This window comes from Meriones unguiculatus, chromosome X, assembly GCF_030254825.1.
Source record: "Meriones unguiculatus strain TT.TT164.6M chromosome X, Bangor_MerUng_6.1, whole genome shotgun sequence".
Lineage (NCBI taxonomy): Eukaryota > Metazoa > Chordata > Mammalia > Rodentia > Muridae > Meriones > Meriones unguiculatus.
In genome coordinates this window covers 111,467,568-111,539,656 of record NC_083369.1, presented here as the reverse complement: position 1 = coordinate 111,539,656, position 72,089 = coordinate 111,467,568, and the positions used below count along the sequence as shown (strand labels likewise).

The 72,089-nt window shown below is 38.9% G+C and overlaps 1 pseudogene; it reads right to left on the bottom strand.

The window, feature by feature from the left end:
* Window positions 1-35,228: 35,228 nt before the first annotated feature.
* On the bottom strand, window positions 35,229-56,063 carry LOC110542888 (dnaJ homolog subfamily A member 1-like; annotated as a pseudogene).
* Window positions 56,064-72,089: the final 16,026 nt, after the last annotated feature.

Genomic DNA, 72,089 nt, shown 5'->3' with positions numbered 1-72,089 from the left:
TAGCTTCCTGAGTTCTTTGTATATACTGGGTATTAGCCCTTTGTCAGATATAGGGTAGGTGAAGATCCTTTCCCAGTCTATACTGTGTAATTAACTAAAATCTGTACACCTAAAGTAGCTAAACAAGAAAGAGAACCCTGAGTAAGATGATCATTCCTCACTCAGAAAGGCAAAGGGGACCGACATCAGAAGAGGTATAAAACAAGGAACAGGACAGGAGCCTACCACAGAGGTTCACTGAAAGACACTAGGTAGCATGGTATAAAAGCAGATTCTGAGTCTCATAGTTAAACTTGGGACAGAGTGAAGGAAATCGCATGAAAGATGGGAGAGACAGAAAGACCTGTAGGGTATAGGAACTCAAGAAGGAGAGCAACAGAACTATGAAATCTGGGTCCATGTGTCTTTTCTGAGACTGATACTCCAACCAAGAACCATGCATGGAGATAATGTAAAACTCCTGCACAGATGTAGCTCATAGCAGCTCAATCTCCAAGTGGGTTCCCTAGTAAGGGGAACAGGGGATGTGTCTGACATGAATTCAGTGGCTGGCTCTTTGATCACCTTCCCATGGGGCATGCAGCCTTACCAGGCTACAGAGGAAGACAATGTAGCCAGTCCTTATGAGACCTGATAGGCTAGGGTCAGAAAGAAGCGGAGGAGGACCTCCCCTATCAGTGGAATGGAGAAGGGTATGTGAGGAGATGAGAGAAGGAGGGTGGGATTAGGAGGAATAACGGAGGGAGTTACAGCTGGACATAATGTGAAGAAATAAAAAAGGAAAAAAATTAAATTCTCAGATAAATGGATGGGCTTGGGGGGGGAGAGAAGCCCACTTCGACTTTAGTTTTGTGCATCTTGGAATTGTACAATGCAAACACTTCGTATCCCAACTGTGGACCCCTCTCTCGTCTCTTCCCAATCCTTCTGCCCCCTCTTCTCCTCCTATGCTCCTCTCCTAGTCCACTGATAGGGGAGGTCCTCCTTTCCTTTTATCTGACCCTAGCCTATCAAGTCTCATCAGTACTGGCTACATTGTCTTCTTCCTCTCTGGCCTGGTAAGGCTGCATGTCCCACTGGGAGTTGATCAGAAAGCTTGCCACTAAGTTAATGCTAGAGACAACTTCTGCTCTTTTTACCAGGAACCCACTTAGAGGCTGAGTCTATGTGCTACATCTGAGCATGGGCTTTAGGTTCTCTCCATGTATGGTCCTTTGTTGGTGTTATTAGCCTCTTCAGGACTGCCAGGTCCCAGTGCATTAATTTGTTTGTTGGTGTCTAATTTTTTGAGTTCTTTCTATAGTCTGGATATTGGTCCTCTATCATATTAAAGGTTAATGAAGTTAATTTTCCAGTCTTTATGCTGTTGTTTTGTTCTGCTGACAGTGTCCTTTGCTTTATAGAAGCTATTCAGTTGCATGAGGTCCCATTTATTAATTGTAGATCTTAGAGCCTGAGCTGTTGCTGTTCTGTTCAGGAAACTGTCTCCTGTGCCAGTGAGTTTGAGACTCTTCCACACTTTTACACAATGGAATACCACTCAGATATTAAATACAAGGAAATCATGAAATTTGTAGGCAAATGGAAGGAACTAGAAGAGATCATCATCAATAAGGTCACCCAGAAACAGAAAGACAGGCATGGTATATATTCACCAATAAGTATATATTAGTCACTTAGTACAGGGCAGCCATCTACAGAAATAAAGAAGCTAAACACTACGAAGGACCCTAGGGAGGATGCTTAAATTTCATTCAGAATTGAAAACAGGATAGACACCAGAAACACTGGAAGGGAGGAAACAGGATGGGACTATACTATAGAGAGTCCTATGAAAGGATTCACCCAACAGGGGTTGGAAGCAGATGCTGAGACTCAAGACCAAACTTTGGGCAGAGCACAGGGAGTCTTATGGAAGAAGAAAATGGTGGGAATAGAGGGACATTGAGGGGACAGTAACCCCACAAGGAGACCAACAAAGCTAAAAGACCTGAGCCCAAGGCTTCCTGCAGAGACTGATGTAACAGGCAAGGAGAGAACCTAGATCCCCTGATCAGATGTGGCTGATTGGCAGCTCACTCTCCATGTGGAACTCTGAGTGAGGGGAACAGAGGTTGTCTCTATCATGAACTCAGTTGAGTTTTCTCTGATCACTTGCCTCTGATGTTGCAACCTTCCCAGGCCATGGAGGAAGAGGATCCAAGCTGCCTTGATGAGACTTAACAAGGTATGGACATATGGCAATAGCGGAGAATGTCTCCTTTCAGTGGACTAGGGGAAAGTGATGAGGGGAAGAGGGAGGAAGGGTGAGACTGGGGGAGTTGAGGGATAGGACTTCAATCTGGATAAATAATTAATAACTTGTGAAGACAAAATTAAAATTAAAAAAATATCTAGTTATTATAGTACATTAACCACAAATAATTGCATGAAAGTTAATTGCATTAACTCCATCACTGGTTCTTTAGTGCACAGATTTACTGTGTTAGTAAATATGCACCATGACTAGTTAATAGTTCTATTACTCTATTTGAAGTCTTTCATCTATGATTGATTTCTGAGCATCTGCTATTCAAAAAACAAGGCCTGTGATTGTGTCACCTCTGTCTCCCCCAGTGAGAAATCCATGTGGCATTACAAAAGGAATAAATAAAATAAGGAATTAACCAACAAAACGCAACAATGAATTGTGCTAACTCTTAAAAGTTAAATCTAAATGGAATAAATATAGCTGTAAAGGAAATATATCTGTCAATGGCAACATTGATACCATCAGCCCTCAAGAGGCCCTAGATACGAAACCAAAGGATATTAGTGAAACTAAACTCAAAAATATCACGAATGTGAAGGTCCAACCATAGATGTCACTGGTAAAGATGTTTGTTGCCAAGCCTGATGACCTGAGTTCAATTCCCAGAACCTACATGGTAAAAGAAGAGAACTGACTCCTACATATTGCCCTCCAATCTTTACATATGTGTTATGTCATTGATATGTGTACATGCGTGTCCACACAAAAATAGACAAATGAATAACTTTGAATTTTTGAAAATATTAGAAACCAATTCACATTAAATAAGGTATATGACAGGCCATCAATGGAAAGCACAAAAATGGCCAAGCCATATTGAAAACCATATGTCAAGGCAAAAACTTCGAACTCTTATTCTAGAACCCCTGCACAGACTGTAGCCCATGGCAGTTTAGTGTCCACCTGGGTTACATAGTAATGGGAACAGGGACTGCCTCTGACATAATCTGATTGGCCTGCTCTTTGATCACCTCCCCCTGAGGGGGGAGCAGCCTTACCAGGCCACAGAGGAAGACAATGCAGCCACTCCTGATGAGACCTAACAGACTAGGATCAGAAGGAAGGAAAAGAGGACCTCCCCTATCAGTGGACTTGGGAAGGGGCATGCTTGAAAAAGGCGGAGGGAGGGTGGGATAGGGAAGGGAGGATGGAGGGGCTTATGGGGGGATACAAAGTGAATAAAGTGTAATTAATAAAATTAAATTAAATTTAAAAAAGAAAAAAAAAGAAATTTAGATACCAAAAGCTACAGAAATTCTTAATTTAATATAGAGATAAAAAACAAATAATTCAGAAGTTAACAGAAGGTTGGTTTACAGTTTATAAATTTGGTTACTTGGAGGCATCTAGTGTATACTTAATGTGAGTACAAATGTTTTCCTCGGAATAAATACACAGAACTGAACTAAAAGTCCCTTAGAGTAAGTATAACCTAAATGAATCTTTTCAATTCATACTGAAAGAATAAAAGCTAAAAATAAATTGTTTCATCCTATGAGAGTCTTACGAAAATATCTCCTCTTTCCTTGGAAAGTAATATTTTTGAAAATTCACCAGATAGATTTATATATAATCATTAATATCTTTATAGTACATTGTCTTAATTTTTAACTTCATTTTCATTTTTGTAATACCTTTCTGGTGTTCTATTCTGTATCCTTTATCTCCTAAAGCCTTAATATTGACAGTGGGAAACTAGTGCTGAAAATGACAATTCTAGTCTTATTTTCATGATGAGTGGGTTAAGTCACAAGGCAAAATATTTTGTGGTCATTGACAATGTTGAATTTTGTATTTAGGCAAAATTTTTTATAGTGTAAGTATTTTTCATAGTACAAAATTCTGGCTTACAAAGATCACACATTATGTCTGTTTTTCCATTATTGTTCTTGTATTTTCACCTTCAAAAACAGAAAGCCCATCTCTAAATTAAGAGGTCTATTAAATTACTTCTCCAGGGATGAGGCTTCTGATAGGTTATCCAATAGCAAGTGGTCATAGCTTAATATATGTATTTAAAAGCAACACCAATCAAAACAACCCTGTGATTTCACCTTACACCCATCAGAATGGCTATGATCAAAAACTCAAGTGACAACGCATGCTGGAGAGGATGTGGAGAAAGGGGAACCCTCCTCCATTGTTCCTGAGAATGTAAACTTGTACAAACACTTTGGAAATCAATCTGGTACTTTCTCAGACAATTAGGAATAGTGTTCTCTCAAGATAGAGCTATACCACTCCTAGGTATATATCCAAAATATGCTCAAGTGTACAAGGACATTTGCTCAACCATGTTTTTAGCAGCTTTGTTTGTAATTGCCAGAATCTGAAAACAACCCAGGTGTCCCTCAAAGGAGGAATAGATGCAGAAATTGTGGTACATTTGCACAATGGAATACCATTCAGCAATTAAAAACAAGGAAATCATGAAATTTGCAAGAAAATGGTGGGAACTAGAAGATCATCTTGAGTGAGGTATCCCAGAAGCAAAAAGACAAACACAGTATATACTCACTTTTAAGTGGATACTACGCATATAATATAGGATAAACCTCCAAAATCTGTACACATAAAGAAGCTAAGCAAGAAGGACAATGTGTAAGATGACCAATCTATACTTAGAAAGACAAATAGGATGGACATTGGAAAAAGGAGAAAACGGGAAACAGGACAGGAGCCTACCACAGAGGGCCTCTCAAAGACTCTTCACAGCAGTGTATCAAAAAAGATGCTGAAACTCAATCAGGGAATATTGTGAAAGAAGGGGGAGATAGTAAAACTTGGAGGGGACAGGAGCTCCACAAATAGAGCAACAAACCAAAAGATCTGGGCACAGAAGTCTTTTGTGAGACTGATACTCCAACCAAGGACCATGCATGGAGATAACCTAGAACCCATACACAGATGTAGCCATGGCAGCTCAGTGTCCAAGTGGGTACCCTAGTAAGGGAAACAGGGACTGTCTCTGACATGAACTCATTGACTGGTTCTTTGATTACCTCCCCATGGAAGAGGAGTAGCCTTACCAAGCCACAGAGGAAGACAATGCAGCTAATCCTCATGAGATCTGATAAGCTAGGGTCAGATGGAAAAGAAGGAAGACCTTCCTTATCACTGGATTTGGAGAGGGGAAGGGGAGGTGGTGAGGGAGGGAGGGTGGGATTGGGAGGGAATGATGGAGGGGGCTACAGCTGGGATACAAAGTGAGCAAACTGTAATTAATATAAAAACAAAAAACAAAAAAGAAGCAACATGAGCTTGTCCCTGGATGTATTAATTCTGTTATGCCAAGAAATATCAAAGTATGCATCTTTCTGCTTCTGGGATAGCTCACTCAGGATGATCTTTTTCAGATCCCACCATTTACCTGCAAATTTCATGATTTCCTTGTTTTTTTATTGCTGAGTAATATACCATTGTGTAGACATACCACAATTTGTGCATCCATTCCTCCACTGAGGGGCATCTGTGCTGTTTCCAGCTTCTGGCTCACTCATATAGACATATAATATAGGATAAACCTACTAAAATCTGTACACCTAAAGAAACTAATCAAGAGGGAGGACTCTTGCTAAAATGCTCAATTCCTATCCAGAAAGGCAAAGAGGCTGGACATCAGAAGAAGGAGAATAGAGGGAACAATTCAGGAACCTGACACAGAGGACCTCTGAAAAGCTCTGCCCTACAGACTATCAATGTAGATGCTGAGACTTATGGGCAACCTTTGGGCAGAGTTCAGGGAATTTTAGGAAAGAAGTGGGAAACCGTAAGATCTGGAGAGGACAGGAACTCCACAAGGAGAGCAACAGAACCAAAAGTCTGAGCACAGGGGTCTTTCCTGAGACTGCTATTTCAACCAAGGACTATGCATGGAGATAACCTAAGACCCCTGCACAAATGTAGCCCATGGCAGTTCAGTATCCAAGTGGGTTCCATTATGATAGGAACAGGGACTGTCTCTGACATGAACTCATTGGATCTTTATTCTTTAGCTTACTTACCACCTTTCTCTTAGGAAGAACTGACTTTCACAGTGATAGAATTCACACTGTGACAATTCACACAGGGCCTGTTCTTTCCTGTCTAAGCCCCCTCCATAATTCCCTCCCAATCCCACACTCCCTCTCATTTTCTCCCATGCCCCTCTCTAAGTCCACTGATAGGGGAGGTCCTCCTCCCCTTCCATCTGACCCTAGCCTTGTACAACCACATTGGATATATATGCCTAGGAGTGGTATAGCTGGATCTTGAGGAAGAACAATTCCTAATTGTCTGAGAAAGTGCCAGATTGAGTTCCAAAGTGGTTGGACAAGTTTACATTCCCACCTGCAATGGAGGAAGTTTCCTCTTTCTCCACAACCTCTCCAGCATGTGTTGTCACTTGAGTTTTTTATCTTAGTCATTCTGATGGGTGTAAGGTGAAATCTCAGGGTTGTTTTGATTTGTATTTTCCCTATTACTTATGTCGTTGAACATTTCTTTAAGGTTTCTCTGCCATTCGAAATTCCTCTATGGAGAACTGGATCAATGGAATACAATAGAAGACACTAAAATAAATCCACACACTTACAGATACTTGATTTTTGACAAAGAAGCCAAAAGCATACAATGGAACAAAGAGAGCATCTCCACCAAATGATGCTGGTCTAACTGGATGTCTATATGTAGAAAAATGCAAATTGATCTTATTTTTCACCCTGCACAAAACTAAAGTCCAAATGGATCAAAGACCTCAACATAAAACCAGATACACTAAATATGCTAGAAGAATAAGTGAGGAAGAGCCTTGAACTCATTGACACAGGAGACAACTTTCTGAACAGAACACCAACTGCACAGGCTTTAAGATCAACATTCAAGAAATAGGACCTCATGAAACTGAAAAACTTATGTAATGCAATGGACACTGTCATCAGAACAAAACTACAGCTTACAGACTGGGAAAGGATCTTCAGCAACCCTATATCTGACAGAGATCTAATATCCAGAATATATAAAGAACTAAAGAAGTTAAAAAGCAACAAATCAAGTAATCCAATCAAAAAATGGGGTACGGACCTAAACAGAGAATTCTCTATTTATCTTGAAATTCACTTTTCCATTTCTTTCATTGCTTTGTTTTTAGATTTGGAGTATGAAAAGCCCCATAAAAGTAGTCTCTTACAAAAGGGTGCTAGGTGCTCCAAAGTCTCTCACTCTTTGCACATTGTCCAGTTGTGGGTGAAAAGGACTGTGTGATGCACAGATCTATGGGTATAGTAAGAAAAACATGATTAAAATGTTTTAAAAAATTTTACATTAATGTTTAAAACATCAACATGTATAAGCAGAACAAATGAAGGCTGTTCTCTGGAAATATGTGCTGAATGGAGTGTTAGAGAGTGCTGTTCAGAGACAGAGCTAAGTGTGTGGCACAACTTACTTAGGTGAGAGGAGGGCAGAGAGGCTTCCAAGAAATAAATGAAAGGAGCTGGGAAGGAAAATGGTTATGAAATCATCTTTCCACTAATGACCCTACGAATAATTGCAAACATATATTTTGTCTATTCTTTTGAGTAGACTGGATAGTAAGCTTCAAATAAAAGGGTTAAGGAGAAAGGACCGTAAATCTACTGTTCTGGGCTCAAGTTCCAAGCATTGTAACTAGCTCAAGGACCTTTGAGCATGACATTACCCCTTCTGTGGTCTTATTCTCTCATCTAAAATGAAGGGAGGTTGTTTCCTCTGTTGCTATCTAAGTGTTCTGTTGCAGTGACGAGGGCACAGGACTAACCAGCCACAGAAGCACTGTATGCTGATCTACATTTTAAAGATCACATTTTTTTTTAGGTAGCTTGACTTTGAGGTGAGTGATGGTGCATAGGTTTGCCCTAGGTCTATTAGCTTTTCTAATCTGCCAGTGTACCTACCAACCAACTGATTGATTTTTTCTTCCTTGAAGTTTTGTGAAGAATGTTTTAAGGGTAAGTGTCATCGTTTACCAAACATTCCTTATTGAAACTTATTAATTCCAAAATGGTTTCAGCAACCGCTTAAATTCTTCTATTAATTAAAATATTGATTTTACTTTTTCTAGAGACATGACACGTGGTTCTATCTAAGAGTTTAAAATTACACTTTCTCAATTAGAGCTCTCTTTATTAATTAAAAACTACTTAAACTAAGTTACATGGGAAGGATTTATGTGCCTAAACTGCTTTTCTTTTTCCCTTTTTTGGTTCCTACTTTGGTTTTTTAGTATAAGGAATGAACATATTGAGTAATTACTATGGGTAATGGATTGGACTAGATGTTTTCCCATACATTAATCATCACAAAACATTTTTTACTGTGATTTAGATGGACTTTCTAAAAGGAGTCTCATCACTATTTTACAGATAATAAAGTTGAGTGTCACTGACTTATTCAAAGTCATATGCCAATTTTGTTTTTCTTTTCCAATCCTGTTTACCCTGGTGTGCCAAACTGCCACCATCAACCCCATACAGTATCTTTTACATTTCACAAAAAAGAAATTGGAAACTCAGACAGATAAGGAATTTTCTCTGGATATATGATTGGAATGGTACTTGAGCTTAAGCTCAGCTTTAATTTGATTATAATATGAAGCTGGTTTGGTATGTAAATAATTTACATTGAGGGAAAAGAGAAGGGGACTTTTCAAGTTTATCTTCAGCATTCCAGCAGACGTCAATATTGAGTAAATTATAAATCCTGTCAAAATACAGGTGGTGATTGATTATATACTTAGTGCTCAAATTATGCTCTTTTGCAGTCTTGGAAGGAAAACCAAGCTTGATCTCTAAAGAGTTGCCTCTTTTGTAATTTCAAATGTACAGAACAGAATCAAATGGCTTTCCACAGTCTTTGGTGAAGGTGAAGCATATTAACTATGGTTTAGTTACCACAAATTTGGAAAGATCTAGTCTCTTACATATTCCACAACCCTCCTGGATTTCTGACTTACAGCTCTAAAACCTCTAAACACATGAGGATACTCATTTGAACACATGTTTGAGGGTAGAATCTTAGTGTGGTGTCTTTGCGAACAGAGACTACAGGAAGAGAGACTGCTCATGTGTATGTCTCGAGCCTAAACTTCTCCTTTTCTCATAAACATGTATCTATTCTCCATAAGCCATGGTTTTTGTACTTTAGAAAATGTTTCTAACCTGGCTCTGTGGCGCAATGGATAACGCATTGGATTTCTAGAAAATGTTTCTAAGGGTAAATTCTATCTAAATTAAGCTCAAGTTGAACTTAAGATTTAGATCAAGGATATTTTAAAGAATCATTATGTTTTGAAATTATTAAAAAATGTATGTTCGTATGAAGTTGAGGATTGCTCCTTCAAGGTCTATAAAGAATAGTGTTAGAATTTTGAATTTTGATGGGAATTGAATTGAATCTGTAGATTGCTTTTGGTAAGGTAACCATTTTTGCTATGTTAATCCTTCTGAACCATGAGCATGGGAGATCTTTCTAGCTTCTGATACCATCGTCTATTTCTTTCTTCAGAGACTTAAAGTTCTTGTCAAACAGGTCTTTGATTTGCTTGCTTAGTGTTACAGCAAGATATTTTATATTATTTGTGGCTATTGTGAAGGGTGTAGTTTCCCTACTTTCTTTCTCAGCCCATTTGTCCTTTTTATACAGAGGGCTACTGATTTTGTTGGTTAAATTTGTATTTAGCCATTTTGCTGAAGGTGTTTGTCAAATATGAGTTCTCTGGTAGAATTTTGGGGGCCACTTATGTATACTGTCAGATTATCTGAAAATAGTGATACTTTGATTTATTTCCTTTTAATTTGTATCCACTTGATTTCCATTGTTTGTCTTATTGTTCTACCTAGAACTTCAAAGCACTGTATTGAATAGCTATAGAGACAGTGTGCAGCCTTGTCTTGTCCCTGAATTTAGTGGAATTGCTTTAAGTTTCTTTCTGTTTAATTTCATGTTGGTTATTGGCTTACAGTTTATTGGCTTTATTGTATTTAGGTATGTGCCTTGTTTCCCTGCAAGACTTAATAAAAAAGCTAGGATTGTCTATCAGGTTTCATTAGGACTGGACTGGGGGAGGGGCATAAGAGAAAAAGAGGGTGGAATTGGGAGGGGATGGAGGAGGAGGCTACAACTGGGATACAAAGTGAATAAACTGTAATTAATAAAATAATAAAAACCTAGAATAGCTAAAACATTTTTTAAATTCTTTATTAATTACACTTAATTCACTTTGCATCCCCCCTGTGGTTCCCTCCCTCCTCCCATGCCAATCCCTCCCTTCCTCCATCCTCTGCATGCATGCCTCTCCCCAAGTCCACTGATAGGGGAGGTCTTCTTTTCCTTCCTTCTGATCCTAGTCAATTAGGTCTCATCAGGAATGGCTGCAGTGAAACTTTTTTTTGCAGTGAAACTTTTTTTTTTTAACATTAGAAGAACTTCCAAAGGTATCACCATTTTTTATTTCAAGCTGTAATACAGGGCAGTAATACTAAAATCCACATTGTATTGGCATAAAAACAGGTTAATCAATGGAGTTGAATTGAAGATCCAGAAATAAACCCATGCCCTTATGGGCACCTGATTTGTAACAAAGAAGCCAAAAGACATACAATGAAAAAAAGAAATTATTTTCAACAAACTGTGTTGATTTAACTGGATGGGTGTATGTACAAAATGCAAATAGATCCATATTTATTTCTCTACACAAAACTCAAGGCAGAGTAGATCAAAGATAAAACTGGATACACCAAAACTAGTAGAAGAGAAGTGAGGAATAGGCTTGAACTCATTGGTACAGAAAACAACTTCCTGAACAGAACACCAACAGTTTAGGCACTAAGATCAACAATTAATAAATGTGACCTCATGAAACTGAAAAGCTTCTGCAAGGCAAATGACACTTGTCAATAAGACAAAGCAGCAGCCTGAAGAATGGAAAAAAATATATTGACCAACCCTGCATCCAACAGAAGGCTAGTATCCGAAATATATAAGACTCAAGAAATTAAACAGCAACAAACCAAATAACCCAATTAAAATGGGGTACAGAGCTGAACAGAGAATTCTCAATAGAGAACTTTCTAATGGCCTAATGGCTGAGAAACACTTAAAGAAATGCTCAACATCCATAGTTATCAGGGAAATACAAATCAAAAGAACTCTGATATTCCATCTAACACAATTAAGAATGGCTAAGGTCAAACATGTAAGTGACAACACATGCTGGCAAGAATGTGGAACAAATGGAACCCTCCTCCGTTAACTGCAAACTTGTACAATTACTGTGGAAATCAACCTGGACGTTTCTTAGAAAATTGGGAATAGACCTACCTCAAACCCAGCTATACCATTCCTGGGCATATACCCATAAGACAATCCACCATACCACAAGAACACTTGCTCACCTCTGCTCATAGCAGCTTTATTTGTCATAGCCAGAAGCTGGAAACAACCTAGGTGTCTGATTTGCACTCAATTATAAGTGGATATTAGCCATAAAGAACAGGATAACCATGCCACAAACCACAGACCCAAAGAACCCAAGGAGTGCCCAAGGGAGTATGCTTGAATATCATTCAGAAGAAGAAACAAAATGGATATCTGAAGTAGATAGAGGGAGGGAATCAGGTGGGAGATGGTGTGGAAAGGATAACGGGGATCAAGCGTAGGGAGAACTGGCATGGGGGTAAAACTAGGAGAGAGAACAGAAATATTTGGGGTGACATCTTTGGGACATGGGAGGCTCCTGGGAGTCTATGGGTATGGTGCTAGCTGAGATTGCTAGCAGCAAATGCTAAGAAGCCTGAAGTGGCCATCTCCTGAGGCCAGGTGGGACTTTCAGTGGAGGGATGGGGACACAAATGCAATAAAACTTTCAACCCAAAATTTGTTTTCTTACAAGAAGTGCTAGGACTAAGGTGGAGCAGAGATTGAGGCCATACAAATCAATGACTGGCCCAACTTGAGATCCACCTCATGGGAGAGACCAAACCCCTGAAACTATTAATGATGCTCTGCTATGCTTGCAGACAGGAAGCTTGGGTAACTGTCTTCTGAGAGGGAGGCTTCATCCAGCAGCTGATGGAAACAGATGCAGAGTCCCACAGCCAAATAATAGGCCAAGCTTGTGGAGTTTTGTGAAGACATGAGCTCAATGGCTGGCTCTTTGACCAAATGCCCCTCTGCTGAGGGAGGAGCAGCCTTGCTAGGCCACAGAGGAAGACATTGCAGTCAGTCCTGAAGATACCTGATAAGCTAGGGTCAGATGGAAGGGGAGGAGGACCTCCCCTATCAGTGGACTTGGAACGGGGCAGTGGGAGAGGATGCACTTAGTCCTGCTGATACTTGAGGTACCAGTATGGGTTGGTTCTCCTTTTCTGAGAAGAAGGGGGAGTTGGGGAGGGGAGTATGAATGCAGGACTGGGAATATAGGAGGGAGGGAGCTGGGATCAGGCTGTAAAGTGGTTAAATAAATAGATAAATAAATAAATAAAGTAAACCAGAAACAGTATTGCATCATTGAAGAAAAAGAAAAAAAAATGTTCATTTTGAACAAATCAAACTAATATATAGAGATACTAAAAGTCAAAAGAAAACTGCTTTGTATTCTTCCAAGTTCTCAATCCAACTCATCAAAGGCAAATTTGTCTTGATAATCTGATACATACACTTGAAAATTGTTACCAAGACATAAAACCTTCCACACAAAATTTGTTTCACCTATTAGAAGTGTAGGAATAAAGATGGAACAGAGATTGATTAAACGACTGATTAAAGAGAGATTGATTGATTGAACAAAGATTGATTAAACCAGTGACTGGCCCAACTTGAAACTCATCCCATGGGAGAGAGTCAATCGCTGATACTATTAATGATACTCTGTTATACTTACAGACAGGAACCTAGCATAACTCTCCTCTAAGAGGTTTCATTCAGCAGCTGATGAAAATAGATTTAAGGACCCATAGTCAAATGATGGGCCAAACTAGGGGAGTTTTGTGGATGAGTATGAGGAAGGGTTGAGGGAGCCAGAGGGGTAAAGAACACCACAAGAGGAACTACAAAGTGAACTAACCTGGGCCTATAGACTGAACCACTAACCAAAAAGCATGCATGGATTTGACCTAGACCACCTACACATCTGTAGTAGATATGCAGCTTGTTCTTCATGTAGGTCCCCTAAACGTTAGAGTGGGAGCTATCTCTGACTCTATTGCCTGAGTTTGGATCCCTTTTTGCTAGCTGGGAATGCCTTATCTAACCTCAGTGGGATGGGATTCCCTTAGTCTTATTGCAGCTTGAGGTGCCAGGCTAGGTTGGTACCTCTCTAAGAAAAAGGAGAGGGAGGAATTGAGGGAAGCAGCTTGATGGTTGGACTGGGAAGAGAGGAGGGAAGGGGCTTTTTATATTCATGTACATGTACAAAACCACTACTTGGATCAAGAACAAAACTGTTTGTATAGTTTCTCACTTTAGTTTTTGAGAATCATGTAATATGTTGCTTTCTGTTTCATTTAGCATACTAGCTAAAGGATTCATTCAAATGTTGCACATACCAGTTGTTTTTATATTGAAGAATAATAATATTTTTTGGCTACTTATACTATAATAACTTTATTAATCAGTTGAAAAATATTTGAATTTTATCCTACATTTTGGTTTTCATGAATAATGCTGCTGTGAGCATCCATTAGCATACAAGTTATGCTGATGAATAAGTACTTGAATACTTGTCTTCAGTTCTTTGGTGTGGTGTGTATGTCTAGGCATACATTTACAGTCAGATCTTTGCATTTATGGTTCTGCATCCATAGGCATCTGCAAGCACAGCTAAACATTATGTCAAACTATGTTCCAAAGTGGTTTGGCCACTTTAAGATACCACCACTAATGCCTGAGGGTTCCAGTTCTTGCATATTCTGTTATTTTCCACTTTTTAAAAAACATAACCATCTGGTGAGTGAGTTGGCATCTTGTTGTTTTGATTTGCATTTTCCTATGACTAATGATCTTGAGTCTTTATTAAAATATTCTCAACTAGATTTTAATTATTATTTATTCACTTGGTTCTTGCTTTCTTCTTTGTATATACATTCCTTATACTTTTATATGCTCTAGAATTTTCAAATTAGATCATTTTGGAGAGCAACGAACAAGATGTGCTACTGTATTTCTAAAACTTTGGTCAGGATTAGCCAAATAAATCTATGAATTACTAGATATGGGAATTTAGTGGTGATATACTAAGCAAGCAGTTTTTAAGAGTCTAATTTAAATGTGACCAATGTCTTTGTCAGATCTTAATGATGGGCAGATACAATTCTAAAAATTTGTCTCTGATGGCTTTATTGTTTACCTTGCTCTTTGTAACCTTAAAAGGACACTGCCACTGTCTGGATCTGAAGAAGAGTAGGACTCCATTTAAAACCACTATAAAAGTAAAACAAGCCTTTGCTGTATGGTTTAGTGAGTCAGCCTGCCCCCTCTGGGAAACATTGTGATGCCTTTGCTATTCCTGACAATTGGTGGCAGTGGGTGCCTGAAAATTAAAATTCTTGCCTTTTTTGTGTTAATGGATCTGAGAGAATGTTTTGTATTTTAAGTGCTTTCATTTCTGCCAAGAATAATCTTAGTCTTGGATAAATTAGCAAAATGATTCTGTCAATTTTCACTTGTATTTATTGGGAAAATATATGCTTATAAAATATATGCTCTCACTATTCCTTCAGAATGTTGATTAAAATAACATTGATTTTTTTGGAAACTATAGCTATTATAAGTACTTTATTAAAAATGTATAAATTATGCTGAAAATTGGAAACAATTTGTTTACAAATATCATTTATGCATTGCTTAAGGTATTTAACACCTTTGTTCTTCCATCATTACTTGCCATACCTAATTAAACACATTAGAAAGGTAATGTGAACTCATGGAAAGGGAATGAGCCTTATTGCCCCAAATGACTTGATTCACATCTGCCTCTACTACTTTCTAAATATGTGATGTTGGGTAATGTGCTAGACACAAAATATTGTTTCCCCTCAAATGTGCACAAGTCCTAATCCCCCAAAACTGGATGTATTCTCTTCTATGAGTCAACTACATATATAATTAAGGCTACAGAGCTTGTGTTCAGAACACAGCTAAGATTATCCAAGTAGATCCAGTTTCATCAAATAAACCCTTTAAAACACATTTTCTCAAGCTGAAATCAAAATATGCAGTGAAAGACAAGGCAGAGTGGATAAAGAAACTGTGGTAAATTTATACAATGAAATACTACTCAGCAATCAAAAACAAGGAAATCATGAAATTTGCAGGCAAATGAATGGAACTTGAAGAATCATTCTGAGTAAGGTAACCCAGACCCAGAAAGACACACATGTTATGGACTCACAAGTGGCCATTAGTCATATAGTACAGGCTAACCATATTATAATCCACAGACCCAAAGAAGATAATAACAAGAAGAGCCCAAAGGAGAGTGCTTGAATCTCATTCATAAGGCGAAATTAAATAGGCCTCACAAGTGGATGAAGAGAGGAAACTGGGTAAGAGAGGGTATGGGGAGGGGAATGAGGGTGTGGGTCATATGTGGGAAGAGCTTTCTTGGGAGACGAGAGGGCTGGGAGATAAAAGGAAACTTAGAGAGAAAGATATCTCTGAGACAAACCTACAACAGGGTAGGTTCCTGGGACCATATGGGCATGACTCTAGTTGAGACTTTTAACTGCCTGGTACATGGAGACTGAAGTGGCCACATTATAGCCAGGCAGGACTTCCAGTGGAGGTAGAGGGACACCAACTCACTCACAAAACCTTCAACTCAAAATTTAGCCTGTCTACAGGATGTGCAGGAATAAAGATGGAACAGAGTTTGAGGGAATGGTCAATTAATGACTGGTCCTACTTGAGACTCATCCCATGGGAGAGAGCCAATCCCTGGCACTATGAAATGATACTCTGTTATGCTTGCAGAAGGAGCCTAGCATAACTGTCCCCTGAGAGGCTCTGTCCAGCAACAGATCAAAACAGATGATAAGACCCACAGCTAAACTTTGGGCTAAGCATAGGGAGTCTTATGAAAAAATGGGGTTGTGGGAAGAAGGATAGAAGTGACAAGAACTCAAGAACAACACAGTTGACTAATCTAGGCCCATAGGGGCTTATAGAGACTGAATTACCAATAAAAGAGCATGCATTGATAGGACATAGGCCCCCAGCACATATATAACTAATGGGCAGGTTGGTCTTCATATGGGTCCCCTAACAAGTGGAGTGGGAGCTGTCTCTGACATGGACTCTGTTGTGTGCTTTTGGATCACTTTCTGCTAGCTGGGCTATTTTGCTGGCCTCAGTGGAAGGGCATGTACTTAGTCCTGATGTGCTTAGTCTTGATGTGTTTGGGTGAGTTTGTATAGGTTGGGTGTTCCTTTTTTCTGAGGAGAAAGGTTAGGGAAGCAGGAAGATGATGGGAGAATGGGACCTTGAAAAGAGGCTGGAGGGGCCTGCTATTGGGATGCAAAATGAATAAATAAATCTAGTAAAAAATAGAATCTTTTTCCAAAATTAAGATGCCTGTAATATTAACTTTTTCTGAAGTCTTTGTCCTTGGCTTAAAAATGTTCACTGCATCTTTGAATGATATATCCTCTTAGCACACATATTACTGACTCTGTTAAAAGAACACCATTTACTAGGGAATTCACTTGAAGACTGGGCTGCCTATGGGTCACAGAGGAAGACAATGCAACTAGTCTTAATGAGACCTGATAGGCCAGAGTCAGATGGAAGGGAAGAAGGACCTCCCCTATCAGTGAACTAGGGGAGGGGAAGAAGGGGAGAAGAGGGAGGGAAGGGGAGACTTGGAGAAGATCGGGGAGATCAGGAGATCAGGGGCTACAGCTGAGATTAAAAGTGTAATAAATAATAAATAAAATGTTTTAAAAGGAAAATGTCCTTAATCACTTGCTTTTGGTTGATAAAAATTAACTGTTGGCAAAGAATAAAAAAATAAAATAGAACACCTTTTATGTCAGGTGTGTTGGTTCATGCCTTTAATCTCAATTCTTGAGAGGCAGAAGCATTTGAATTTTTTTTTAGTTTGAGGTCAGCCTGGTCCATATAGTAAATTACAGGCTATCCAGAGCTACACAGTGAGATTCTATCTTTAAAAAAAGTAAATAAATAATAAATTACTACTTCTATATTTGATATTATAGTTGCTTACTCTTAATCACCTTTTGAAAAATACTCTTTTTCTGGTTGGGGATGACATTTAGGTGGTAGAATGTTCACTTAGCATCTATGAAGGTCTAACTGCCCATCTAGTTCCAACCCCACATGAGACTGGGCTCAATGGCTTTTGGAAAGTGGAGCGGTAGGATCATCAGTTTAAGGTCATCCTTTGCTACATAATGACTTTAAATTGAACCTGGACTTATTTCAAAACAACAACAAAACTCCATCTCCTAGTCTAACTCAGGCAAGGTCCTCTATATATGAGTTCTTAAGGTGAAATCAGAATATAGCACATATAATTGCTCCTCTGCTGTTGACGATGAGGTAGTGAGAAGTGTTCATTTCCACAAGACACTGCAGTAAGCCATGTCAACTACTGGGCTAGAATTATTCTCCATTAATTATAATCAAGTACCTACAACCCCAACACTCCCCATCTAAATTAATTAGGATTTTCCCATTTTTTTTTCTGTTTTACAATGTAGTTTGAACAGTTATTTTACTAGCTGATTACTGTGATCATAGATACATGAACCTACAATGGTGACATAATTATATATTATAGATTAGAAGTAAAGCTGGGGAAATCTAAATGATGGGTGACATATTTTTTATGAGTGGTAATCAAAAAGTAAACTTGAGTAAAGAATATATAAGACATCTTTGTATTATTAATTTATTGATTTATTTTATTATTAATTACACTTTATTTACTTTGTATGCCACATAAGCCCCTCCCCTCCCAATCTCACCCTCCCTTCCCCTTCTTCATGCATGCCCCTCCCCAAGTCCACTGATAGGGGAGGTCCCTCTCTCCTTCCTTCTGATCTTAGTCTATCAGATCACATCAGTAGTGGCTTCATTGTCATCTTCTGTGGCATGGTAAGGCTGCTCTCCCCTCAGGGGGAGGTGATCAAAAAGCAGGCCAATCAGATTATGTCAGAGGCAGTCCCTCTTCCCATTATTATGTAACCCACTTGGACACTGAATTGTCATGTGCTACATCTGTGCAGGGGTTCTAGGTTAATTCCATGAATAGTCCTTGGTTGGAGTATGAGTCTCTGGGAAGTTCCCTGTGTTCAAATTTTCTTGTTCTGTTGCTCTCCTTGTGTGGTTCCTGTCTTCTACAGCTCTTACTATTTCCCACTTCTTACATAAGATTCCATGCACTCTGCCCAACAGTTGGCCATAAGTCTCAGCTTCGGCTTTGATAGTCTGCAGGGCAGAGGCTTTTGGAGGACCTATGTGGCAGGTTCCTAGGTTGTTTCCTGTTTTCTTCTTCTTCTGATGTCCAACCTCTTTGCCTTTCAGGATGGTGATTGAGCATTTTAGTCAGGGTCCTCTCTCTTGCTTAGTTTCTTTAGATGTACAGTTTTTAGTAGGTTTATCTTATATTATATGTCTATATGAGTGAGTATATACCGAGTGTGTCTTTCTGCTTCTGGGACAGTTCACTCAGGATGATCCTTTCTAGGTCCCATCATTTACCTAAAAATTTCATGGTTCCCTTATTTTTCATTGCTGAGTAATACTCCATGGTGTAGATATATCACAATTTCTGCATCCATTCTTCAGTGGAGGGGCATCTGGGCTGTTTCCAGCTTCTGGGTATTACAAATAAAGCTGCTACAAATATGGTTGAGCAAATGTCCTTATTGTGTACTTGAGCCTCTTTTGGATATATGCCTAGGAGTGGTATGGCTGGATCTTGAGGAAGCACTATTCCTAATTGTCTGAGAAAGAACCAGATTGATTTCCAGAGTGGTTGTACAAGTTTACATTCCCACAAGCAGTGGAGGAGGGTTCCCCGTTCTCTACAACCTCTCCAGCATGTGTTGTCACTTGAGTTTTCATCTTGGCCATTCTGATGGGTGTAAGGTGAAATCTCAGGGTTGTTTTGATTTGCATTTCCCTAATGGCTAATGAGGTTGAGCATTTCTTTAAGTATTTCTCTGCCATTTGATATTCTTCTACAGAGAATTCTCTGTTTAGTTCTGTTCCCTATTTTTTAATTGGAATACTTAGTTCGATGTTTTTCAGCTTCTTTAGTTCTTTATATATACTGGATATTAGTCCTCAGTCAGATAGAGGGTTGGTGAAGATTCTTTCCCAATCTGTAAGCAGTCGTTTTGTTTTGATGACAGTGTCTTTTGATTTACAGAAGCTTTTCAGTTTCATGAGGTCCCATTTATTGATTGTTGCTCTTAAAGCCTGTGCTGTCGGTGTTCTGTTCAGGAAGTTGTTTCCTGTGCCAATGAGTTCAAGGCTCTTCCCAACTTTTTTTTCTAGCCGATTTAATGTTTTTGGTTTTATGTTGAGGTCTTTGATCCACTTGGACGTTAGTGTTGTGCAGGGTGATAAGTATGGATCTATTTTCATTTTTCTACATGTAGACATCCAGTTAAACCAGCACCATTTGTTGAAGATGCTATTTTTTCTCCATTGTATGGTTTTGGCATCTTTGTCAAAGATCAGGTGTCCATAAGTGTGTGGGTTTATTTCTGGGTCCTCTGTTGGGTTCCATTTATCCACCATTCTGTTTCTATGCCAGTACCAAAAAGTTTTTATAACTGTTGCTCTATAGTACAGCTTAAGATCCGGGATGGAGATACCTCCAGAAGATCTTTTATTGTAGAGGATTGTTTTAGCAATTCTGGGTTTCTTGTTATTCCATATGAAGTTGAGAATTTTTCTTTCCAGTTCTGTAAAGAATTGTGTTGATAATTTGATGGGAATTACATTTAATCTGTAGATTGCTTTTGGTAAGATGGCCATTTTTACTATGTTAATCCTGCCAAGCCATGAGGATGGGAGATCTTTCCATCTTCTGATATCTTCTTCTAGTTCTTTCTTCAGAGATTGAATTTTTTTTTCATACAAGTCTTTGACTTGCTTGGTTAGGGTTACTCCAAGGTACTTTATGTCATTTGTGGCTATTGTGAAGGGTGTTATTTCCCTAATTTCCCTCTCAGCCCTTTTGTCTTTTGTATACAGAAGGGCTACTGTTATTTTTGAATTAATTTTGTATCCGGCCACTTTGCTGAAGGTGTTTATCAGCTGTAGAAGTTCTCTGGTAGAGTTTTTGGGGTCACTCACGTATACTATCATATCATCTGCAAATAGTGATAATTTGACTTCTTCCTTTCCAATATGTGTCCCCTTGATCTCCTTCAACTGTCTTATTGATCTATCAAGGACTTCCAGAACTATGTTGAAGAGATATGGAGAGAGTGGGCAGCCTTGTCTTGTCCCTGATTTCAGTGAGATTGATTTAAGTTTCTCTCCATTCAGTTTGATGTTGGGTATAGGCTTGCTGTATATCACCTTTACTATGTTTAGATGTGTGCCTTGTGTCTCTGATCTCTCCAATAGTTCAAACATGAATGGATGTTGGATTTTGTCAAATGCTTTTTCAGCATCTAGAGAGATTATCATGTGTTTTTTTTTTTTCTTTCAGTTTGTTAATATGGTGGATATGGTGGATCACATTGATGGATTTCCGTATATTGAACCACCCCTGCACACCTGGGATGAAGCCTACTTGGTCATAGTGGTTGATATCTTTGATGTGTTCTTGAATTCTGTTTGCAAGTATTTTGTTGAGTATTTTTGCATCTATGTTCATAAAGGAGATTGGCTGAAATTCTCTTTCTTTGTTGGGTCTTTGTGTGGTTTAGGTACCAAGGTGACTGTGGTTTAATAGAATAAGTTTGGTAATGTTCTTTCTGTTTCTATTTTGTGGAATAGTTTGAAGAGAACTGGAGTTAGCTCTTCTTTGAATTTCTGATTGAATTCTGTACTGAAACTATCTGGTCCTGGGTCTATTTTTTTTTTTTTTTGGATGGGAGACTTTCTATGACCGCTTCTATTTCCTTGGAGGATATAGGACTATTTAATTGATTTACCTGGTCCTGATTCAGCTTTGGTAAGTCGAATCGATCAAGAAAATTGTCTATTTCATTTAGGTTTTTAAATTTTGTGGCATATAGACTTTTGAAGTAAGTCCTAATGAATATTTGGGTTTCCTCAGTGTCTGTAAGTTATGTCCCCTTTTTCATTTCTGATTTTGTTGATTTTGATGGTGTCTCTCTGCCTTTTATTTAGCTTGGCTAAGGGTTTGTCTATCTTGTTGATTTTCTCAAAGAACCAGCTTTTATTTCCATTGATTTTTTTGAATTGTTTTATTTGTTTCTAATTGATTGATTTTAGCCCTGAGTTTATTTCCAGCCGTCTACTCTTTTTGGGTGTGTCTGCTTCTTTTTCTAGGGTTTTTAAGTGAGCCATTAAGTTGCTTGAATGAGCTGTCTCAAATTTCTTCTTGAAGGCACTTAGTGCTATGAACTTTCCTCTTAGCACTGCTTTCATTGTGTCCCACAAGTTTGGGTATGTTGTGTCTTCCTTTTCATTGAGTTCTAGGAAGACTTTAATTTCTTTCTTTATTTCTTCCCTAACCTAGCTGTCATTTAGTAGCAAGTTGTTCAGTTTCCATGTGTGTATAGGCTTAGTGCTCTTTCTGTTGTTGAAGTCCAGCTTCATTCCATGGTGATCAGACAGGATACAGGGAATTATTTCAATCTTCTTGTATTTGTTGAGGCTTGCTTTGTGACCAACTATATGGTCTATTTTGGAGAAGGTTCCATGAGGTGCTCAGAAGAAGGTAAATTCTTTTGTGTTTGGGTGTAAGGTTTTGTAAATGCTTTTTAGGTCCATTTGATTCATGACCTCTGTTAGAGACATTGTTTCTTTGTTTAATTTCTGTTTTTTTTTTTTTTTTGACCTGTCTTTTGTTGAGAGTGGGATGTTGAAGTCTCCCAGTATTAATGTGTGGGGATCTATGTGTGGTTTACATTTTATCAATGTCTCTTTTACAAATGTCGTTGCTCTTGTATTTGGGGAATTTTTTTTTTAAAGAATGCATATGTGTCTGTTAGATTCCAGCCTAACCCCTTTAAGATGCTGTTAACTCAAGATGAGAGATCCAAAAAGTCTGAAGAATTCATAGCATTTCTCTTGATGGGACAGGAGTTAAGGATATTTGTGCTGTGGTCTAATAGTAGCTCCTGCTTTACAGTTCTAATCAGTACTTGTAAACAAGAAATGAAAGATAAACTTTAGAACGCCAAAAAACTTAACATTGTAACATTTAACCTGATGGGTATAGTAGGAACACATATATTTTGGTGGCAACCAGTGGCCTTAAGACTCACTGAAAAAAAAGGAAACCGTATCAGGTATCAGAGACCTAGTTGACTACTCAGTATCTTGGAAGAAAACTTACAACTGCCACTTTACTAAACCAGTACAATCCATAAATACACTCTAAATATTTGTCCTTATACCCACAAATAAATGTAGTTCTCACCCATCCTCAAGGTTTCTTCTCTTTGCAACAAGTGGAGACCATTAAACAAAAGCACAACCAATCAAAAAGGAGAGGTGTGGAGACATCTATAACTCATACATCTACAAAACAACTCCTGCTCCTAAAGCACAGGAATGATTGTGTAATAAGGAGAATGAGGGATTCCAAGCACTAGAATATCAGGAGTTTATTGTGACTACATTGAATCTCTAGATTAATTTGTATAATATAGGCATTTTAATAACATTAATTATTCTAATGCATGATCATGTGATATCCTTCTACTTACTTGTGACTTTAACATTTTTCATCATTTCAATTTTGCATTTTATTTTTAGATATACTCACATTATTCCGTCTTCCCTTTTCTCCGTTCAAACTTTCTATATATTCCTCCTTGCTCTGTTGAAAATTCATGTCCTTTTTTCATTAATTGTTACTGAAAGCATACATTCCTAAATACATAATTACAACCTGCTCAGTCTAAATATGGCTAAATATAGTATGCTTTCGGAAGTGACCATTTATTATTACACAACTGACAAAGTGCTCTTCCCTGGGGAAGACTATTTCTCTTACTCCCAGCTTTCCTCAGCTATCTGTCTAAGGCTAAGGCCTCATGGATTTTTTTTCTTCTGTCCACTTAAGCATATCTATTGTAATCCTTGTTCAGCTCATATTTAAGCAGCTCATGGATCAATAGGATTAAGATAGTAAAACTGATTCTACAGATTCAATGTACTTCCCATGAAATTGTTTACCATCACAATTCTTTGCAGAACTTAAAAGAAAAATTCTCAACTTCACATGGAATAACAAATAAACCAGAATAGCTTCAACAATAAAAGATCATTTGGAGTTATCATCACCCCTGATCTCAAGCTGTCCTATAGACCAACAGAAATAAAAAACTGCACAGTAACTGGCATAGAATTGAATGGAAGACTTAAAAATAAACCCACACACCTACAAGTTCTTGATTTTTAACAAAGAATCTATAATCATACAATGAAAAAAAAGATAACATCTTCAACAAATGGTACTGGTCTAACTGAATGTCTACATGTAGAAAAAGGCAAGTAGATTCATACTTACCACCCTGCACAAAACTAAAGTCCAAATGTTTGCTTAAGAATTTATGCTATGTTCTGTTCAGGAAATTGTGTCCTGTGCCAATGAGTTCTAGGCTCTTTCTCACTTTTTCTTCTAACCAATTTAATGTGTCTTGTTTTATGTTGAGGTCTTTGATCCACTTGGAATTTAGTTTTGTTCAGGGTGATAAATATGGATCTACTTTCATTTTGCTGAAAGAAGACATCCAGCAAATCAAAACAACCCTGAGATTTCACCTTACACCCATCAGAATGGCTAAGATCAAAAACTCAAGTGAGAACACATGCTGGAGAGTTTGTGGAGAAAGGGAACCCTTCTCCATTGTTGGTGGGAATGTAAACTTGTACAAACACTATGGAAATCAATCTGGCGCTTTATCAGACAATTAAGAATAGTGCTTCCCCAAGATCCAGCTATACCACTCCTAGGCATATGTCCAAAAGATGCTCAAGTACACAGCAAGGACCAGCTATACCACTCCTAGGCATATGTCCAAAAGATGCTCAAGTACACAGCAAGGACATTTGCTCAACCATGTTTGTAACAGCTTTATTTGTAAAAGCCAGAATCTGGAAAAAAAAAACAAAAACAAAAACAAAAACAAAAACAAAAACAAAAACAAAAACACAGATGTCCCTCAAAGGAGGAAAGGCAGAAATTGTGGTACTTTTGCACAATCGAATACTACTCAGTAGTTAAAAACAAGGAAATCATGAAATTTGAAGGCAAATGGTGGGACCTAGAAATGATCATCCTGAGTGAGGTACCCCAGTAGCAGAAAGGCACACATGGTATATACTCACTTAATAGTGGGTACTATTCCTGTAAAATAGTATAAACATACTAAAATCTGTACACCTAAAGAAGATAAACAAGAAAGGGGATCTGGGGTAAGATGATCAATTTTCACTTAGAAAGACAAATGGGATGGACATTGGAAGTAGGAGAAAACAACTAACAGGACAGGAGCCTACTATGGAGGACCCCTGAAAGAGTCTACCTAGCAGTGTATCAAAGCAGATACTGAGACTCATAACCAAACCTTGTGCAGAGTGCAGGAAATCATATGAAAGAAGGGGGAGTTAATATGACCTGGAGAGGATAGGAGCTCCACAAGGACCAAATATATCTGAGCCTAGGGGTCTTTTCTGAGACTGTTTCTCCAACCAAGGACCATGCGTGGATATAACCTAGAACCCCTGCTCAGATTTAACCCATGGCAGCTCAGTATCCAAGTGAGTTTCACTAGTTAGTGGAATAGAAAATGTCTCTGACAGGAACTCAATGGCTGGCTCTTTGACACCCCCCCACACCCACCAGGGAGTAGCAGCCTTGCTAGGCCACAGAGGAAGACATTGCAACCAGTCCTGAAGAGACCTGATAAACTAGGATCAGGTAGAAGGGAAAGAGGACATCCCCCATCAGTCAATTTAGAGAGGAACAGGAAGGAGATGAGGGAGGAAGGGTGGGATTGGGAGGGAATGACGGAGGGAGCTACAGCTGGGATTCAAAGTAAATAAACTGTGACTAATATAAAAAATAAAAATTTAACTAAAAATAAAAAAAGAATTTATGGTATACTCCAGTGTTCAGTTTCATCTTTTATAAAGGGATAAAAGTAGTGTTTTGTTTTTTGTTTTTGGATTATCTTTGTAACAGTCTCAGCAGTATGGCTTTCTAAAATTTTTTATTACAATTTATGCATTTTGTATCCCAGCTGTAGTGCCATCCATCACCAGTCCCTATCCTGCCCTTCCTCCTCTTTCTCCTCCCATACCCCTCCAGCAGTACACTGATAAGGGCAGTCCTCCTCCCTTTCCATCTGACCCTAGACTATCAGGTCTCATGTGGACTGGCTGCATTGTCTTCCTCTGTGGCTTGATAAGGCTGCTTCCACCTCACAGGAAGGTGATCAAAGAGCCAGCCACTGAGTTCATGTCACAATCAGCCCCTGTACCCCTTACAAGGTAACCCATTAGGGCACTGAGCTACCATGGGCTACTTCTGTGCAGGGGTTCTAGGTTATTTCCATGAATGGTCCTTGGTTGCAGTATCAGTTTCAGCAGTATTGCTTTAAAAATTTTTTATTACAATTTATTCACTTTGCATCCGAGCTGTAGCCCCATCCCTTGCTCCTCCCAATCCCTCCCTTCCTCCTTCTTCTCCTTCCATGCCCCTCCCACAGTCCACTGATAGAGGAAGTCCTCCTCCTTTCCATCTAAGCTTAGCTTATCAGGTCCCATCAGGACTGGCCCAGATTTCTGGATCTGCTGCTCTCCTTGTGGAACTTTGTCACTTCCAGGTCTTTCATATCCCCCTTCTTTCATAAGATTCCCTGCACTTTTCCCAAAACTGAGCAATGAGGCTCAGCACTTGCTTTAATACCCTGCTGGGTAGAGTCTTTCAGAGGCCCTCTGTGGTAAGCTCCTGTCCTAGTCCCTGTTTTCTCCCTCTTCTGAAGTCTGTCCTGTTTGCCTTTCTGAGTTAGAATTTATTATCTTCCCCAGGGTTCTCCTTTTTGCTTAGCTTCTTTACGTGTACATATTTTATTATGTTTATAATATATTATATATATAATATCCACTTATAACTGAATATAAACCATGTGTGTCTTTCTGCTTTTGGGATACCTCACTCAGGATGATTTTTTCTAGGTCCCATCATTTGTCTGCAAATTTCGTGATTTTCTTATTTTTAATTGCTGAGTAGTATTCTGTTGTGTAAATGTACCACAATTTCTGTATACATTCCTCAGTTGAGGGACATCTGTGTTGTTTCTCGATTGTGGCTATTATGAATAAAGCTGCTATGAACACGGTTGAGCAAATGCCCTTGTTGTATACTTGAACATATTTTGGATATATGACTAGGAGTGGTATAGCTGGATCTTGAGGAAGCAGTATTCCTAATTGTCTGAGAAAGCACCAGATTGATTTGCAAAGTGATTGTAAAAATTTATGTTAACACCAGCTATGGAGGAAGGTTCATCTTTCTACACATCCTTTCTTGCATGTGTTGTCACTTGAGTTTTTGATCTTAGCCATTCTGAAGGGTGTAAGGTGAAATCTCAGGGCTGTTTTAATTTGCATTTACCTGATGACTAAGGGTGTTGAACATTTCTTAAATGTTTCTCTGCCATTCAATATTCCTCTGTTGAGAGAGAATTTTCTGTGTAGCTCTGTTTCCCATTTTTTAATTGGATTATTTGATTTGCTGCTATTTAACTTCTTGACTTCTTTATGTATTCTGGATATTACCCCGCTGTCATAGTTAGGGTTGATGAAAAAATCTTTCATGGTCTGTAGGCTGTCTTTTTGTTGTGATGACAGTGTCCTTTGTTTAACAGAAGCTTTTCAGGTTCATGAGGTCCCATTGATTGTTTCTCTTAGAGCCTGTGCTGTTGGTGTTCTGTTCATATCGATATCTCCTGTGCTAATGAGTTCAAGGCTTTTCCCCACTTTTCCTTCTAAAAGGTTTAGTGTATCTGGTTTTATATTGAGGTCTTTGATCCACTTGGACTTTAGTTTTGTCCACAGTGATAAGTATAGATCTATTAGCATTTTTGTACATGTAGAAATCCAGTTAGACTAGAACCATTTGTTTTAGATACTACCATTTTTCATTGTATAGTTTTGGCGTCTCCGTTAAAAATTAGGTGTCCAAAGTGGTTTGGTTTTATTTTGGGGTCTTATATTTGATTCCCTTGTTCTACCAGTCAATTTCTATGCTAGTACCATGCAGTTTTCATTACTGTTGCTCTATAGTGCAGGTTGAGGTGAGGGAAAGGTATTCCTCCAAAACATCTTTATAATAAAAGAGGATTATTTTAGCTATTCTTGTTTTCTTGTTAATCTATGTGAAGTTGAGAATTTCTCTTTCAATGTCTGTAAAGAATTGTATTGGTAATTTGATGGGAATTGCATTGAATCTGTAGATTTCTTTTTCTAAGATGGCCATTTTTCTGTTAATCCTGCCAAGCCATGAACATGGGAGATCTTTCCATCTTCTGATATCTTCTTCTATTTCTTTCTTCAGAGATTTGATATTTTTATATATAGATCTTTCACTCGATTGGTTAGAGTTACACCAAAGCACTTTATGTGCCTTGTGACTATTGTGAAGGGTGTTGTTTTCCTAATTTCTTTCTCTGCCCTTTTGTATTTTGTATACAGGAAGGCTACTAATGTTTTGATTTATATTTTTTTTTATCCAGCCACTTTGTTGAAGGTGTTTATCAGCTGTAGGACTTACCTGGTAAAATTTTGTGGCTCACTTGTCTGTACTATAATATCATCTCAAAGTATTTTTTAAATTTTTAAAAATTTTTTAATATTAGTTACCATTTATTAACTTTGTATCCCAGTTGTATCTCATTCCCTCATTCCCTCTGAATCCCGCCCTCCTTCCCTCATCTATTCCCTGCCCTTTTCCAAGTCCACTGATAGGGGAGGACCTCCTCCCCTTTCGTCTGACTCTGGTTTATCAGATATCTTCTGGACTGGCTGCAAAGTCCTCCTCTGTGGCCTAGCAGGGCTGCTCCTCCCTTGGGGGGGGGTCAAAGAGCCCACCATTGAGTTCATGTCAGAAATAGTCCCTGTTCTCCTTACTAGGGTACCCACTTGGATATGAGCTACCATGGGCTACATCAGAGCAGAGGTTCTAGGATATATTAGGTTATATCCATACACAGTCCTTGGTGGGAGATACAGTCTCATAAAAGACCCTTGTGCCCAGATATAATTGGTCCTTGTGGAGTTCCTGTCCTCTCCAGGTCATATTAACTCCCCCTTCTTTCTTATGATTCCCTGCACTCTGCAAAAAGTTTGGTCACGAGTCTTAGTATCTGCTTTTATATACTGCTAGGAAGAATCTTTCAGAGACCCTCTGTGGTAGGCTCCTGTCCTGTTAATTGTTTTCTCCTACATCCAATGCCCATCCCATTTGTCTTTCTAAGTGAGGATTGATCATCTTACCCCAGGTCCTCTTTCTTGTTTATCTTCTTTAGGTGTATAGATTTCAGTATGTTTATCATATCTTATAAGTCTACATAAGTGAGTATATAATATACCATGTGTGTCTTTCTGCTTTTGGGATACCTCACTCAGGATGATCGTCTGTAGTTCCCACCATTTGCCTGCAAATTTCATGATTTCCTTGTTTTTAATTGCTGAGTACTATTGTGCAAATGTACCACAATTTCTGTAACCATTGCTCTGTTGAGGGACCTCTGGGTTGTTTCCAGGTTCTGGCTATTACTAATAAAGCTGCTACAAGCATGGTTGAGCAAATGTTGTTGTTGTGTACTTGAGCATCTTTTGGATATATGCTTAGAAGTGGTATAGCTGGATCTTGAGGAAGCACTATTCCTAATTGTCTGAAAAAGCGCCAGATTGATTTCCAAAGTGGTTGTACAAGTTTGCATTCCACTAGCAATGGAGGAGGGTTCCCCTTTCTCCACAACCTCACCAGCATGTGTTCTCACTTGAGTTTTTGATCTTAGCCATTCTGATGGGTGTAAAGTGAAATCTTGGGTCGTTTTGATTTGCATCTCACTGATGGCTAAAGATGTTGAGCATTTCTTTAAGTGTTTGTCTGCCATTCTGTATTCTTCTACTGAGAATTCTCTGTTTAGCTCTGTATCCCATTTTTTAATTGGATTGCTTAATTTGTTGCTTTTAAACTTCTTTAGTTCTTTATATATTCTGGATATCAACCCTCTGTCAGATATAGGGTTGGTGAAGATCCTTTCCCAATCTATTGGCATTCGTTTTGTTCTGACAACAGTGTTTTTTGCTTTACAGAAGCTTTTCAGTTTCATGAGGTTCCATTTATTAATTGATGATCTTAGAGCCTGTGCTGTTGGTGTTCTGTTCAGGAACTTCAGGAAGTTGTTTCCTGTGCCAAGGAGTTCTAGGCTCTTCCCCACTTTTTCTTCTAACCAATTTAGTGTGTCTGGTTTTATGTTGAGGTCTTTGATTCACTGAACTTTAGTTTTCTTCAGGGTGATGAATGTGGATCTATTTTTATTTTTCTACATGTAGACATCCAGTTGGACCAGCACCATTTGTTGAAGATGCTGTCTTTTTTCCATTGAATGGTTTTGGCTTCTTTGTAAAAAATCAAGTATCCATCCTTGTGTGGATTTATTTCTGGGTCTTCCATTAGGTGCCTTTGATCCACTATTCTGTTTCTATACCAATACCATGTGGTTTTTATTGCTATTGCTCTGTAGTTTAGCTTAAGATCAGGGATGGAGATACCTCCAGATGATCTGTTGTTGTACAGGATCCTTTTGGAAATTCTGGGTTTTTAGTTTCTCCACATGAAGTTGATAATTTTTCTCTCAAGGTCTATAAAGAATTGTGTTGGTATTTTGATAGGAATTGCATTGAATCTGCAGGTTGCTTTTGGTAGGATAGCCATTTTCTCTATGTTAATCCTACTGATCCATGAGCACAGGAGATCTTTCTATCTTCTGATATCTTCTTCAATTTTTTCTTCAGAGACTTCAAGGTTTTCTCAAACAGGTCTTTCACTTGCTTGGTTAGAATCACACCAAGTTACTTTATGTTAATAGTGACTATTGTGAAGAGTGTTGTTTCCCTAATTTTTTTCTCAGCCCTTTTGTACACAAGGGGGCTTCTGATTTTTTTGAGTTAATTTTGTATCCAGCCACTTTACTGAAGGAGTTCTGTGGTTGAATTTTTGGGTTCGCTCATCTATACTATCATATTATCTGCGAATAATGAAACTTTGACCTCTTCCATTCCAAATTGTATTCCCTTGATCTTCTTTAGTTGTCTTATCGCTCTAGCTGGGACTTCAAGTACTAACTTGAAGAGATATGGAGAGAGTAGGCAGCCTTACCTTTTCCCTGATTTCAGTGGGATTGATTTGAATTTCTCTCCATTGAGTTTGATATTAGCTATAGGCTTGCTGTATATTGCCTTTACTATGTTTACATATGTGCCTTGTATCCCTGATCTCTCTAAGACTTTAAACCTGAACAGGTGATGAATTTTGTCAAATGCTTTTCGGCATCTAATGAGATGATCTTGTGTTTTTTTTTCCTTTATTTTGTTTATATGGTGGATTACGTTGTTGGATTTCAGTATGTTGAACCACCCCTGCATGCCTGGGATGAAGCCTAATTGGTCATGGTTTATGATATCTTTTATGTGTTCTTGGATTTGGTTTGCCAGTATTTTATTGACTATTTTTGTGTCAATGTTCATAAGAGAGATAGGTCTGAAGTTCTCTTTTTGTGTTGGGGTCTTTCTGTGGCTCCATAGAATGAGTTTGGTAATGTTCCTTCTGTTTCTATATTGTGGAATAGTTTGAGGAGCATTGGTGTTACCATTTCTTTGAATGTCTGGTAGAATTCCATGCCGAGAGACTTTTGATATAGCTTCTTTTTCCATAGGGGATACAGGAATATTTAATTTATTTACCTTGTCTTGTTTCAGCTTTGCAAAGTGGAATCAATCAAGAAAATATCTATTTCATTTAGATTTTTAAATTTTGTGGTGAATAGGCTTTTTAAGTAAGTCCTAATGATTGTTTAGATTTCCTCAGTGTCTGTTGTTATGTCCCCCTTTTTATTTTTGTTGATTTGGATAGTGTGTCTCTACTTTTTAGTTAATTTGGCTAAAGATTTGTCTATCTTGTTGATTTTCTCAAAGAACCAGCTTTTGGTTTCATTGATTGTTTGAATTGTTCATTTGTTTCAAAATTATTGATTTCAGCTCTGAGTTTGATTACTTTCTGTCATTTACTCCTCTTAGGTATGTCTGCTTCTTTCTTTTTAGTGCTTTTAGTTGAGGTGTTATTCTGCTTTTATGAGAGGATTCAAATTTTCTTTTTGAAGGCACTTAGTGCTATCAACTTTCCTCCTAGCACTGCTTTTATTGTGTTCTATAACTTTGGGTATGCTGTGCCTTCATTTTCATTGAATTCTTGGAAGGCTTTAATTTCTTTCTTTATTTCTTTCCTGACTCAGCTGTCATTGTGTAAAGTCATTTAGCTTCCATGTGTGTGTGTGTGAGTGGGGGGGGGTTGCTATATATGTTGGTCTTGAGATCTAGCATTAGACCACGTTGCTCTGATAGGATACAAGGTAATATTTCAATCTTCTTTTACCTGTTGAGGCTTTCTTTATGCCCAATTTTATGGTCTATTTTGCAGAATGTTCCATGAGGTGCTGAGAAAAAGGTAAATTCTTTTTTTGTTTGGGTGAAAGGTTTTGTAGATGTTTGTTAGTTCCATTTGATTCATAATATCTATTAGAGTCATTATTTCTTTGTTTAATTTCTGTTTTTTTTTTTTTTTTACCTATCTTCTGTTGAGAGTGGGGTGTTGAACTCTCCCACTATTAATTTGTGGGGATTTGTGTGTGGTAAATTTTATTAATGCTTCTTTTATAAAATGTTTCTTGTATTTGGGGCATTGATGTTCAGAATTAAGATTTCTTCCTGTTGGAATTTTCCTTTGATGAGTGTGACATGATCTTCACCATCTCTTTTGATTAATTTTGTTTGAAAGTTTATTTTATTAGATATTAGAATGGCTACTCCTGCTTGCTTCTTGGGTCCCTGTGCTTGGAAAATCGTCTTCCAGCCCTTTACTCTCAGGCAATATCTGTCTTTGTGACCAAGGTGTATTTCTTGTATGCAACAGATCTTTTTTACTCATCCATTCTGTTAGTCTGTGACTTTTTATTGGAGAGTTGAGTCCATGGATGTTGAGAGAGATTATTGAGCAATGGCTGTTAGATCCTTTGACTTTGATGTTGGTTGTGGTAGTGTGCTTGTGTGCTTGGCTACTTTTTGTTTTGCTGTAGTGAGGTTATTTAATTCCTGTGATTCCCTGAATGTAGTTCACTTTCTTTCTAGTATCTTCTGTAAGGTTGTATTTGTGGGTAGGTATTTTTGAAATTTGTTTCTGTTGTTCAATATCTTGTTTTCTCCATCTATAATGTTTGAGAGTGTTGCTGGATATAGTAATCTGGGCTGACATCTGTGTTCTCTTAGGGTCTGCATGATATCCATCCAGGACCTTCTGGCTTTCATAGTCTTTGTTTTGTAGTAAGGTGTGATTCTATTGGGTTTGCCATTATATATTTGACCTTCTTCTTTTGCAGATTTTAGTATTTTTTCTTTGTTCTGTATACTTACTGTTTTGATTATCATGTGACAGGAGTATTTTCATTTCTTTTCTAATCTATTGGGTGTTCTGTACACTTCTTGTATCCTTTTAGGCCTCTTCTTAAGTTGAGGAAATTTTCTTCTTTAATTTTTGGAAAATATTTGTTGGACTTTGGAGGAGGGAATCTTTTTCCCGTATTCCTTTTATTCTTAGGTTTTGTCTTTTTATGTTTTCTTGGATGTTTTTTGTTAAGAATTTTTTTTATATTTACATTTTCTTTGACATATTCATCAGTTTTTTCCATTGTGTCTTCCACACCTGAGATTCTTTCTTCCATCTCTTGTAGTCTGTAGGTTATGCTTACCACTGTAGTTCCTGTTTACTTCCCTACATTCTTCCTCTCCATGATTTCCTCTGTTTGTGATTTCTTTAATTTTTCCAATTTTATCTTTAGATATTGAGCCATTTTGTTGATTTCCTTCAACTGTCTGTCTGGATTTTCCTTCATTTCTGTCACCTATTTGTTTGAACTTTCCTTTCTTTCTTTTATTTCTTTCAGTGATTTTATTATTTCCTTTCTGAAAGCCACCATCTGTTTGGGTGCATCTTCCTGTATTTCGTCATGGATGGCCATAATCTGTTTGACTTTATCTTCCTCTGCTTCTTTACAGATTTTATATGTTTTCTCCATTATTTTCTTCGTAAACACTTATGTTAGGGTGTTCAGGGCTGCTTGCCCCAGGATAATTGGGTTCTGGAGATGCTATATGTCTTTGGCATTTTTTAGTTGTGTTTTCACGCTGGCCTCTATCATTCTGGCTGTCTCAAGTGTTGGCTATTAGTGTCTGGTTTCTACTAGAATCCTGGAGTAGTGAAAATCCCCTACCAGGAATCCCCTAGACAGGAAGATGGTTGTTCCTGAAGCAGGCCTCCTCAGCTTTTAGGATATGGTCAGATGCTTTTAAGGAAATTGCCACTGCTTCTCTCAGGTGTACAGACCTGTGTGGTAATTGTGGTCATTTGTAGTCAGGAAAGCTTTCCTCTCAGCAGAATTCTTGGAGACAGCTGCTCTGTGACTGGTTTTCTTGCTCTGACTTGATTGAGCTGCTGTTGCTGCTGCTGCTGCTGCTGCTGCTGCTGCTGCTGCTGCTGCTGCTGCTGCTGCTCTTATACTGTGTTTTCTTGGTGAAGCCCTCTTGAATATCTCTGAAACCTGGTGGGTTGGTCAGTTTAGCTAGGGATACAGGTTGTGCTTTAAAGCAGTGTCTGGGGGCTGATCCCATGGATCCCAGGTTTCTGTAGATCTGAGGTTGGGACTCTGTTTAGGTGAGTGCACCTCACTGTAGGTGTACTGCAGGAGGCTAGAGCCTGGAGCCTTGTGGAGCCCAGGAACTGTTCCAGAGATTATCTGAGTGTCCTGAGGTCTGATCTGGTGTTTCCCCCAGAAGTCTGTGGTGTTTTGCGGTCCATAGTTCAGTCTGGGATGGAGAATAGAGTACACAGGAATGGATGTATGTCTCTGAGCCAGTGACTATTTGCCTGCAAGAACCAGGGAACTTTTCCAGAGAATTTTTCAGTGGGTGGGGGGTTCAGCTGGGTTCCCTGAGATCACGGACCTTAAGTTGCATTCACTTTGGGGTTTCCTCCCTGACAGGGAATCCCAGTATCTGGTGTTGTAGGGTCCACCGTTCTGTTTGGGACTGTGAGTCAGGCATGCAGGCAGGTCTCTGGGCTGGTGGCTGAGTGCCAGCTGTAGCCTGGGACCTTTTCCAGGGATTGTCTTGTTGACCTGAGGTCGGTCTCTCCTGAGTTCTTCCTTCACCGTGGCATTTTCACTGGATTCAAAACTCAGTTTATTGTGTTGTGGGGCCCAAAGTTCAGTCTGGTATGGTGATCAGAGCATGCAGACCTGTGGCTCTGGGATGGTGACTGAATGCCTGCTGTAACCTGGGAAATTTCTGGGGGTTTAGCTTGGTAACCAGAGAAAGGACTGATTGCTTCCTACACCGTGGGATTTCCTCTCACCTGGGAAACACAGTCTTTGATGTTTTAGGGCCCAGAGTTCAGTCTGTTGTTTGCGCTGTAGTCACTGCTGTCCTGCTTGTCAGACAGTGTCCTCTTTGTGCTGCCATCTTTGATCTGCCCAATATTGCTTTTTAAAAAATACATAAAAATTCCAAACCCCAGCTTTCCCATTAATTCACTGGCACTGGTATAAGCTCTATTACCTCCTGGCAGGATTTCGAGCATATTGAAAATAATAACATAATACTTCTATGAAAGGGCCTTCTAACATTAACATGAATGACAGAAAAATTACATTAACTTACCTCATAGAGCTAGCAGTTCAGAGCTGACTCATACAAAATGATTTTAAATTATTCAATAATTCAATGAATTTATAAAGAGACTTAAGATATTATATTCATTTTTATATTTTTCTTTACATTTGAACATTTTAAAAGAAAAGAATAAAAACATTTCAATACAAACATTTGCATTAATTTGGAGTTATCATTTTTTGAAACTATAAAAATAAAAATGGAATGTTAAAATTAACAAAAAATTGTCTAATGTCTCAAAGACCACTAAACATTTGCTTTTTTGTTTCAAGAAGGTACCAGACTGTATTCAGATAGGAAAGCCCACTCTCATTCTTACTTTAAATGAAATGAAATGCGTGATCAAGAATATCTTGTGAATCAGCTAGGATTGTTTGGATGTTAACAGATATGAAAACCATTGCTTTTAACAGGTTGAAAACACTACAGTCTGTCTCAGAAAAGACCCTGTGCCCGGATATATTTGGTCCTTGTAGAGCTCCTATCCTTTCCATATCATACTAACTCCCCTTTTTTCATATTCTTCCCTGCACTCTGCCGAGGGTTTGGTTATGAGTCTTAGTGTCTGCTTTGAAACACTGCTAGGTAGAGTCTTTCAAATGCCTTTTGCGGTAGATTCCTGTCATACCTTAAATGCACATCCCATTTGTCTTTCTAAATGAAGATTGATCATCTTCGCCTGTGTCCACTTTCTTGATTATCTTCTTTAGGTGTGTAGATTTCATTATGTAACCAAATAGTTTTCCAATGTAAGGGGAACAAGGACTATTTCTAACAAGATCTCAAGGTCAGGCTCCTTGACTCCCCCCCCCCCCCCGGGGGGGAGGAGCAGTCCTGTTAGGTCACAGAGGAGGACTCTACAGCCAGCCCTGAAGATACCTGATAAAACAGGGTCAAATGAAAGGGGAGGAGGTCCTTCCCTATCAGTGGACTTGGAAAGGGGCAGGGAGGAGACCAGGGAGAGAGTGTGGGGTTGGGGAGGGAATGAGGGAGCGGAATACAGTGAGGACACAGAGTTAACAAAATGTAACTAAAAAGAAAAAAAAAAAAAGAAAAAAGAAAAAAAAAAAGAAAACACTATAGTCTGAAAAGAAGCAGGGCAATTGTGATTGGTTTGCATTTATCAGGTGCTCTCAGCAACTACAACAACTCTGGCCATTGTACCCATTCCCTCTGCAGCAGAAAAAGAAAGAAGGAAGAAGTCTCTTATCCTCATTTTTTTTTTCTGTAAGAACCACATCATATTAGACTTGCATCTTCCACTTTTATTACCTTGAAATTTTTCATATTTGCATTGCATGCTACAATGAAGTCATAGAAATATATTTTTCTTAGCCATGTGGTAATGTGGGAAATTTTAAAAAGTATCTTCTTTTAATAATTGTCATGGTGGGGGGGCATGTATATTAAGACCAATAGTAACTGTTCTGTTGAATTTTGAAGAATTCTTGACTGATTAATATTCTCTTTGAAAATACTTCTAACAATAATCTACTGAATACCAGCAATGGCTCCGGGATTATGAGATATTTTCTATTTCATAGTTGTGAAGTTTGTCTTACTTTGTAGGAATCCATAAGTTTCAGTAAATACTTGTGATCATGAAGAGTAATTTTGTGGTCATCTTAAAATTGACTTTGGGATAATTGATTGCTTCTTATCATTTCGGTTATGCATCCATTAAGATGATACATTTTAATCAACACATCAACTACCCGACTTCTAAATAAATAAGAATTTGATGAAGATTGAATTTCTCATGGCTAGAACTAAATTTTAAATTCTAGCTTCCCATTTAGTTTCTCCCAAATAAATAATAGGCTAAGAACAAAAAGTATAAATATTACTTGATATTAATATTTTTCTAAAAATATAATGATATTAAGCGTGATTTGGAAAGTTAACCATTTGTGGCTAATTTTATCCACAATTCCTGTTATAAGGAGAAGTGATTCCAGCTTTAAACAATTAATTTTAATAGTGAATCCTTAGAAAAGGAGAGGGAGGGACACATACACACACACACACACACACACAGAGAAAGAGAGAGAGAGAAAGAGAATAGTTTATGTAGTCATTTGATGGTTGGCATGAATGCTTGTTCTATATCTTGGCTTTTCTGATTACTTCAGGAACAAACATAGTATGAAAGTTTCTCTGTAATAAGCTGGAATCCTTCATATTGATGCTCAGAAATAGAATTATATCACATGGTACCTATAATATTAGTTTTTTTAAGAACCCCTCATAATGATTTCCATAGTTACTGAATTAATTTACTTTCTTATCTGCAGTCTACAGGGTTTCTTTTATGCCTTTCACAAGCATATGTTGTGTTTTCTTGATGCTAGACATTCAGACTTGCTTGTGGTGTTGTCTCAACAGTTTTCATTTGTACTCATTTTATTTCTAGTATGTTGAACACTTTCCCAAATATTTATTGATTACTTATATTTCTTCTTTTTTATTTTATTTTATTTTTTTCTTATCGGTTACATTTTATTAACTCTGTATCCCAGCCATGTCCCGCTCCCTCATTCCCTCCCAGTCCCTCCCTCCCTCCCTCATCTCCACCATGCCCCTTTCCAAGTCTACTGATAGGGGGAGACCTCCTCCCCATTCATCCCATCCTGTTTTATCAGGTATCTTCAGGACTGGCTGCAAAGCCTTCCTCTGTGGCCTAATAGGACTGCTCCTCCCTTGGGGGGTGGGGGGGCCAAAGAGCCAGTCATTGAGTTCCTGTTAAAAATAGTCCTTGTTTCCCTCACTTTGGGAAACGAATTGGTTGCTGAGCTACCACAGGCTACATCTGAGCAGAGGTTCTAGGTTATATCCATACATGGTCCTTGGTTGAATGTCAGTCTCAGAAGAGACCCTGTGCCCAGATATATTTGGTCCTTGTGGAGCTCCTATCCTTTCCTCATCAGACTAACTCCCCTTCTTTCTTATGATTCCCTGTACTCTGCCAAAGGTTTGGTCATGAGTCTTTGTTTTGAAAACACTGCTAGTTAGAGTCTTTCAGATGCACTCAGTAGACTCCTGTCATACATTCAATGCACATCCCATCTGTCTTTCTAAATGAAGATTGATCATCTTACCCCATGTCCGCTCTCTTGATTATCTTTTTTAGGTGTATAGATTTCATTATGTTTCTCATATCTTATAGGTCTATATAAGTGAGTATATACCGTGTTTTTCTTTTTCCTTCTGGGATATTTCACTCAGAATGATCTTTTCTAGATCCCACCATTTGCCTGCAAATTTCATGATTTCCTCCTTTTTGATTGCTGAGTAGTATTCCATTGTGTAAAAATACCACAATTTCTGTACCCATTCCTCCAATGATGGACATCTGGGTTGTTTCCAGGTTCTGGCTATTACAAATAGAGCTGCTATAAACATGGTTGAGCGAGTATCCCTTTTCTGTACTTGAGCAAAGTTTGGGTATATACCTAGCAGTGGTATAGCTGGGTCTTGAGGAAGCACTATTCCTAATTGTCTTAGAAAGCACCAGATAGATTTCCACAGTGGTTGCACCAGTTTACATTCCCGCCAGCAGTGGAGGAGGGTTCCCCTTTCTCCACAACCTCTCCAGCATGTGTTGTCACTTGAGTTTTTCATCTTGGCCATTCTGATGGGTGTAAGGTGATATCTCAAGGTCGTTTTGATTTGCATTTCCCTGATGGCTAATAAGGTTGAGCATTTCTTTAAGTGTTTCTCTGCCATTCCATATTCCTCTGTCTAGAATTCTCTGTTTAGCTCTGTTCCCCATCTTTTAATTGGATTACTTGGTTTGCTGCTTTTCAGTTCTTTAGTTCTTTGTATATACTGGATATTAGACCTCTGTTAGATAAAGGGTTAGTGAAGATTCTTTCCCAATCTGTAGGCAGTCGTTTTGTTTTGATGATGGTGTCCTTTGCTTTACAGAAGCTTTTCAGTTTCATGAGGTCCCATTTATTGATTGTTGCTCTCAGAGCCTGTGCTGTTGGTGTTCTCTTCAGGAAGTTGTCTCCTATGCCAATGAGTTCTAGGCTGTTCCCCACTTTTTCTTCTAACAGATTTAGAGTATTTGGTTTTATGCTGAGGTCTTTGATCCACTTGGACTTTAGTTTTGTACAGGGTGATAAATATAGATCTATTTTCATTTTTCTGCATGTGGACATCCAGTTGGACCAGCACCATTCGTTGAAGATTCTGTCTTTTTTCCATTGAATGGTTTTGGCTTCTTTGTCAAAAATCGAGTATTCATAGGTGTGTGGGTTTATTTCTGGGTCTTCTATTTGGTTCCATTGATCATCCTTTCTGTTTTTATGCCAATACCATGCAGTTTTTATTACTATTGTTCTGTAGTACAACTTGAGATCAGGGATGGAGATAGCTCCAGATGATCTGTTGTTCTATAGGATTGTTTTGGAGATTCTGGGTCTTTTGTTTCTCCATATGAAGCTGAGAGTCTTTTTTTCAAGGTCTGTAAAGAATTGTATTTTGATGGGAATTGCATTGAATCTGTAGATTGCTTTTGGCAGGATGGCCATTTTCACAATGTTAATCCCACCAATCCATGAGCACGGGAGATCTTTCCATCTTCTGATATCTTCTTCGATTTCTTTCTTCAGAGACTTGAAGTTTTTCTCAAACAGGTCTTTCACTTGCTTGGTTAGTGTCACCCCAAGGTACTTTATATCATTAGTGGCTATTGTGAAGGGTATTGATTCCCTAATTTCTTTCTTGCCCTTTTGTCTTTGGTATACAGGAGGGCTTCTGATTTTTGAGTTGATTTTGTATCCTGCCACTTTGCTGAAGGTGTTTATCAGCTGGAGGAATTCTCTGGTTGAATTTTTGGGGTCGCTCATATATACTATCATATCATCTGCAAATAGTGACACTTTGACCTCTTCCTTTCTGATTTGTATACCCTTGATCTCCTTTAGTTTTCTTATTGCTCTGGCTAGGACTTCAAGTACTATGTTGAAGAGGTATGGAGAGAGTGGGCAGCCTTGTCTTGTCTCTGATTTCAGTGGGATTGATTTAAGTTTCTCTCCATTGAGGATAATGTTGGCTATAGGCTTGCTGTATATTGCCTTTACTATGTTTAGATATGTGCCTTGTATCCCTGATCTCGCCAAGACTTTAAACATGAATGGGTGTTGGACTTTGTCAAATGCTTTTTCAGCGTCTAAGGAGATGATCATGTGGTTTTTCTCCTTCAGTTTGTTTATGTGGTGGATTACATTGATGGATTTCCATATGTTGAACCACCCTTGCATGCCTGGGATGAAGCCTACTTGGTCATGGTGGATGATATCTTTGATGTGTTCTTGGATTCGGTTTGCAAGTATTTTATTGAGTATTTTTGCGTCAATGTTCATAAGAGAGATAGGTCTGAAGTTCTCTTTTTTTGTTGGTTCTTTGTGTGGTTTAGGTATCAGGGTGACTGTCACTTCATAGAATGAGTTTGTTAATGTACCTTCTGTTTCTATTTTGTGGAATAGTTTGAGGAGAATTGGTGTTAGCACTTCTTTGAAGGTCTGGTAGAATTCTGCGCTGAAACCATCTGGCCCAGGGCTTTTTCTGGAGGAGAGACTGTGAATGACTTCTTCAATTTCCTTGGGGGATATAGGGCTATTCAGCCTTTCTACCTGATCTTGACTTAATGTTGGAAGATGGAATCTATCAAGAAAATTGTCCATTTCATTTAGGTTTTCAAATTTTGTGGCATATAGGCTTTTGTAGTATGACGTAATGATTGTTTGAATTTCCTCAGTGTTTGTAGTTATGTCACCCTTTTCATCTCTGATTTTGTTGATTTGGATAGATTCTCTCTGCTTTTTATTTAGTTTGGCTAAGGGTTTGTCTATCTTCTTGATTTTCTCAAAGAACCAGCTTTTTGTTTCATTGATTCTTTGAATAGTTTTATTTGTTTCTAATTCATTGATTTCAGCCCAGAGTTTGATTATTTACAGCTGTCTGCTCTTCTTGGGTGTATCTGTTTCTTTTTTTTTTTTCTAGGGTTTTCACTTGGGCCATTAAGTTGTTTGTATGTGATGTTACGAATTTGTTCTTGCAGGCACTTAGTGCTGTAAATCTTCCCCTGAGCACTGCTTTCAATGTGTCCCATGAATTTGGGTATGTTGTACCTTCATTTTCATTGAATTCTAGGAAGTCTTTAATTTCTTTATTTCTTCCTTAACCGAGCTGTCATTGAGTAACAAATTGTTCAGTTTCCATGTGCGTGTCGGCTTTTTGTTATTTCTTTTGTTGTTGAGGTCCAGCTTTAGTCCATTGTGGTCAGATAGAATACAAGGGAATATTTCAATCTTTTTGTATCTGTTGAGGCTTGCTTTATGACCAACTATATGGTCTATTTTGGAGAAGGTTCCATGTGGTGCTGAAAAGAAGGTATACTCTTTTGAGTTTGGATGAAAAGATCTGTAGATGTCTATTAGGTCCATTTGATTTAGGGTCTCTGTAAGTGTTTTTATTTCCCTATTTGTTTTCTGTCTAGTTGATCTGTCCCTTGGTGAGAGTGGAGTGTTGAAGTCTCCCACTATTAGGGTATTAGGATCAATGTGTGATTTAAGCTTTAATATTGTTTCATTTACGAATGTAGTTGCTCTTGTATTTGGGGCATAGATATTCAAAATTGTGATGTCCTCTTGGTAGATTTTTCCTTTGATGAGAATATAGTGGCCCTCCTTATCTTTTTTGATTAACTTGGGTTGAAAGTCTATTTTATTAGATATTAGGTTGGCTACTACAGCTTGTTTTCTGGAACCATTTGCTTGAAAAACATTTTTCCAGCCCTTTACTCTGAGGTAGTGTATATCTTTGTTGCATAGGTGTGTTTCTTGGATGCAACAGAATGTTGGATCCTGTTTCTGCAACCATTCTGTTAGTCTGTGTCTTTTTATTGGGGAGTTGAGTCCGTTGATGTTGATAGAAAGTAGTGACCAACAATTGTTACTTACTTTAGATGTGGGGTTGGTGGTGTCACTGAGTTTCATTGCTTGTATTCTTGTGGGGTTTTTTTTGTTGTGTAGTTATCTATTTCCTTTGTTTCCTTAGATGTAGTTGTTTTCTTTGGTTTGGAGTTTCCCTTCTAGTAACTTCTGTAGAGCTGGGTTTCTATGAAGATATTGTTTAAATTTGGTTTTATCTTGGAATATTTTGAATTCTCTGTCTATGTTAATTGAAAGTTTTGCTGGGTATAGTAGTTTGGGTTGGAATCTGTGGTCCCTTAAGGACTGTATGATTTCTATCAAGGCCCTTCTGGCTTTCATAGTTTCTGTTGAGAAGTCTGGTGTGATTCTGATAGGTATACCTTCATATGTTACTTGGCCTTTTTCCTTTGCTGCTTTTAGAATTTTTTCTTTATTCTGTAGGTTCAGAGTTTTGACTATGATGTGACATGAAGAATTTCTTTTTTGGTCTAGTCTACTTGGTGTTCTGTAGGCCTCTTGTATGTTTATGGCCATCTCCTTCTTTCAGTGGGGAAAGTTTTCTTCTATAATTTTCTTGAAAATATTTTCCAGACCTTTGAGCCTGATGTCTTCTTTTTCTTCTACTCCCATTATTCTTAGGTTTTGTCTTTTCATGGTGTCCTTGATTTCTTGGGTGTTTTGTGTTTGAAACTTTTCTGATTTTATTGTTTCTTTGAGAGATGTGTCAATTTCTGCAAGTGTATCTTCCGCTCCTGAGATTCTTTCTTCCATCTCTTGTATTCTGTTGGTGATGCTTACCTTTGTAGTTCCTGATCTTTTCTCTATGTTCTCCAGCTCCTGGTTTTTCTCTATTTGTGTTTTCTTTAGTGATTCTAATTCTGTTTTCATGTCTTGCACCATTTCCTTCATCTGTTTGAATGTGGAGTCCTGCTTTTCAATGACAGCTTACATTTTTTTTTTTGTCCGTTTCCTCTCTATGTATCACTAATTGTGCCTCTGCTTCTTTGGGTATAATTGCCTGTATTTCTATGAGAGCTTTGTTTATTTCTTTTTTATTTGCCTTGATTTGTGTGGACATTTCATTGAGAGCTTTGTGCATTTCTTCTTTGTTTGCCTCAATTTTCGTGGTCATTTCTCTGAGAGCACGATTTGTTTCCTCTTGGTTAGTCTCGATTTCTTTCACTGTTTCTCTGAGGGCTTTGTTCATTTCATCTTTATGGGCCTCTAATAGCTGGAGAAACATAGTTTTTAAGTCGTTTTCTCATATATCTAGTGAATTGAAGTGTCCATTGTTTTGTGGGGTTGCTGGTGAGGTCATTATGTCCTGATTTTTGTTGGGAGTTTTCTTACGTCTGCCTCTAGCCATCTGGTTATTTATAATCCTTACTGTTTGTTCCTCGAGATTTTAGTTCGGGCTATGATTATCTCTTTCTGTTTTCTGGACTGTTTTTTCAGGAAGATGAGAAAGGTTCACTGGTTTGGGAGTGTGCACTGTGGTTTCAGTTTTGTCTAAGTAAGGAATGTGACGCTGGCACTATTTGTGTGCGCTTTTAGTGGGCGCAGTGTGCATGCGCAGATTCTCTGGTATTGCAGTGGCCTGCAGGCCACATTTACACAGTTCAGTCTGAGATCCAGGGATTGTTTGCCTGGATTACACTGGTGGATCCGCAAGGCAGAGGCTTCAAAGTTGGGGTCGCTATCCCAAGAATCCCTATGATGCCCACACTAGGGATGTGGGTGGCAGGGATCTCGTCTGGTTGCTTCTGTGGAGAGGCCCTGGGTCTGTGGCAAACTTTCCCTAGAAGGCTCACTCACTCTCTTGCAGGACCAGTTGGAATGTACAGGGGTTCCCCTTGCTCTCTACTCTCTGATTTGGTCCTGCTGTGGAAGTGGGTAGGCTAACAGTCAGCTCTGTGACACTGTGGCGACAGGACTTGGTGTCCACCTTTCCTGTGTGCTGTCTCTCTGTCCTTTCCCTCTGCCAGAAGGGGTTATGTTGACTGGTCCTGGGGTGGCACGGGAAAGAGTTAGGTTGAGTGTTCTTAATCCCGGATCCCGGGATTAAGAAGCAGCCTGGGGGTAGAACCTATGTTTGTTGATGCCGAGAGAGTACCAGGTAGGGTTGAATGTCCTCAGATCCAGAGCTTGGGTTTCTCTGCTAGGGGCGACTGGGTGATCTGGAGAGAGGGTGCTATGTCCTTGGCACGCTTTCTCTCTGTCCTTCCCCTCTGACCTTCCCCTCTGCTAGGGCAAGCTTATGGTGGTGCTCTCAGGGGAGTGCTAGAAGGGGTTGGGGCTTCTCAGTCCGATCCTGAGCCGGGGGTTTCTCTGCCAGGGGTCAGGAGGGAGGGGTGCCAGTGATAGAACTTGCTGCTAAACCTTATTGTGCTGGACCCAGGAGAATCTCAGGACGTGTAGAATGACCACAGTCCCAGATCCCGAGCTGAAATTTGTTTGCTGGGAGCAGCTGGCAGCACTGGAGTTCTGGCACTGTGAAGCTGCTGTGTGCCTCTTTATCCTTCTGCTCTGCCACGGCAGGGTTATGGCGGTGTTTGGGGGAGTGCCTGAAAGGATTGGGTTTTCTCAGTCCTGATCTCGGGTTGGGGTACAGACAATGTGGTCCGTGGCAGATTCTGCTGGCCGCCTCCTGCCTCCTCCCAAGAGGGAGTAGGTATTTTGAGCTGGGCGTGCAGCTGCTCTCCAAGTGCAGCTGGAGCTCAGTTGTGATGGCCGCGGGTACCCATAGTCAGCGAGACTATCCAGGGAAAGACTGGGTGACCCGTGATCAATCTTGAAACTTTCCTTCCCCGTGGGGTTTTTTTGCGACTGTGACTCCCAGTCTCTGGCACCCTTGTGCCCACCAATCAGCCTGGAAAAGTGATAGGGACATGCAGGCTTGCGGCACCAGCCTGGATCCTCAAAGCCCATGTTACCCGGGTTCTCTTTTAGCTTCTGGCTGGGCAGCGGAGAGTGGACCCGACCGATTCCTACGCTGTGGGAGCCTCCCCTCACCTGGGAAACACAATAGCTGTTGTTTTAGGTCCCAGAGTTCAGTCTCCTCTTCGCTGCATGGAGTGTGTTGTACTGCTTCTCAGGGACAGTGTTCTCCCGGCGCTGCCATCTTGGTCCCCCTCCTGAGTCGTATTTCTTCTTTTAAAAACTGATCAGTCATTTACCTGTTTATTGTCTGAAAAATTTTTGTATTTTGATGTGTTTTGAATTTTCCATATATTTTAAATAATTCTTTCTAAAATATGAACTCAGAAGAGATTTGCTACTATCATGTAGTTTCTGTTTTCATTCTAGTCATTATTGCATTTGTTGGAGGAAACCTTTTTGTTTCATACAGTTCCATTTGTCTATTCTTGCTATTATTTCCTGAGCTAAAGAAATATTATTTGGAAAGTCCTGAGGAGATTTGGTCATCACATAATTGTTGAAGACTGGTCAAGTTCACTTTGTATTGTGTTGGAACAGATACCATATGAGAAAGTAGCTTTACTAAGAGCTATACTCCAGTAATGTTTATTTTATGACCATGGATATGTGAGGTACTAGAACCTTCTTCCCTTCTATTTTGTGATCCTTTGAGAATGATCATAGAATAGAGGCCAAAAATTAGTTGCTACAGTTTGTCCTCACCCTTTCTGAAATATAGTTGAGATGTGAGTCACTAAGGAAAATAAGATTGACCCCCAAATAAGGTGACTGAATAGTGTCTCAGGAGAAGGGATTGATGACACGTTTAATCTTTTCATAAAATCGTCAGAAGAATTGGCCAGTCCATTAAATGTTGGCATTCTACTACCCCCATTTAGACATCCAGCAAACCGATTGCCATCTGTCATGAAGGGCATTTAGTGCTGTATACCCCTAGGCAACATCATACAGGTATTGAAATGTTAATGACTGAGAGTGTAGATAAAGGAATGGAATATCCATGGGGAAAAATACTTACATGGAAGGATACACTTACTGCTACTCATGAGGGTTTGTTTCTAACATACTATATTATTTTTTAAAATTTATATATTTTTTATAAATTACAGTTTATAAGCTTTATATCCCAGCTGTAGCCTCCTCCATCATTCCCTCCCAATGCCACCCTCCCTCCCACATCTCCTCACATACTCCTCCCCAAGTCCTGTGATAGGGGAGATCTTCTTCCCATTCCCTCTGATCCTAGCCTATCAGGTCTCATCAGGACTGGCGGCATTGTCCTCCTCTGTGTCCTGGTAAGGCTGGTACCCTCTCAGGGGGAGGTGATCAAAGAGCCAGTCACTGAGACAGTCCTTGTTCCCATTACTAGGGAACCCACTTGGACACTGAACTACCAAGGGCTACATCTGTGCCAGTGTTCTAGGTTATCTCCATGCATGGTCCTTGTTGGGAGTGTCAGTCTTAGAAAAGACCAATGTGACTTTAGGCCTATCTCTCTTATGAACATTGACACAAAAATACTCAATAAAATACTTGCAAACCGAATACAAGAACACATCAAAGATATCATCCACCATGACCAAGTAGGCTTCATCCCAGGCATGCAAGGGTGGTTCAACATGTGGAAATCCATCAATGTAATCCACTACATAAACAAACTGAAGGAGAAAAACCACATGATCATCTCCTTAGATGCCGAAAAAGCATTTGACAAAGTCCAACACCCATTCATGTTTAAAGTCTTGGAGAGATCAGGGATACAAGGCACATACCTAAACATAGTAAAGGCAATATATAGCAAGCCTATAGCTAACATCAAACTCAATGGAGAGAAACTTAAATCAATCCCACTGAAATCAGGGACAAGACAAGGCTGTCCATTGTCCCCGTATCTCTTCAACATAGTACTTGAAGTCCTAGCCAGAGCAATAAGACAACTAAAGGAGATCAAGGGGATACAAATTGGAAAGGAAGAGGTCAAAGTGTCACTATTTGCAGATGATATGATAGTATACATGAGCGACCCCAAAAATTCAACCAGAGAACTTCTTCAGCTGATAAACACCTTCAGCAAAGTGGCAGGATACAAAATCAACTCAAAAAAAATCAGAAGCCCTCCTATATACCAAAGACAAAAAGGCTGAGAAAGAAATTAGGGAAACAACACCCTTCACAATAGCCACTAATAACATAAAGTACCTTGGTGAGACTCTAACCAAGCAAGTGAAAGACCTGTTTGAGAAAAACTTCAAGTCTCTGAAGAAAGAAATTGAAGAAGATATCAGAAGATGGAAAGATCTCCCGTGCTCATGGATTGGTGGGATTAACATTGTGAAAATGGCCATCCTGCCAAAAGCAATCTACAGATTCAATGCAATTCCCATCAAAATACCAACTCAATTCTTTACAGACCTTGAAAAAAAGATTCTCAGCTTCATATGGAGAAACAAAAAACCCAGAATCTCCAAAACGATCCTGTACAACAACAGATCATCTGGAGGTATCTCCATTCCTGATCTCAAGCTGTACTACAGGGCAACAGTAATAAAAACTGCATGGTATTGGCATAGAAACAGAAAGGAGGATCAATGGAACCACATAGAAGACCCAGAAATAAACCCACACACCTATGAATACTCGATATTCGACAAAGAAGCCAATTCCATTCAATGGAAAAAAGACAGCATCTTCAACAAATGGTGCTGGACCAACTGGATGTCTACATGCAGAAAAATGAAAATAAATCCATATTTATCACCCTGCACAAAACTAAAGTCAAAGTGGATCAAGGACCTCAACATAAAACCAGATACCCTAAATCAATTGGAAAAAAAAGTGGGGAACAGCCTAGAACTCATTGGCACAGGAGACAACTTCCTGAACAGAACACCAACAGCACAGGCTCTAAGAGCAACAATCAATAAATGGGACCTCATGAAACTGAAAAGTTTCTGTAAAGCAAAGGATACCGTCATCAAAACAAAACGACTGCTTACAGATTGGGAAAGAATCTTCACTAACCCTTTATCTGACAGAGGACTAATATCCAGTATATACAAAGAACTAAAGAAGCTGAAAAGCAGCAATCCAAGTAATCCAATTAAAAACTGGGGAACAGAGCTAAACAGAGAATTCTCGACAGAGGAATATCGAATGGCAGAAAAACACTTAAAGAAATGCTCATCCTCATTAGCCATCAGGGAAATGCACATCAAAACGACCCTGAGATATCACCTTACACCCATCAGAATGGCCAAGATGAAAAACTCAAGCGATAACACATGCTGGAGAGGTTGTGGAGAAAGGGGAACCCTCCTCCACTGCTGGTGGGAATGTAAACTGGTACAACCACTCTGGAAAGCTATCTGGCACTTTCTAAGACAAATAGGAATAGTGCTTCCTCCAGACCCAGCTATACCACTGCTAGGTATATACCCAAAGTTTGTTCAAGTACACAAAAAGGACACTTGCTCAACCATGTTTATAGCAGCTCTCTTTGTAATAGCCAGAACCTGGAAACAACCCAGATGTCCATCAACGGTGGAATGGGTACAGAAATTGTGGTATTTTTATACAATTGAATACTACTCAGCAATCAAAAAGGAGGAAATCATGAAATTTGCAGGCAAATGGTGGGATCTAGAAAAGATCATTCTGAGTGAAATATCCCAGAAGGAGAAAGACAAACATGGGATATACTCACTTATATAGACCTATAAGATATGATAAACATAATGAAATCTATACACCTAAAAAAGATAATCAATTGAGCGGACATGGGGTAAGATGATCAATCCTCATTTAGAAAGACAGATGGGATGTGCATTGAACGTATGACAGGAGTCTACTGAGCACATCTGAAAGACTCTAACTAGCAGTGTTTTCAAAGCAAAGACTCACAACCAAACCTTTGGCAGAGTACAGGGAATCATAAGAAAGAAGGGGAGTTAGTCTGATGGGGAAAGGATAGGAGCTCCACAAGGACCAAATATATCTGGGCACAGGGTCTTTTCTGAGACTGACATTCAACCAAGGACCATGTATGGATATAACCTAGAACCTCCACTCAGATGTAGCCTGTGGTAGCTCAGTAACCAATTGGTTTCCCAAAGTGAGGGGAACAGGGACTATTTCTAACAGGAACTCAATGACTGGCTCTTTGGTCTCCCCACCCCCGAAGGGAGGAGCAGTCCTGTTAGGCCACAGAGGAGGGCTTTGCAGCCAGTCCTGAAGATACCTGATAAAACAGGATCAGATGAATGGGGAGGAGGTCCCCCCTCTCAGTGGACTTGGAAAGGGGCACGGTGGAGATGAGGGAGGGAGGGAGGGACTGGGAGGGAATGAGGGATTGGGACACGGCTGGGATACAGAGTTAATAAAATGTAACTGATAAGAAAAATAAAAAATAAAAAATAAAAAAAAAGAGAAAAGACCAATGTGGTCAGATTTTTTTGGTTTTTGTTTTTTTGGTTGCTCTCTTTGTGGAGCTCCTATCCATTCCATGTCTTCCTATCTCTCCCTTCTTTTATAAAATTCTCTGCCCTCTGCCTTTTAAATAATTTTGGTTGAAAGTCTATTTTATTAGATATTAGAATGGCTATTCCTGCTTGTTTCTTGGGTCCATTTGCTTGGGAAACTGTTTTCCAGCCATTTACTCTCAGGTAATGTCTATGTTTCTGACTTATATGTGTTTCTTGTATGCAACAGATTTTTGCATCTTGTTTACACATCCATTCTGTTATTCTCTGTCTTTTTGTTGGAGATTTGATTCCATTGATGTTCAAAGAAATTAATGACCATTGACAGTTAGATCCTTTGATTTTGATGTTGCTTGTGGTAGTGAGTTTGTGTGCTTGGCTACTTTTAGTTTTGTTATAGTGAGGTTATTTATTTCTTGTGTTTTTCTGAAAATAGTTTTCTTGGGTTGTATTTTTCCTTCTAGTATCTTCTGTAATGCTGGACTTGTTGGTAGGTATTTTTTAAATTTGTTTTTGTCATTCAAAATCTTGTTTTCTCCATCTGTGATGACAGAGAGTTTTGCTGGGTATAGTAGCCTGGGCTGATATCTGTGTTCTCTTAGAGTCTGCACGGCATCCATCTAGGCCCTTTTGCTTTTGTAGTCTCTGTTGAGAAGTCTAATGTGATTCTTTTGGGTTTGCCATTATATGTTTTCTGTCCTTCTTCCCTTGCAGCTTTTAGTATTTTTTCTTTGTTCTGTAAACTTATTGTTTTGATTATTATGTGATGGAAGTATTTTCCTTTCTGGTCTAATCTACTGGGTGTTTTGTAGGCCTCTTTTATCCTTTTAGGCCTGTTCTTAACTTGGGGAAATTTTCTTCTATAATTTTTTGAAAATATTTTTTGGACCTTAGAGACAAGAATATTCTTTTTCCTCTATTCCTTTTATTCTTATCTTTTGTCTTTTCATGTTTTCTTGGATTTCTTGAATGTTTTGTGTTAGGAAGTTTTTATATTAAAATTTTCTTTGATGGATTCATTGGCTTCTTCCATTGTATCTTCCACACCTGAGATTCTTTCTTCCATCTTTTATAGTCTGTAGGTTATGCTTAGCTCTGTAGTTCCTGTTTTCTTCTATAAGTTCTTCCTCTACATGGCTTCCTCTGTGTTTTCTTTAATTGTTCCAATTCTATCTTCAGATCTTTAACGATTTTCTTGATTTCCTTCACCTGTGTGAATGTACTTTCCTGTTTTCACTTCAATTTCTTCACCTGTTTGTTTGAACACTCTTGTGCTTTTTAAATTTTTTTCAGTGATTTAATCATTTCCTCTGAAGGCCACAAACTGTTTGGCTACACCTTTCTGTATTTCTTTACAGATGGCCATAGTCTGTTTTACTTTACTTCTTCTATTTCTTTACTCATTTAATGTGTTTCCACCACTATCCTCTTCATAAGCATCAATATAAGGACATCTTCTTGAATTTCAGTTATGTTAGGTAGTCTAAGGTTACTTGCCCCTAGATAACTGTATTCTAGAGATGCCATGTTGCTTTGGGTTTTGTTGGTTGTGCTTTTATGCTGGCCTCTACTCATCTGTCTGTCTTAGGTGTTGGCTCTTTGTTTCTGGTGACTGCTATAATCCTGGGGTGGGGAGACTCCTCTTGGCAGGATTCTGAAGAAGTCATGTATGGTCAACTTAATGGTGGTGCTTCTCAGGAATTGCCACAGCTCACCTCAGGTATATGGACCTGTGTGGTAACTCTGGTCATTGGTAGTCACAGGGTCTGTCTTTTCACCAGGAGAAGTCCTGGAGACAGCTGCCCTGCTGTGTGGGTTTCTTGTTCTGAATATAGTGACCTGCTGCTCCTGCTCTTACACTGTTTTTGCTGGAGCAGCCTTCTTGAAGAACCAGGGAGCTCCATGGTTTTGTCAGTTTAGCTAGGTATAACTGGTTTGCACCTTGAAGCAGTATATTTGGACTGATCCTATGGCTCTAAGGCTTCTGAAGGTCTGAGGTTGGAGCTCTGTACCCTAGTACCCAAGCAGTAATCAGTTGAGGGGGAAGCACTGCACTCCTGGGTGCAGTAGGAGGCTATAGCCTGGAGCCTGTGGGAACCCAGAAACTTTTCAGAGCTAAGTGTCCTGAGGTTAGACCTGATGTTTCCCTTACTATTGGGTTTCCTAGTCTGGGAGACCTAGTCTGTGGTGTTCTGGAGTCCACATTTACATCTGGGACAGTTAGTAGAACACACAGACATAGGTGAGTGGTCCTGCACTGGTGACTGGGCACCTGCGGGAATCCAGTTACTTTTCCTAAGAACTTTTTTTTTTTTTTTGGTGGGGAGGTTGGCTGAGTGCCCTGAGGTTGGAATTGATGTTTTCCTCACTGTGTGGTTTCCTCCCAATAGGGAAACCCACTCTCTAGTGCCCTGGGGGCCACAGATCTGTCTGTGAAGTTGAGCAGGGCACACATGTAGATATCTGGGCTGAGGACAAAGTGCCCACCAGACACTGAGGTCTTTTCCAGAGATTGTCTGTGTGACTTGAATTCAGTCTTGATTGCTTGCTTCACCATGGGTGGTGTTTTCTCTCAACTGGAAAACCCAGTCTCTGGTGGTATTGTGCCCAACATTTAGTATGGGCTGGTGACCAAGTACCTACAAGGACTGGGAAATCTTCTGGGGTTTAGCTGGTTGACTTGACCCCAATTGCTTCTCACATCGTGGGGTTTCCTTTCACATGGGAAACATAATTTCTGGTGTTTTAGGGCCCAGAGTTCTGTCTTTTAGTCACTGTGCAGTCACTACTGTCCTGCTCCTCAGACACAGTATCCTCCTGGTACCACCATCTTGCATCCCCTTCCCTCATTTCTTTCTCAACTCTTTTATCTTTCATATAGAGGAGGGCTACTGATTTTTTGAGTTAATTTTGTATCCAGCCACTTTGCTGAAGATGTTTATCAGCTGAAGGAATTTTGTGGAATTCATACAGATATATATTCTTGGAGAATTATAGACAGATATTTCACTGATGACATGAGTGAGAGAACCTAGCAGGCTAATGGGCATGGTTCTGAGTTTTAATGTTCATTTGTTTCCCTTCATTACACATGAGTATATCCCTGCTGAGAAACTTGGAGATAGATGTTGACATTCACTAACAGAAAACCTTTGCTAGATGTGGTATAAGGGCATGTCTACCCAAAAAGAAGAGAAGATGGCTGATGATAGAACCTGGCATGCACTAATATTTAATCAATAGATTCAAGGTACAAACTGAGAAAAGGCATTGGGTGCATAAAAGAAGTTGGGGAGGAAAGCAGTAAATGAGAAGGAAATGCAGAGGAATGTATTGTCATGGCAGGATGTTTCCACTTTTTATCGGAAAGGAGATGCAGTCTAGCATTTGTTTCTTTGTAATTGAGTATCTGGTAGAGTTCTTGGAGTTTACAAAGTGCTAATAAAGAGAGGTCAAACTGAAACAAACAGCCTTGCTGTACCAAGTTCACATGACAGTGATTCTTCCTGTGTTTCAGATTTCCAAAGTTTATGTGCCTTCCTTGCTTTTATCACATTACTAGCTTGAGCTCCTCTGAAAAGTTATTTCAGCTCCCTTTCTCTCGCTTATGGAAACCACTATTTGTCTCTCTTAGTGTTTGTTTTGTCTCTTATTTCCCCTGTGCCTTAGAGATGTTTCCTTTCTTTTGCCAAGGCTTAGTTCCATGTCTACCACCTGTTCTCTTTGAAAGAGTCCTTGTTTGTAATTTTAAGACATTCTAATGAGCATCTAACTGTGAATTAGAAAACTCTAAGCCTTGTTATTTAAAACAAAAAAAAAAGCATTTAGGAAACTACATTTTAAGACATTGTCTGAGAGTAATAGTTCTAGTGAGCAGAGGGGAAAATGTAACTGGCTTCCAGTGACAAAAGCTAACACCATTTAGCCCATCTAACTTGTTTACTTTATTTCAAAGAGAAACTTATGGAAAGATTATTCTCCACACTTCACTTGTGCTCAACCTCTCACAGTTTGATGTCTGTTAACAAAAATTCCCCTGCAAAAGACTGGGCTTGTCAAAAAGTGATTTATTCAGAGTTTCTTCACACATCAGGCAGTGCATCTCTCTTCTTTTGCTTCACTGACACTCCATTAAATAGGCTCCCATTTTTTACTCTTTTATGGAAACGTTTCTACTAATACCCCTATTTTCTAACTGCATACTTATTTGTCAACTCCTGACTTACATCTCTGGCCTGAGCATACAAACTAAATTTATTTTGGAGTCATATTTAAAAGTAAATTACAGCCTCTGCTTTGATACGCCCATCAGTAGAGTCTTTTCAAGGCTGTTTGTCCCTTATAAGACTAGGGGAAAGGCCTAGAGGGAGAAGATGGAAGAAAGTTGGGATTGGAAGGAGACAAGGGAGGAGGGGACCACATCTGGGATACAAAGTGAATAAATTGTAGTAAATACCACTACTACTACTACTACTACTAAATATAATTCAAAAAGTAAATTTATATTTGATATTCATCTTTGTTTACAGCATAGCTATAAACTAGATTATTAAATTAAAATTAAATGTGGAATAAGTATGCTAGCCAAAGATTATCATAATTTTTGAGCTTTCACATTTAACTATTAAAACACTTCCATTGAGTGTTAAAATAAAACAATAGCCATGCATTGAGCATATTATTTTCAGTTTTTCAATATTTACTACTTCATAAAAAGTGTCTTTCACTGGCCCCATTAATGGCCCACCAATGAATGGTCCAACTTGAGTCCATGCCATGGGAGAGAGCCCACCCCAGACACGATTATTAATATTCTGCTATAGTTGGAGACAAGAGGCTATCTATAACTGTCATCTGAGTGACTTCACCTAGCAGTTGCTGAAAACAGATGCAGAGACCCACAGCTAAATAGGCCGAGCTTGATGAGTTTTATGGAAGAGTAGGGAGAAGAATTGAAAGAGTCAGAGAGGTCAAGAGCATGACAAGAAAACCTATAGGATAAACTCATCTGGGTCAATGGGGGCTCCCAGAGACTGAATCACCAACCACAGAGCATGCATTGGATGAACCTAGGCCCCTACACATATGTAGCAGACGTATAACTTGGTCCTCATGTTATACATAAATGTGGGCCCTCTAATAGCAGGAGCAGGGACTGTCTCTGACTCAGTTTCCTGCCTTTGGCTTCCTTTGCCCTAACTGGACAGTCTTATCTAGTGTCAAAAGAAGAAGATGCACCCAGTCCTATTACAAGTTGATCTGCCAAGGCAGGTTGATATACATGGGGTTCTCCTCTTCCATGAGGAGAAAGGAGAACATATGGGGATGGACAGTAGGAGGGGATGGACTGGGAGAAGAGGAGGGAGGGGAAGCTCTGATTGGTATATAAATAAATAAATAAATAAATAAATAAATAAATTAAAATATTCATATAAAATAACAACAAAATGAAGAGGTTTAACACTGAGCACACTTCTGGGGTAATGGTCATTATCTTCATTTCTCTTTTATAATGGCACTGTCTTTCCTGATTTGAATCTAAGGTCACTAGTTCATACCTGGTCCATATCTTTGGTCTCTTCTACCTCCTTCCTCTCTGGAAGGAATTTTTCCAGTAGTCAAAGAAGCCATTTTAAGGAAAATTTAGACTAGACTCAATGATTAGGCATCCTTTTTCATATGGTTGACAACATATGGGCATACTTTCATTGTGCATACCCTTTGTACCTCTGTTCTTGACATTCTGACCTGGACTAGAAGTGAGGATTATGGTTTCCTTCTCAAAAACAGATACTGGCTTATGGAAACCACAGGATGCTTCAACCAGGTATAAGTCCCTACAAGTAAAAGTGTCTTCTCATCTTCAAGCGAAAATTTCATCATTCTTCTATTCTAACACAATCATAATATCTCCTGGCTTCAGTCCTTGCTCTTAGACTCCTTTACCATGGGATGTTATTGTCTGGCCATACTTTATGCCTTTGTCAATGTGAACTTCTAAAATCTTCTTCTCCCAGACTTTCTTCTACTGCAGGTTTTAGATCTATCTTTAGGATAGATCTGTTCTCCATGAGCCTGCCAATCCATGCTCATAGACTGAAATTACTGAAGTTTTTCTGGTCCTATCTGATGAATCGTTATTTGCATATCAGTACCTCTGTATTTGTGACAGCATTCCACTGTTCCTTTCTAAATGACTTATTTATGTATTAGTGGTTCGCTGGCATGTATGTCTGTGAAGGTTTTCAGACCACCCAGAACTGGAGTTATAGACAGTTGTGTGCTGTCATCTGGGTGCTGGGAATTGTACCCTGATAAAAATTTAAAAGAGGGAGTAAAATATTCAAAATGATGAATTTCTCTCTGATTCAAATACAAAGGGAGAAGGAATTTATTTGATATAGTAGGGGAATATGCACTTCAAGAGGATGGAGTAGGTGGTGTTATAGGCTCCATGATAGACATCCTTGATATGTTCTTAGAGAAGGAAAGATTCTCAGGGAAAAGAGAACTAAAAGGGTAAAATGGTGTGTGTAAGCTCTCAGCAACTGTAGAAGACTCATATAATAGTGCAACAAGAAAACTCTTTCAACAAAACAAAGTGACTGCAACAAATATAATGGTGGAAGTGGCAAGAAAGGAGCAGTAGAGGGGATTGGAGAGATGGCTTAGCCTTTAAAAGCACTGACTGCTTTTCCAGAGAGGACCCTGGTTCAATTTTGTATAGATATCACTTAAAGTTTTACAAGGAGATGATTTGGCAATCATTTTATAAAGACTTGGATTAAGATTTTAGCTTACTTTAAACAAGTTGTAACAAGATGACTGATTCATAAAAGATTTCAGTTTTGTATGACTCCTAGGTGGGCTTTAAAGTGAGTTTTCAAAAGAATAAAAATACATACAGCATAGTTCAAGAAGACCATCAAATTTAGAAAATATGTATTGGCACATGAGTACTTTTGTATTGAACTTAGCTTCTTAAAAAAGGTATTTGATACATAATTAGGTATAGCTCAATATTTGTTCATTTAAAATGTATGTGATAGAGAGAAGGCTAAGCAGTTAAGAACACATACTGCCTTTACAGAAGACCTCAGTTTGTTTCTCAGTACCTATGATTACTGATATGAAACTGCCTTTAATTCCAGGTCCTGGGAATGTGATAAAACTCTTCTTACTTCCATCAGCACAACCTACCCTCACATTACATGTGTACATGCACAAATATATTTTAAAACCTCTAAAATGTGTTATATTTATTTCAATGACTAGGAACCCACATCTTCATTAACTGACTATTCACCGGAGTTCAAAGTACATTTCTGCTCAGCAGGTTTCTGCTTTTTATTTTTTAATTAATTACAGTTTATTCAATTTGTATCCCAGCTGTAGCCCTATCACTCATTCCATCTCAATCCCACTCTCCCTCTCTTCTCCTCCATTGTCCCTCCCCAACTGCATTGATAGGGATGGTACCCCTCCACTTCCATCTGACACTAGCATACAAGTCTCATCAGAACTGGCTGCATTGTCTTCCTCTGTGGCCTGGTAAGGGTGATCTCCCCTCAGGGGATTGGTATTCAAAGATACAACCACTGACTTCATGTCAGAGACAGTCTCTGCTCCCCTTAATAGGGTACCCACTTGGACACTGAGTGGCCATGGGCTATATCTGAGTAGGGGTTCTAGATTATCTCCATTCATGGTCCTTGGTTGGAGTATCAGTCTCAGAAAATATCACTGTGCCCAGATTTTTTGGTTCTGTTGCTCTTCTTGTAGAGCTCCTCCCCTCCAGGTCTTTCCATCTCCCCTTCTTTCTTAAAATATCCTGCACTTTGCCCAAAGTTTGGCTAAAAGTCTCAGGACCTGCTTCAATACCCTGCTGGGTCAAGTCCTTCAGAGGCCCTTTGTGATAGGCTCCTGTCCTGTTCCCTGCTTTCTCCCTCTTCTGATGTCCATCCCGTTTGCCTTTCTGAATAAGGATTGATCATTTTATGTAGGTTCCTCCTTCTTGTTTAGCTACTTTAGTTGTACAGATATTAGTATATTAATCATATATTATATGACTAATAGCCACTTATAAGTGAGTATATACCATGTGTGTCATTCTGATACTGGGATACCTCATTCAGCATGATCTTTTCTAGAGTCCAACATTTGCCTGCAAATTTCATGATTTCCTTGTTTTTAATTGTTGAGTAGTATTCCATTGAGTAACTGTATCACACTTTCTGTATCCATTCCTCAGTTGAGGGACATCTGGGTTGTTTCCAAATTCTGGCTACTACGAATAAAGTTCTACAAATATGGGTGAGCAAATGTCCTTGGTGTATACTTTCACATATTTTAGATAAATGCCTAGGAGTGGTATAGCAGGATCTTGAGGAAGCACTATTCCTAACTGACGGAGAAAGAGCCAGATTGATTTCCAAAGTGGTTGTACAAGTTTACATTCCCACCAGCAATGGAGGAGGGTTCCCCTTTCTCCACATCCTCTCCAGCATGTATCGTCACTTGAGTTTTTGAATTAGCCATTCTGATGGGTGTAAGGTGAAACCTCAGTGTCACATTGATTTGCATTTCCCTGATGACTAAGGATGTTGAACATTGCTTTATGTGTTTCCCTGCCATTCGATATTCCTCTGTTGAGAATTCTCTCTTTAGCTCTGTACCCCAGTTTTTAATTGAATTACTTGATTTTTTCCTTTTTACGTTCTTTAGTTCTTTATATATTCTGGATATTAGCACTTTGTCAGATGTAGGAATGGTGAAGAACTTTTCCTAGTCTGTAGGCTGTCATTTTGTTCTGATGACAGTGTCCTTTGCTTTACAGAAGTTTTCAGTTTCATAAGATCCCATTTATTGATTGTTGATCTTAGAGCCTGTGCTGTTAGTGTTTTGTTCAGGAACTTGTCTCCCGTGCTCAAGGCTCTTTTTCACATTTTCTTCTAACTGGTTTAGTGTGTCTGGTTATATGCTGAGGTCTTTGATCCACTTGGACTTTAGGTTTGTGCAGAGTGATAAATATGGATCTACTTGCATTTTTCTACATGTAGACATCCAGTTAGACTAGCACCATTTGCTGAAGATGCTGTCTTTTTTTCTTTGTATCATTTTGGCTTCTTTGTTAAAAATCAAGTATCCATAAGTGGGTGGGTCTATTTCACAGTGTGCAATTCAATTATATTGGTCTACTATTTTGTTTCTATGCCAGTGTCATACAATTTTTATTACTATTGCTCTGTAGTACAGCTTGAGATCAGGGATGGTGATACCTCTAGGCAATATATTGTTTTACAGAATTATTTTAGCAATTGTTTTTTTTTTTTTTCCTTATGAAGTTGAGAATTGTTCTTTCAAGTTCTGTAAAGAATTGTGTTGGTAACTTAATGGGAATTGCATTGAATATGTAGATTGTGTTTGGCTGGGTGGCCATTTTCACTATGTTCATCCTACTGATCCATGAGCATAGGAGATCTTTCCATCATCTTATATCTTCTTCATTTTGTTTCTTTACATACTTGAAGGTTTTTTTTTTTTCAAACAGGACTTTAACTTGTTTGGTTATAGTCACACCAATATACTTTATGTTGAGTTAATTTTGTATCCAGACACTTTGCTGAAGGTGGTTATTAGCTGAATGGGTTCTCTGGTTGAATTTTTGGGGTCCCTCATGTGTACTAACTATCATATCATCTGCGAATAGTGATACTTTGACTTCTTCTTATCCAATCTGTATCCCCTTGATCTCCTTTAGTTGTCTTATTGCTCTAGCCAGGACTTCAAGTACTATGTTGAAGAGATATGGAGAGAGTGGTCAGCCTTGCCTTGTCTCTGGTTTCAGTGGGATTGATTTAAGTTTCTCTCCATTTATTTTGATATTGGCTATAGGCTTGCTGTATGTTGTCTTTACTATGTTTAGGTATATGCCTTATATCTATGATCTCTCCAACACTTTAAATATGAATGGGTGTTAGATTTTGTCACATGCTTTTTTAGTATCTAAGGAGATGATCAGGTGTTTGTTTTTTTTTTTTCTTGCAATTTGTTTATATGGTGGATTACATTGATGGAATGTTATATGTTCTGCATATGTGGGAAGAAGCATAACAGGTCAGAGTGGATATTATCTTTGATGTGTTCTTGGACTTGGTATTTTTTTTTTTTTTAGTATTTTCGTATCAGTGTTCTGAAAGGAAATTACCCCTAAATGCTCTTTCTTTTCTGGGTCTTTGTGAGGTTTAGGTATCAAAGTGATTGTGGCCTCTTAGAATAAAGTTGGTAACGTTCCTTCTGTTTCTATTCTGTGGAAGAGTTTGAAGAGTATTTGTGTTAGCTCTTCTTTGAAGGTCTGGTTGAATTCTGCACTGAAACCATCTGGCCTTGGGATTTTATTTTATTATTATTATTATTATTATTGGATGAGAGACTTTTAATGACAGCTTCTATTTTCTTAAGGGATATAGCAATATTTAACTTTTTATCCTGGTCTTAATTCTGGTTTGGTAAGTGGCATCGATAGAGAAAATATCCATTTCATTTAGATTTTCAAATTTTGTGGCATATAGGCTTCTGAAGTAAGACCTGTGAAGTGACCATCACTATTTTTTTGTATTAATTTTGGTTGAAATCCTAATTTATTAGATATTAGAATGGCAATTCCTGCTTGTTTCTTGGGTCCCTTTGGTTGGAAAACCATCTTCCAGACCTTTACTCTCTTGTGATAACTATTTTTGTGAATTAGGTGTTTTTCTTATATGGAATAGATTGTTGTGTCTTGTTTATTCATCCATTTTATTTGTCTGTGTATTTTTATTGGAGAATTGAGTCCATTAATGTTTAAAATTCATTGATTTCAGCCCTGAGTTTGATTATTTTTAATTGTCTACTGCTGTAGTGTGTATCTGTTTTGTTTTGTTTTTTTTCCCCTAGTGCTTTTAGGAGTGCCATTAAGTTGCTTCTATGAGATTTTTCAAATTTGTTCTTGAAAGCACTTAGTGCTATGAACCTTCTTCTTAGCACTGCTTTCATTCTGTCCCATCATTTTGGGTTTGTTGTGCCTTCATTTTCATTAAATTCTAGGAAGTCTTTAATTTCTTTGTTTTTCTCTGTCCCAGCTGTCATTGAGTAGTAAGTTGTTCAGTTTTCATGTGTGTGTAGGCTTTTTGCTTTTTCTATTATTGTTGAGGTCCATCTTTAGTCCATGGTGGTCAGATAGGACACAAGGAATTATTTCAATTTTCTTGTATCTGTTGAGGTTTGCTTTGTGACAACTATAAGGTCTATTTTGGAGAAAGTTCCCTGACGTGCTGAGAAGAAGATAAATTCTTTTGTGTTTGGGTGAAAGGTTCTGAAGATGTCGGTTAGGTCTATATGATTCATGACTTCTGTCAGAGTCATTGTTTCTTTTTTAAATTTCTGTTTTGTTGATTTGTCCTTTGTTGAGAGTGGGGTGTTGATGTCTCCCACTATTAATGTGTGTGAATCTATGTGTGGTTTCATTTTTATTAATCTTTCTTTTACAAATGAGGATGGCATTGTATTTGGGGTATAAATGCTCAGAATTGTGATGTCTTTTGGTGGAATTTTCCTTTAATAAGTATGAAGTGACATCCCTCATTACTTTTGATTAATATTGGTTGAAAATTTATGTTATTATATATTAGAATGGCTACTCCTGCTTGCTTCTTGGGTCCCTGTGCTTGGAAAACCGTCTTCTAGCCCTTTATTCTCAGGTCATGTCTATCTTTGTGACTTCAGTGTGTTTCTTGTATGCAATAAGATTGTTGGGTCTTATTTAGGCATCTATTCTTTTAACCTGTGTCTTTTTATAGGAAAGTTGAGTCCATTGATGTTGAGAGAGATTAATGACCACTGGCTGTGCCACTTGAGAAAATGTCTTTCTCATTTCAGAAACTTGAGTTTTTCCTTTGTAAACTAAGGAATAATGCAGACTTGTGACCCTTTATCCCAAACTCTTGAGTATAGGTATGAGTAAGAATAGCAGCTCACTCTCCAAGTGGGTTCCCTAGCTCTTTGAATACCTTCCCCTGAGGAGGTGGCGGTCTTACCAGCACACAGAGGAAGACAACACAGCCAGTCCTGATGAGACCTGATACACTAGGGTCAGATGAAAGGGAAGGAAGAGAACTCCTCTCTCAGTGGACTTGGGGAGGGGAATTGGAGGAGGAGGAGGAAGGATGGGATCGGGAGAGTATGAGGGAGAGGACTACAGCTGAGATAAAAAGTAAAAAATTGTAATAAAACATAAATAAAAAGACTTGTATGGAAAAAAAAGCCTTCAAGTCTCTGAAGAAAGAAATGAAAGAAGATATCAGAAGATGGAAAGATCTCCCATGCTCATGGATCGGTTGGATGAACATAGTGAAAATGGCCATTCTACCAAAAGAAATCTACAGATTCAGCGCAATTCCCATCAAAATACCAACACAATTGTTACAGAACTTGAAAGAACAAGTGTCAATTTCATATGGAAAACCAACAACAGCAACAACAACAAAAACCCAGAACTTGGAGGAGATGAGGGAGAGGGCCACAGCTGAGATACAAATTGAATAAATTGTAATAAATGATACTAATAAAAAAAATTTAAAAATAAATAAATAAAAGGGAAAAAGGTGCTTACGGTGCAAAAGAACTCAAAAAATTTCATAATTTTCTAGAAGGGTAGAAAGTGTATATTGACCTCTTGCAGGAGCAAATTGATACCCTATGGCAAATCGCTCAACCTGGCTATCAATGAAAGTATGCTGGACTTTGTGTCACTAGCATACAACATGAGAATTTTTCCTGTGCTGCAAATCTGTCTAAACAATTGTCGAGCTATATTTTAGGTAATTGGACTGGAGAATTCGATACTACGATGGAACAGCTGAGAGTGGCCATTGTCACAGTAAATTCTACCGGAGTGGACGCAGGACTAGCCACAGGATTATCAACATGGATTGCTGCAGCCATGAATCATCTGAAGGAATGGGCGGGCATGGGAGCGTTAGCAGGCCTTCTGGTGTTGGTCTCCTTGGTTTGCCTGTGGTATATATGCAAGATTAGAGTCTCACAACAGTGTGATGCAGCCATGATCATTCAGGCCTTTACAGCCATTGAAGCAGGACAGTCTCCCCAAGCATGGTTGGATACCATAAAAAGCTAAAATGATACGCTCAGGATGCGAGGCTAAGCACTGCACTCAGGGTCAGCCGCTTTGGACCCAGAGAAGAGCATGTCTGATTGCATGCGGGTTGATGCCCCAGGTCCCGCCTCTGAGAAAAAGGTATCAGACGGGTCTGATGCTCTTTGGGTGGATGACACCTAAATGAACATCTGTACAAAGTCCCAATTTATTTCTAATATCAGAGATCAGACCTCTACTCTTGCCTGATGCGTCTAAAACAAAAAGGGGGAACTGTAGAGAGCTGCGGAATGCTATGCCTTAAAGATGGAGCTGGTTTCCGCCTTCCACCTTCCCGATGGTGAGTGCTCTCTGTCACGAACAACTCCACATTTGGCTAAGGCCGAGGATCTGGCTTGCTTCCATGTATGTGGACCTATCTGCATTGCCCCCGTGGCACGCCTGGGTTGGCTACCCAGAGGCTATTTAAGCTATGGGCTGGCTTTCCCTGGGGTCCGAGGATTGTTCAATGTTCCTGAATAAACTGCATTGAAAAAAAAAATTTCATAATTTTCTAGAAGGGTAGAAAGTGTATATTTCATTTTGTAACATCTTCAATAAGGATTGAGATATCAAAGGATAGTTAAACACACTAATATTTTACTAGCAAAATATATGAACATTAACACTAAATAGGATAAAGGCTATAAAAAGCCTATTTTCTGATCAAGTCAAGTTTTTGCAGGTCAGAAGAAAGGGTATTTGGTTTGAGATCTTGTTGACAACATATCACCTTCTATGTGAATAGTAGTAAAATGATCAGAACATGTTGACAGTAAAGGTGAGCTGTGTTTGTTAGATGAGACTGCATTTGGCATATGTGGAAGAAAGTAGCAGATGGGAGAGTTGAAGGGTGTTTGTAGGATGGACAGTCATCTGAGGTCAGATCATAGGACCTGCTGGCCTACATTAGGAGTTAGTATTCCATGATAAGCACAGAAAAATATTCTTGAAGTCTTTAGACAGAAAAGTAACCATTCAAAGTAACTTTGTGAAAGTTTTTGGTGGTTTTATACGTGAAGAATATTGATGAGAAAAGAGAGGCCGAGGGAATGAGTAAAAAAACAGGAGCTAGAGCTATGGTAGTCTCAAGAATAAAAAATATATTTTGAGGAAGGTGTAACCAACTGTGCTAAAAACTGATGAAGATTTGAAGAAAATGAAAATCAGAAAATGCCACTGGGCTTGGCCATGTGGAAGAAATGATTACCTCAGATATAGTCTCAGTGAAGAAATGAGGGCCAGAAGTCTTCTTTCTGTATTTTTTTATTATTATTATATTTTTAATATTAGTTACATTTTTTATGTTTTTTTAAATTTTTTATTTAACTTTTATTAATTACACTTTATTCATTTTGTATTCCCTCATAAGCCCCTCTCTCCTCCCCTCCCAGTCCCACCCTCCCCCCCATCTGCATGCATGCCCCTCCCCAAGTCCACTGATAGGGGAGGTCCTCCTCTCCTTCTTTCTGATCTTAGTCTATCAGTTCTCATCAGAAGTGGCTTCATTGTCAGGGTTCTAGGTTATCTCCATGAATAGTCCTTGGTTGAAGTATGAGTCTCTGGGAAGTTCCCTGTGTTCAAATTCTCTTGTTCTCTTGCTCTCCTTGTGGATTTCCTGTCCTCTCCAGCTCTTAATATTTCCTATTTCTTACATAAAATTCCATTCACTCTGCCTGACAGTTGGCCATCAGGCTCAGCATCTGCTTTGACAGTCTGCACGGCAGAGGCTTTCAGAGACCGTCTTTGGCAGGCAGGTTCCTAGGTTGTTTCCTGTTTTCTTCTTCTGGCTTTCAGAAGCCCTCTGTAGCAGGTTCCTAGGTTGTTTCCTGTTTTCTTTTTCTTCTGATGTCTATCCTCTTTACCTTTCAGGATGGGGATTGAATATTTTAGTTAGGGTCCTCTCTCCCGCTCTCTCATTCCCTTCCAATCCTATCCTCCTTCCCTCATATCCTCCCTGCCCCTTTCCAAGTACACTGATTGAGGAGAACCTCCTCCCCTTTCATCTGATCCTGTTTTATCAGATATCTTCAGGACTGGCTGCAAAGTCCTCCTCTATGGCCTAGCAGGACTGCTCCTCCCTTGGGGGGGTTGGGGAGGTCAAAGAGCCCACCATTGAGTTCCTATCAGTAATAGTTTCTGTTCCCCAAAGTCAAATAGGGAAATAAAGGCACTTACAGAGTTCCTAAATCAAAATGGACTTAATAGATGTCTACAGAACTTTCCACCCAAACTCAAAAGAGTATACCTTCTTTTCAGGACCTCAAGGAACCTTCTCCAAAATAGACCATATAATTGGTCACAAAGCAAGCCTCAACAGATACAAGAAGATTGAAATAATCCCCTGTATTCTATCTGACCACCATGGACTAAAGTTGGACCTCAACAACAATGGAATTAGAAAAAAGCATACAAACACAGAAGTCTTCTTAATGGAGTTGAAGGAAATAAGTTGAGCTGTATGAGAGAAAAGAGACCTAGGACTATGGCTGGAGATGTGTGTCAAAGGGACAGTTATGTGCTGTGTTCTTGATGCAGGGCCAGGTTAAGGGTGAGAGCTAGTTAGAAAGTTAGTCAGAGGGACAGAGCATGAAAGGAATTACCCATCTTGGGCCTGATATAATATAATGTGCCCAGCCAAGGTGATAAACTCCAGACTCAGTTGATGCTGCTAGGACTGCCAATAATAAATCATGTCAGCTTGAAAGTCTGCTTCAGGCTCTTTCTTGCATATGTAACTGGTATTGTGCTAATTAAAAGCATTTGGGAAAATGTCAGTATCTGAATACAAATGCTTCCCAGTTCATCTATCCCATGAGGTCACCTCTTTCCCTGGCCAGTTTTTATTTCAGGTAATTTATCTGTTACTTTAAAATACCCAAACTTATCTTAAACTTGGCTGGTTTTATGCTTTGCTCATGTTTTCAAAACTCATACTTATGAAATGATAATAATCTGGCACTTCTCAAAGTTTACCACCAAACTCCAGAAATCTTTCTTTGGGAAACAAGAGCTGAAGGCATTCAAATCTCCTTGGGCCTGATGTAAAACAGGGCAACTTCACTTCTTAGCCAAACTTTTTCCCTAGCAGGGCACACATATCCATTGGCCAAATATTTCCTCATGCAAGACTGGGGAGTTTGCCAGGGAAGCAGCGTGCTGTATATGTCCTTCCAAGGATTTTTGTTTATTTGCATAGATGACTATCATTTCTACTGTGTTCCAGGCACTCTGCTGAGTATGCTCCCCAAATGATATTATTCAGCCTTATCTGTGAAGTACATTCTCTTAGCATTTTGCTTCACAGATAATAAGACTGGATCATGGAGCTAAAATAACTTGTCCATAAACACAATATTAGGAAGTGTTAGAGCCCAGATTCTGGGGTAGTACTGTTTGATAGACATTTTTGCAGTGAAAGAAATGTGCTGTGTCTGTGCTACCCAGGAAACCATTAACCACATGCAACTACTGAATAGGATACATGTTGCTATGTAACTGAGGAACTGTGTTTTGAATACTAATTAAATTATTATGAATGCATCCTTAGAGTGTTGAATATGATCTATAGTCCTTAGCATGCATGGTAACTAAAGAGAATTATGACAAAAAAAGAAACACACAGTGGGGACAAAAAAATGAATAAATTGTAATAAATAAATACATAAATAAATTTAAATTTAAAAGTTAAAAACAATGAAAAAAAGAGAAACACATGAAACTGACAAATCACTTAATGACTATGGAAGTGGTTCTTAACCTCCCTAGTGCTATAACCCTTTAATATAGTTTCTCATGTTGTGGTGACCCCAACCATAAAATTATTTTTGTTGCTACTTCATAATTGTAATTATGCTTCTGTTTTGAATTATACTGTAAGCATTTGCTATGCAGGATATCTAATATGTGACCTCTGTGACATGGTTGCTTAACTCCAAAAGTGTTGTGACCCACAGTTTGGAAACACCTGGGCTACAGTAGCTTAGTAGTTGAGCTCCACCATCAAGAAGGATATTAAATACCACAGGAAGTTGTGTATTGCCTAAGCAGGTTTAACTTGGGGAGCAGTACTCATGTTGATCCTTCTGGCTGACTAATGCTCAGGTCTGGCATAGTCCCATTTTTTTAACTCCTCTGGCAATTCTTGGCAATTCCTAAGCATTAGGTTATATTAGAGGCACAAAGGGTGTCAAGTACCCATCATTGCTGACCAGAGTAATGACTTGTGTTTCAGGTCAGAATCATATAGTGTCTTTCAGTGAGAGCGTTTTGGTATACATCTGTCAACTTGTTTGGGTAGAATAGAGGAAAGCATAATTTAACACTGCTTCTCTTTTTTTTGTTTAAAAATATAAAATATGTTTCTTTTAATCTACGATTCAAATGCTCATGATTTCATGGTACCCTTCTCAGTAAAGCAGTAAAAAAGCTGCTTTTATGTTCTTGTTTGTGTTTAGATAGCATCTCTCTATGTAGCTCAGGTTTACCTGCAATGTGCAATCCTTCTGTGGCAGACCTCCAAGTGTTAGGATTACAGTCATGTACCATCATGCCTAGCAAGAAAGCACTGTTTATACTGATCTGTCTTCTTGGTTTCTCTTCAAGGAGTGGAAAGTATTTAGTATTTACCTAAAGTCTTTATAATGCTGTTTTCTTTTCAGGGCCTCTGAAAGGAAATTTCCCCATATGTGCACTGCTGTGGCATCTGGATGGTACTTTCTCCAGGCTCTCTAAGTGCTGTATAACAGACTCTACATGCTAGATATTTTGCTTGCTTCTTTTTACTATGGAACACTATAATTTTAAATGTTGTTGGCCTTAAATTAATTCCGGATCCTTTCTGTGATTTAAGGTGATTTGTGAAGGATCAGCAGCCTGCTTGTTCTAATCACTTTATTCTGATTCACTTTGTTTCATTCTCTGTTTTCACATCCATACCCAGAAATCATATATTCATATTCAGTGTGGTAACTTGCACCCAGATTCTTCCTCTCTTTCACATAAGCAGCCAATTGTTCTCTATTAGATATCTTTGGGGCAAAATATTAGTTTCAATAGCTATCCTTCATTTTTTTCTATTTAACCTTTACTATTTGAACATGGAAATATCTTGTTTTTCTTTTTTATGATTCCTGTTTTTTAATTATTTTTATTTATTTTTATTAATTACAGTTTATTCACTTTGCATCCCCCCATACCTCCCTCCTTCCTCCTCTCCCAATCCTATCCTCCCTCCCTCTTCCTCACCCATGCCCCTCCCCCAGTCCACTGATAAGGAAGGTCCTCCTCCTCTTCCCTCTGATCCTAGTCTATCAGGTCTCTTCAGGAGTGGTTCCATTGTCTTCCTCTGTGGCCTAGTAAGGCTGATTCCCCCTCAGGGAGAGGTGACCAAAGAGCAGGCCAATCAGTTCCTGTCAGAGACAGTCCCTGTCCCCATTAATATGGAGGCCACTTTGACACTGAAATGCCATGGTGTACCTCTCTGCAGGGGTTCCAGGCCATATCCGAGATTGGTACTTGGCTGGAGAATTAGGCTCAGAAAAGACCACTGGGTCCAGACTTTTTGGATCTGTTGCTCTCCTTGTGAATCTCCTGTTCACTCCATATCTTACTGCCTCCCACCTCTTTCATAAGATTCCCTGTACTCTGCCCAAAGTTTGGCTGTGAGTCTCAGCATCTGCCTCAACACCCTGCAGAGTAGAGCCTTTCAGAGGCCCTCTGTGGTAGGCTTCGATCTGTTCCCTGTTTTCTCCCTCTTCAGATATCCATCCTCTTTGCCTTTCTGAATGAGTATTGAGCAAGCTTCTATAAAGCAAAGGACAGTGTTGTCAAAACAAAACGACTGACCTTAAGTCATTATATAACCCAGAACAGCCTTCAACTTACAACAGTCCTTCTGTCTCAGTCTACTAATTACTGGAAGAGTAAACATATGCTGTCATGTCTGGAAAACCATTTTCTAACAATAATTAATAACTGGTACTAATGTTGCTAGGTAGTAACGTTAGCACTGGGTAAATTAAACAGACAATGGAAAGAAAAGATAAAACTGATATAGAGGAGCAGTGGAGAAAACAAGGAGAACAATGAGATAGCATTTGTAGGAACCACACATGAATGAAGAAAAGACTGAAAGAATGTTGAGTTGGGAGGGGGGTCTGAGAAACATTTAGACTGGGGATAGATTTGACATTTAGGACATTTTGGAAAGACAAGCTGCAAGCTACTCTCTACTGAATTGGTACTAGAGAAAGTAACTTCTTGGTTTTATTATCTAGTATTCCATATACCCACAACCTTGGAATTAGCAGGCACTGGAGAAATTTATTGAAAATAATTTCTTAAACACAAGAACACTGAACATTAGGGTTTGCCCATGACTCACCTTTATATGGTGAGTAAAACAAGTAGCAGCATGTCATCCTCACAGATTTAAGCTTCTTGGGGTTGTTACTATTTTTAAATTTATTTTTAAATTATTACAGTTGATTCACTTAATATGCCAGATCTAGTGCCCTACCAATACTATCTTCTCTCCCTCTTATCATCCCATTCCTCTCCCTCAGTACACTGATAGGACCAACCCTTCCATCTGAACCTAGCCTATCAGGTCTCATCAGGAAAGACTGCATTGTCTTCCTCTCTGGCCTGGAACGGGTGCACTCCCCCCAGGGGGAGGTAATCAAAGAGCTAGCCACTTACTTCATGTCAGAGACAACCCTAGTTCCCCTTACTAGGGTACCCACTTGGATACTGAGCTGCCTACATCTGTGTAGGGGTTCTAGGTTATTTCCATGCATGGTCCTTGTTTGGAGTATCAGTTTCAGAAAGGACCCTGGACCCAGATTTTTTGGATCTGATGCTCTGCTAGCTGAGCTCCTATCTTTAATGAAAGACCTCCAGGTCTTTCATCTCTCCCTTCTTCCATAAGATTCCCTGCACTCTGCCCAAAGTTTGACTATGACACTCAGCATTTGCTTTGATACCTTGCTGGATAGAGTCTTTCAGAAGCCCTCTGTGTTAGGTTCCTTTCCTGTTCCCTGTTTTCTCCCTCTTCTTATGTCCACCCCATTTGCCTTTCTAAGTGAGGATTGATCATCTTAACCAGGGACCTTCTTTTTGCTTAGCTTCTTTAGGTGTACATATTTTAGTATGTTTATTCTATATTGTATATCTAAAATCCACTAATAAGTGAGTATGTACTATGTGTGTCTTTCTACTTCTGGGATACCTCACTCAGGATGATATTTTCCAATTCCAACAATTTTCCTGCAAATTTCATAATTTTTTTGTTTTTAATTGCAGAGTAGTATTCCATTGTATAAATGTACCACAATTTCTCTATCCATTCCTCTTTTGAGGGACATCTTGGTACAGCTACTATGAACATGGTTGAGCAAATGTCCTTGTTGTATACTTGAGCATAATTTGGATATATGCCTAGGAGTGGTATAGCTGGATCATGAGGAAGCACTGTTCCTACTAGTCTGAGAAAGCACCAGATTGAATTCCAAAGTGGTTATACAAGTTTACTTCCCCATCAGAAATGAGGGAGGGTTCCCTTTTCTTCACAATCTCTCCAGCATGTATTGTCAATTGAGTTTCTGATTTTAACCATTTTGATGGCTGAAAGGTGAAATCTCAGGGTCCTTTTGATTTGCATTTCCCTGATGGCTAATGAGGTTGAGCATTTCTTTAAGTGTTTCTCTGCCATTTGATGTTCCTCTTCTGAGAATTCTGATTAGCTCTGTAAACCAGTTTATATTTGGATTACTTGATCTGTTGCTTTTTAATTTCTTGAGTTCTTTATATATTCTGGATATTAGCCTTCTGTTAGATATAGGGTTTGTGAAGATCCTTTCTCATTCTGTAGGCTGTCATTATGTTCTGATGACAGTGTCCTTAGCTTTATAAAAGGTTTACAGTTTCATGAGGTCCTATTTGTTGATTGTTATCTTTGAGCCTGTGCTGTTGGTGTATTGTTCAGGAAGTTGTCTCCTGTGCCAATGAGTTCAAGGCTCTTTCCCACTTTTTCTTCTAACTGATTTACTATGTCTTGTTTTATGTTGAGATCTTTGATCCACTTGGACTTTAGTACAGGGTTATGAATATGGATCTATTTGTATTTTTCTACATGAAGCCATCCAGTAGACCAATACCATTTGTTGAAGGTGCTCTTGTTTTTTTTTTTTTTTTCCATTGTATGATTTTAGCCTCTTTGTCTAAAATCAAGTATCTGTCGGTGTGTGGCTTTATTTCTGCATCTTCTATTTGATTCTATTGATCTACCATTCTGTTTCTATGCCAGGACGAATGCAGTTTTTAATACTATTGCTCTGTAGTACAGCTTAAAATCGGGGATGGTGATAACTCTAGATGATCTGTTGTGGTTCAGGATTGTTTTAGCAATTCTGTTTTTTGTTTGTTTGTTTGTTTATTTGTTTTTCCATATGAAGTTGAGAATTTTTCTTCCAAAGTCTGTAAAATGAGAATGGCATTGAATCTGTAGATTCCTTTTGGAAGGATAGCCATTTTCACTCTATTTTTCCTACGAATCCAGGGAAATGGGAGATCTTTGCATCTTCTTATATTTTCTTCAGTTTGTTCTACAGAGACTTGAAGCTTTTTCAAACAGAACTTATACTTGCTTAGTTAGAGTTATACCAATGTACTTTATGTTATTATTGGCTATATTGAAGGGTGTAGTTTCCCTAATTTCTTTCTCATCCTCCCCCCCCCCCCTTTTTGTATACAGGAGGGCTACAGATTTTTTTTATTTAATTTTATATTCAAGCACATCGCTGAAGGTTTTTATCAGCTGAAAGAGTTCTCTGAACTTTTGGGGTCACTCATGTGTACTATCATACCATCTGCAAATAGCGATACTTTGAATTCTTCCTTTCTGACCTGTATCCCCTTGATGACCTTTAGTTGTCTTATTGTTTTATCTAGGATTTGAGGTAATGTTTTGAAGCAATAATGAGACATTGGGCCACCTTGCCTTGTCTGTGATTTCA